Source organism: Cyprinodon tularosa, unplaced genomic scaffold (assembly GCF_016077235.1).
Source record: "Cyprinodon tularosa strain WSP-4 unplaced genomic scaffold, ASM1607723v1 ctg686, whole genome shotgun sequence".
In the NCBI taxonomy this organism is placed as follows: Eukaryota; Metazoa; Chordata; class Actinopteri; order Cyprinodontiformes; family Cyprinodontidae; genus Cyprinodon; species Cyprinodon tularosa.
The window spans coordinates 585,831-657,919 of record NW_024039436.1 but is presented as its reverse complement, the minus strand read 5'-3'; the positions used below and the strand labels follow the sequence as shown (position 1 = coordinate 657,919).

Sequence of the window (72,089 nt, the reverse complement as noted above, 5' to 3'; positions counted from 1 at the left end):
ATGGAGGAAGAGCAGGATGGGCTGACTGAAGCGCGGCTATAAGGATTCTGGTGTTTCTCTGCTCTGTTGGGTTGGAAAACATTCCTCCTGCTCCAGTCATGATCCAACCCTGACCTACAGCCATGAAGCACCAGAATCAGATCCTATGTAAATGAAATGGACATTAACAAGACACGTCATGCTGTTAGGAGACCATAAAGGTGACGTCTACGAATCTAAACAGATTCTCCCAGTCATGGGGGATTTACCATTAGGCAAGTTCCCTAGAGTCCCAAGTTCCTATCCTTATTGGTGCACATTGTTTTTGATAGAAATCCTTTCATAAAACGCCTTCCGAACGCCTGTAATATTAAGTATGTCTCATTGAGACAAGCAGCGAACTCTGCTCTACAGAGCAAGTAGATTGGTAACCCCGCCTCCTGCTATCCTCTATCTTGTCTGCTGTCATGATTCATGCAGCTATTATTTCATCCAAATGAAAAATGGAGAACAGATAAGCAGATCATGGCTTGTCTACAGTGAAAAGAAGGACTGGGTTATTTACTTTGGCCTTTTTGGAAACACAGGAAGGAGCAATCAGCTAAGTGAGCTTAGTGCTTGGAAAAAATCTTTCATTCCTTTAGAGACAGCATGAAAAGTCAGCTGAGTACAAAACATAGAGAGGAAAACAAGAAGAAAAGGGACAAGAAGAGAGGGACACAACCTAGAACAGATAATGGATGTCTATTCTATTAACATTTCTCTATCTGGAGAATGGGGCTGTTTGATGTCTTCTCCATTCAGAGGGCCCCCTGCCTGTCTTTGCCTAGGGCCCCACATTTCCTAAATCCGCCCCTGCTCACAGTCTAGTTCCAGTTAAATCAGCCTTCATTGGTCTGTCTGCTGTTTCTAGCTGAAGAGTCTCACCTTACTTTGGCTCCACATCTCCCTTTTATCCAGAACCATCAGCGTAGTGCTACAGGGCAGCGACTGGAAGAACTCCTCCGAGTCCACCACAGTGCCGTCCTCCTCCAGGACCAGAGTCAGGAGGTTACAGCAAGACAGCATGAAGACCCTCGCTGCCTGGGACACGCCACCATGGAAGAGAAGAAGCCAGTAAAGCGGAGCGTTTAAAGGTGGAACATGCCAGAGGAACCTCCATGTTCACCTGCTCCAGCAGCTCAGGAAGCGTAGACGCCACCAGGCTCCTGCGCCGCCGCCGGCTGTGGGTGCAGACTTTATAGCAGCGAGGCTGAGGGGATGGCAGGATGTGGAGAGAGATGGTGGTGTGGACCAGGGACACGGACCTGATGGGGAGTTAGGATGTCAGGAGAAGTTCATCGGAAACAAGGAGGACTGAGAACTTCTTTAGAGAAGATTCTGATCAAAAACTGAACAGAAAACATGTATAATTTAACACCTGCATTAAAAATTAAAAAACACCTTTATGAAATTGAACTGTAGTGTGGGGTTAAGGGTCTTGCTCAGAGACCCAGAGTGCCAGCTTTGGGAATCGAACCGGGTACTTGCAACTAGAGACTGACACAGGAGTGGATTTTCACTCCTGTCCCTTCCCACTCCCACAGAAAAAAATGGTGTCCCGTCCCGATCCCGCGCCAGAGTAGAAATCTAAATCCTGTCCCGTCCCACTCCTGGTGAAATTACTCCCACTCCCATCCCGCTCCCATTCAGAATGACTACCGCTCCTGCACCACTCCCATTCTTGTTGTTTTTGAGCGCGGATGAAAAACTCAGAGCGGAAGTTACTATTGGTTTGCTCCCGCTCCCGTCTGCTCCCGTTAATGTTTAATCCTGTACCGTCCCAATCCCGTGATCGTTACTAATACTGACTCCCATCCCACGGGAATCCCGTGACCCGTGGGATTCCCGAAAAAATGTCAGTCTCTACTTGCAACCTTCTTGGGGTACAAGCATGTGATGTTATGAACAACAACTATAAACATTGTTTATGGAAGAAAAACAGTCTAATTGGAATCTGCCTTAATTTGTACACAGAATTTTAAACACTGAATTTTCATCTGGTGAAAATTCAGCTGCAAATGTGTTGACCTTTTGCTGAACTCAAGCCTAAGCAATCTACACTTGATGTAGTCTACCAGATTCTAGCCAAAGAAATTAGCTCAATATGAAAAAAAAACAAATAAAGCAGATTTTTAAAGAAACAGCGTGTAATAATCAAATGGATTTACTGACACAATTGGTATACATAATCTATATGAGTTCTGATGAAAATGAAAAAGAGAGATCATATCTCTCCTATCCTGGCCTCTCTTCATTGGCTTCCTGTTAAATCCAGAATAGAATTTAAAATCCTCCTTCTCACATATAAAGCCTTAAATGGCCAAGCTCCATCTGATATCAGACATCTGATTGTTCCTTATGTTCCTAACAGAGCACTTCGCTCTCAATCTGCAGGTTTACTAGTGGTTCCTAGAATTTCTAAAGTAGAATGGGAGGCAGATCTTTTAGTTATCAGGCTCCTCTCCTGTGGAACCAACTACCAGTTTTAGTCCGTGAGGCAGACACCCTGTCTACTTTTAAGGCTAGGCTTAAAACTTTCCTTTTTGATAAAGCTTCTAGTTAGAGTGGCTCAGGTTATCCTGAACTATCTCTATAGTTCTGCTGCTATAGGCTTAGACTGCTGGAGGACATAGGGACCCCTTTTTCATCATTCTGCTTCATTCTATCTCTATTCTCCCACTCTGCAGAATCTGTTAGTTCAATCTCTAACATTCTGCTCTCTCTGCTTTTTCTCATAGTAGCTTCATCTGGTCTGTTCCTGTTTGGCTGTGACTCCATCCTGGAGAGAAATATCAGCTGTGCTGCTGCCATCAACACCTTTGTTTCTAGATGCTGGAGATCGGCCTGTTTTTCAGGGTAGTCCTGTTTCTCTGACTGTGACTAACTGGATGTGCTCTCTTCATCCTCTGACATGGGAGCTGGCTCGGAGCTCGTCTGCCTGGCTGTGTGTTTCCTGGACGGGGCCGCCTGTGGAGCTGGTTGACAGTTGCCTTTTGTATCTATGCTTCTTTTTCTATGTCTGCTTCTGTCTCCTTGAACCCCAGTCGGCCTCAGCAGATGGCCGCTCACACTGAGCCTGGTTCTGCTGGAGGTTTGTTCCTGTTCTTGAATTTTTCCTCTCCATTGTCGCTACAAGCATGCTTAGTGTGAGGGATTGCTGAAGAGTCAATGAGTCGATCCAATCAACTGGTTTTCCTTAGATAGAAAACTTTGAATCAATCTGACTGGATGATGTGGCTGAATTGTCTCTATAAAGGGCCCTGAGATGACATTTTGTGAAAAAGCGACATATAAATAAACTTAATTAAATTAAATTGAATCAAGACCAAAATATAATGTAAAATATCAGTTAGAAAATATTGAAAAATTATACAAGGCCTAAAAATATAATCAGACATGCAAATAAAGAATACTACACAAATTTGATATTGGAAAGAAAAGAAACTATTAAAGGAATGTTGAAAGTGTTCAGAGATGTTATTGACAAGCATGCTTCTTGATTAATGAGCAAAATGTTGAGATTAATTCTAGTTTTTGTTAATGTTGGTCTGAATCTATTCCCTCACATATTAATGATAGTTGGAAAGGTGAAAATAAAGTGCTACAAACCCATTACTTTGGTAAAATCTATATAAAAATATAAAAGATTGTCCATCTTTTTAAATCAGGTATTAACCCTCTATGGTATGATTTCTTATTTTGGGAGAAAAAAAATATTTCACCCTAGGATTTGGGAGCTTGGGCATCCCTTATAACATATCTGTCATAAAATGTGTACCCCCCTGCCCCCTACCAGATTTAGCTTTGTTGCCTCAGGGCAACAGCATGCTATGGGAGTACTAAAGGTACGCCAAGGTTTTCTATATTTTCATGTAAGTGAAATAAAGAACAAACAAGTCATATAATGCATTAGAAGAAGTTTTATTTCAACAATGATTTTCACAAGTTTTATTTAAACAAGCATCAGCAACAAAGAGTTTATGAATCAGTGGGTTAGAAATTAGCTGCAGTATGTGTTTGTGTTTATTAATGTGTTCCTGTGGTAGTTTGAATCGGGGTCTGTTTTCTCACAAAGCCCAGTCTGTATTATTCTGTATGGAACCTCAAGAAGCAGTTGCTGGTGGATGTGAAACAGAGGTGGACATCACATTTTTGGCACTTGGCTTTAGGTTACCTTTGCATCCCCCTTTCTTTTCATCCATTACCATCCAGTGGGCTGTGTCGTCCAAACACACATCGGCGACTGGAATGGGTGTAGTGGGTCCTCTTCTCTTCTTTTCTTCATACTCCCCAGCAATTGTGGAACTGGGACGACCTCTCTCATGCTCCAGATTCTTGCCACTTCTTCACAAGCTCTCTGAGATATACGAATTGAACGTATAAAGCTTCATATGTTCCTTTTTTGTCATCCCCTTAGTGCTGCAGTCTCTCTTGTAGAGCAACCAGGCAGTCACGATTGTCATGTCAATAAGGTGGAACATCAGCCAGTGATATAATTTCTTCAACCTAATTTTGTCCAGCAGGTCCACCCTACCCATATTCTTATTGTACTCTCTCACCACAGCAGGACAGGGGACTTTGATTATTTTCTTTTGCTTGCCATCCCACCAACTTCGGTGACTGGGTGTGCTCCAATGTAATTACTCAGAAGACTGTCTGAACGGTATCATACCACTTCACAGCATGCAAGGTGGTTTCTCAGTCTTAATAATAACAGGCCTATATCTTTGTTCTCTCAGTTTTCAAAAGTGTTCGAGAAATGTTTTGTTAAAAATACGTTTTTTTTTAAATCAAAATCAGTTTGGTTTTAGAAGTACTCACCCAACAGCTTTGTCACTAATAAATATCAAATATGACAGAAATGACAAAATAGTTGAAATATGAAGTAATTTGTTCAATGATTATTAATGGAGAGGCTTTTATGCTGCCATCTGCTGTGTCTTTAGAGTACTGCAGTTATATTGTACTGTTCTGAAAAACAAAAATAAGACACACATGTTAAAATGCCTGTTCTCTTCAAAAATGATCAAATAAAACTCAGTTGGAGTTATAGACTTGAAAAAGGGTTTTGATTCTCCCGATCACAGCAAATGTATGGAATAAGAGCTTTAGAGCTAAACAATAGATATTTAAAAACTAGACAGCAATACACCAAAAACACCACCATGACTCTAAATTAAGTATTATTCTCGGTGGGGTCCCTCAGGGCTTTTTATTTTCTATCTAAATTACCTCAGTGATGAATCACAGACATGGTGGTTTATTCTCTTTGCAGAGGATATTTTTTTTCTGTCAGAAATTTCTGTCAATATGAAATCTGTTGAGCAAGAAATTATGCATCTACGGTCATGCTTTATTAAAAATGGACAATCATTAAAAATCATTAAAACAAATATTGATGTCTTTATTCAAGAGGGGGATAATTATTAATTGCTCTGCTCCAAAAGAGCATCAGGACTGTTTGTGAAATCAAGAGGATTGAAGGAGCTGATGGTTCTACAAACACTCTGAGTTTAGCAGAGAGCAAAGTTTGGCCTCTGACCAGCTGGTCTGCAAACATTTTCACTGCAAACTGAGAAACTAGCAGAAGAAATAATGACTTTAAATATCTTTTTGTTAAAACACAAACTAAAACATTTGTTTCTGTGGCTGGAGTGGAAAACTTGAAAAGGTTTAAAGTGATACTTAAATATTCTTCAGCTAAATTATAAATACAAACAAAATCTTTCATATTTATGAAAAAGGAGGCGTAAAAATCTAAAAAGAAATGGAGAGAAGAAACATGCAATAAAATATATCTCCCAAGTTTAAAAGAAAAAATATGCAATGTTATAATAAAATTCAGCATATCTTTTTGTCTTTTGTAGTTCAGCAAGACTCAGATATAGCTGAGCCCGTAACCCTGAGACAAGCAGACTCAGAGGACCAGACTTAAAATTAAAATATAAGAAACCTTCTAGAATTAAAGCACAAATAATAAAAATAAGTGTATAAATGATGTATGAAATATAAGATTCAATATATAGACTTTGGCTGTCAATAACATATGAGACAAATTTCTAAACCTGATTTTGCTGCGTGTGAAGGAGGATAATCACTGATGCAGCTTAAAGGGAAGCCATGGATGGATGGATGGATGGATGGATGCATGCATGGATGGATGGATGGATGGATTGATGCATTGATGGATGGATGGATGGATGGATGGATGGATGGATGGATGGATGGATGGATGGATGGATGCATGGATTGATGGATGGATGCATGCATTGATGGATGGATGGATGGATTGATGGATGGATGGATGGATGGATGGATGGATGGATGCATGGATGGATGGATGGATGGATGCATGCATGGATGCATGGACGGATTTGTCATGATGGGTTTCAGAAAAGCCCAGTATGCAGAACACCACGGAGACAGATGAAAAGTTTAACGGAAACGGTTGTGCTACTGAAGTGGCGTTAGCACTGCTCAAGTAGTTAGCAAAGCCTTGAAGCATTTGGTTATGGTAGTTGACCATGTTATGTAACTCACGGAGGGTTTGAGTTTGTCCTTGGATTTGAGCATCTTGCTCCTCCAACCGACGACGGAGGTGGTCTGCTGGGCCTTGTGTTTGGCCGCAGTGTTCTGTCATGATGGGTTTCAGAAAAGCCCAGTATGCAGAACACCACGGAGACAGATGTTAACAATGTTTAACAATGTTTATTGGTTGCAAGCACATGGAATAAACACAGGAACTGGTTCAGGCCTGGGGGCAGGTTCACTGGAGTCTTGATTAATCCGGGTTTTGCTTTGAGAGAGGAACTGTTGGGTCCAGAGACTGTTTAGTTCAGCATAGTTCAATAACCGCTTCAGCGTCTTACTTCTGACTTGAGGGCAGACCTTGGGTTTTGGTTTCCAGCTCTTAGCCAAGAGCTGCATGGGAATCCAGAGAAGAGTCTTCAGGTTTGGCTCAGAGGGCAGGCTCGGCAGGTTAAGCTCATCTAGAGCTTTACAAGGGAAAACAGGATTCCAAACTGGATCAACACTGCGGCGTTGAAGCAAGGTCTGAATGTAGGTTATATACTGGAGGATCCTCTGATGACGAGATGCACCACAGGTGTGTTGAGGGCTCAGCTCGGAGGATCCACGGCGCACTCTGCTGGAGAAAGCTCCAGATCCCAACAGTACCCCCCTCTCAACGACCGCCTCTTGGCGGTCCAGAAGATGTCGACCGGAGGGAGCGCTCATACTCCTCGACCAGTGACGGATCGAGGATGTAGGAGCCAGGAACCCATTGGCGATCCTCCGGACCGTAGCCCTCCCAATCGACGAGGTACTGCCAGCCGCGACCTCGCCGACTGGAGTCCACGATCCGGCGGACGGTGAAGGCAGGATGTCCATCGACTTCCAGGGCGGGTGGAGGGGAGTCGGATGGAGGGCACAAAGGGCTAGAGACAGCTGGTTTGACCTGGGAGACGTGGAACGTGGGATGGATGCGCAGACTCGAAGGAAGGTGCAGGCGTACGGCAGAAGGGTTAATAACCTGGGCGATTTTGTACGGGCCAATGAATCTCAGAGACAATTTGCGAGACATCCCCTTGAGGGGAATGTCCCGAGTGGAGAGCCATACCTCCTGACCAACGTCGTACTCTGGGGCAGGACGTCTCTTAGAGTCTGCGAAGCGTTTGGTGGTCTCAGAAGAACGGTTGAGTGAAGCGATGGTGTCTCTCCAGACTCGCTGACAGCGACGGATGTGATGGTTGACGGACTGAACCGAAATCTCTCTCTCGTCTGCTGGAAAAAGAGGAGGTTGACATCCGAGACTAACCTGAAAAGGTGACTGGCCGGTGGAAGCAGACTTGAGAGAGTTGTTGGCATATTCAATCCATGTGAGGTATTGGCTCCAGTCGGTGGGGTTGTTGGAAGTCAGACAACGGAGAGTTGACTCGAGCTGCTGGTTCATTCTTTCGGTTTGACCGTTGGACTGTGGATGATAACCAGAAGTGAGTGATGACTTACAATTGAGAGCTGAGCAGAAGGCCTTCCAGACTTGGGAGATAAACTGAGGTCCGCGGTCAGAAAGGATTTCCTGGGGAATTCCATGGAGTCGAAAAACGTGTTTCACAAGGAGCTGGGCGGTTTGGAAGGCCGTGGGAAGTTTCCTGAGAGGGATCAAATGGAAAGACTTTGAAAATCGGTCGACGATGGTGAAAATTGTAGACATACCTCGGGAGATTGGGAGACAAGTGACGAAGTCGATGGCGATGTGAGACCAGGGACGAGTTGGTACCGGAAGAGGATGCAACAGACCTGAGGGTGGTTGATGTGAGGTTTTATTTCTGGCGCAGGTAGAGCAAGCCAAAGAATACTCTTTGACATCCCTGTGCAGGGTAGGCCACCAGAAACGTCTAGAAATTAGGGCGATGGTTCTGCTTACCCCCGGATGAGCGGAAAACTTGGCTGTATGCATCCATTGTATCAGGCGAGATCTGACAGAGGAAGGGACATAGGTTCTGTTTGAAGGACCGTTACCTGGGTCAGGTTCAGAAGCCAGAGCAGAGTTTATGAGGTCGGTGATTTCCCAGGTAACCACTCCAACAGTGCAGGAAGCGGGGAGTACGGGTTCAGGTGTCTCGGATTGATCAACGGAATAAAGACGAGAGAGAGAATCGGGTTTGATGTTTTTGGATCCGGGTCTGTAAGAGATGATGAGGTTGAAACGAGAGAAGAAAAGAGACCACCTTGACTGACGGGGGTTAGCTTGTTTGGCAGACTGGATGTAGGCTAGGTTCTTGTGATCAGTCCATACTAGAACTGGGTGTTCAGCTCCCTCAAGCCAGTGTCTCCACTCTTCCAATGCCAGTTTGATGGCCAAGAGTTCTCGGTCTCCAATGTCGTAGTTTTGTTCAGCAGGGGAAAGTCTACGAGAGAAAAATGCACATGGGTGTACTCTTTGATCAGAATCGAGTCTTTGGGATAACACAGCTCCAACACCAGAGTCAGAGGCGTCCACTTCGAGGATGAATTGCTTGGTTGGATCGGGCTGGATTAACACAGGAGCTCTGGAAAACAAAGTCTTAAGTTTATCAAATGCATTTTGTGCCTCGGGGGTCCACTGGAAGGTTTTTTTGACTGAAGTTAGAGTTGTTAGAGGAAGAGCTGTCTGACTGTAGTTCCTGATAAATCGGCGGTAAAAATTGGCGAAACCCAGGAATCTCTGCAGCTGTTTACGGTTTTCAGGTACCGGCCACTCCAAAACTGCTTTTATCTTTTCTTCAGATGGCTTAACCTGCCCGCCCTCGAGCACAAACCCTAAAAAGGAGACTGAAGGTTGATGAAACTCGCATTTTTTGGCTTTAACAAAAAGTTTGTTTTCCAATAATCTTTGCAGGACCAGGCGGACATGTTTCTTATGCTCAGAAAGATCTTTAGAATAGATCAGGATGTCATCAATGTAGACAAACACGAAGATGTTTAAAAAGTCTCTGAGAACATCATTGACCAGGGCTTGGAAACATGCAGGGGCGTTAGTGAGACCAAAAGGCATGACTAGATACTCGAACTGGCCCAAGGGAGTCTTAAAGGCTGTCTTCCATTCGTCACCATCTCTTATCCTGAGAAGGTGATAAGCGTTCCTTAAATCGAGCTTAGTGAAGACAGTTGCCCCTTGTACTGGTTCGAAGGCTGATGCTAGTAACGGAAGAGGGTACTTATTTTTAACTGTTATTTGGTTAAGGCCCCTGTAGTCGATACAAGGTCTTAGAGAACCATCCTTTTTGCCAACAAAAAAGAAACCAGCTCCCAACGGAGAAGAAGAGGGACGGATTATTCCAGCAGCTAAGGACTCATTAATATATTTCTCCATAGTTTCACGTTCTGGCTTGGAAATATTGTAGAGTCTACTGCTGGGTAAGGGAGCTCCTGGTAATAGTTCAATCGCACAGTCATATGGTCTGTGAGGTGGAAGGGACGTAGCACTGACCTTACTGAAGACAGGAGCCAGATCATGATACTCGGAAGGGACAGAAGTAAGGTCAGGAGAGTGCATCTCCCCCCTGCCTCTAGGAGACCTCACAGCAGGAGCTGCAGAACGGAGGCACGTTTCGTGACATGAGGTCGACCAAGATTCAATATGGCGATCAGTCCAGTTTATATGGGGATTATGTCATTCCAGCCACTCAAACCCAAGCACCAAAGGAGAACATGCAGAGGGAAGAACAAAAAATGTTAAGGTTTCACGATGGTTACCTGACATTAACAGCTCAAGGGGTTGCGTTTGGTGGGTAAGCTGATGGAGTCTCTTCCCATCGATTGCGGAGACACTAAGAGGTTGGGTTAGAGGAATGGTTTCAATTTGTAGCTGCTGAACTAGGTTGGAGTCTATCAAATTCCGTTCACAGCCTGATTCGATGAAGGCAGATAACGTAAGATTCTGATCTGAGAAAAACAAGGTGGCTGGGAGCATCAGGTGAGGAGATTTCTCAGAGTTCAAATGGCCTGTCAGACTCCTCAGATCCTCTGACGGGCCCCGGCTTTTGACTTAGCTGGGCAAGAAGCGATGAAATGGCCAGTCTCACCACAGTAGATACATAGCTTGCCTCTGAAACGTCTTAGCCTTTCCTCAGGGGTTAGCCTCGTATGTCCAACCTGCATGGGTTCGGCTTCTGTCTCCACTGAATGAGAGGCCTGAACTGGCAAAGAGAGTGACCGGGTCTTAGACCTCGGCTTGGAAACGGTTTCTGTGGGACCCGAAAAAACAGTAGCATTATTAGATGCAGGGGCAGACTCAAAAAAACCTTGATTCCTTGGTTTTGCACTGTTTCTAGCTCGGACTCTGTTATCCAGCCTAATGGTTAGGCGGATTGATTCCTCTAAAGTTGCTGGTTCGTCGAGGGTTGCAAGCTCATCTTTAATATTATCATCTAGAGCCTTGAAATATGCACTTTTGAGAGCACATTGATTCCATACGGAAGCTGCGGCTTTGACCCGGAAGTTGATGGAAAAATCCGCTACAGAGGAATTTCCCTGTCTAAGATTCAAAAGAGCACGAGAGTCAATTGTTTGGTCAGATTCTTGGTTAAATACTTGGGAAAATTCTGAAACAAAATCAGAGAATTTACAACTGAGGCTGTCTTCGGAGGCAAACCTTGCCTCCGCCCACTCTAGGGCTCGTCCGGTTAGTTGGGACAGAATAAATTTTATTTTCTTTTGATCAGTTGGGAAACTGCCAGGAGAGTTCTGAAAAATTAGACGGCATTGAAACAAAAATCCTTTACAGTCTTTCATATTACCTGAAAACTTTTCAGGAAGACTAGGGAGGAACTCAGGTGATGACGTCACCGCCGGTGACCTTGGAGGCGGAACTGGACTCGGAAACGGTTGTGCTACTGAAGTGGCGTTAGCACTGCTCAAGTAGTTAGCAAAGCCTTGAAGCATTTGGTTATGGTAATTGACCATGTTATGTAACTCACGGAGGGTTTGAGTTTGTCCTTGGATTTGAGCATCTTGCTCCTCCAACCGACGACGGAGGTGGTCTGCTGGGCCTTGTGTTTGGCCGCAGTGTTCTGTCATGATGGGTTTCAGAAAAGCCCAGTATGCAGAAAACCACGGAGACAGATGTTAACAATGTTTAACAATGTTTATTGGTTGCAAGCACATGGAATAAACACAGGAACTGGTTCAGGCCTGGGGGCAGGTTCACTGGAGTCTTGATTAATCCGGGTTTTGCTTTGAGAGAGGAACTGTTGGGTCCAGAGACTGTTTAGTTCAGCATAGTTCAATAACCGCTTCAGCGTCTTACTTCTGACTTGAGGGCAGACCTTGGGTTTTGGTTTCCAGCTCTTAGCCAAGAGCTGCATGGGAATCCAGAGAAGAGTCTTCAGGTTTGGCTCAGAGGGCAGGCTCGGCAGGTTAAGCACATCCAGAGCTTTACAAGGGAAAACAGGATTCCAAACTGGATCAACACTGCGGCGTTGAAGCAAGGTCTGAATGTAGGTTATATACTGGAGGATCCTCTGATGACGAGATGCGCCACAGGTGTGTTGAGGGCTCAGCTCGGAGGATCCACGGCGCACTCTGCTGGAGAAAGGTGGTACAGCTCCAGATCCCAACAGGATTGATGCATGGATGGATGGATGGATGGATGGATGGATGGATGGATGGATGGATGCATGCATGGATGGATGGATGGATGGATTGATGCATTGATGGATGGATGGATGGATGGATGGATGGATGGATGGATGGATGGATGGATGGATGGATGGATGGATGGATGGATGGATGGATGGATGCATGCATTGATGGATGGATGGATGGATGGATGCATGCATTGATGGATGGATGGATGGATGGATGGATGGATGGATGGATGCTTGCAATGATGGATGGATGGATGGATGGATGCATGCATTGATGAATGGATGCATGCATTGATGGATGGATGGATGCATGCATTGATGAATGGATGCATGCATTGATGGATGGATGGATGCATGCATTTGTTGGGATATATTGCCAAATGGAGCTAAAATCAGTTGGAGAAACCATCTGAAACCATCCCCCTTTTCTTTTCCACAAACAAGAACATAGGATTCCTGCCACAAAGAAGAACAAAGGATTTCCGGAAAACCGCATCAAGCCCTCTGCTGTAGCACCGAACCGACTGATCTTTCCCGAGGGCAGACCCGGGAAAGTTCTACATTCAACCGCGTGGGGCCACGTGGTTGGCGCCATTTTGACCACACACCGTTCCTAGCCGAGACTAGTTCACAGTTTTTGAACTAGTCTCTTCTTAAGGGAAGGAGTATAAGGTCATAATATCCATAAACCATTTGTGAGTAATGCACTGGATAGATCCAACAGAAGTGGTAAAACTTGACATGATATCCTCTAAAGTTGTCAGAAATGTATGCAGGTTAAACAACTCATCTGGAACCAGCTTGCTAAAAATAGTGATCACACACATCTGATTCCCTTTCTAGATTTGATAAAGATTTAAAGTTGAACAGTCTCTAATGTCTGCAACACCTGCAAACTCACCTGGCTTATAACTTAGTCATTCCAGTCTTCATAAACTCTGATAGCTTAGAAAGTAGATGCCCAAAGCACAATTAATAGAAATGGCCGCACAGATGCTATGCACTGTCCATGCCATGGTTCTTGTCCCCAGGATCATAACTACGGCGACCGCACACACATATAGGGAATAAGAACTACAAACTAGACACCTTCACCGTTTTTCCCCTGGATTCATAGCCCCACAGATTCAGAGCCCCTGAAAGAAAGAGCTATGAATCATAATTAGTATTCTTCATCTATCTCTGTCCTCTTTGCATGCTTCGTTCCTGTCTTCTCTTGCTTAAGCATGAACGCTGAACCAAGAATGTTAGAAGTGTGGTGAATGTACAGATGTCTACTTCTCAATGTTTGGTTACATTGTAATGACATTAGTTAGCTAGCTAGAAATAAACTCGCCGAGCGCCAACCTGCTCTCCCCGAGCCAGCACCCACCTCTAACAAACTGCCAAGTTAAACATTGGAGGCCTAAACGCAATCTTGTGGCAATATGGATTAATGAACTTAGTTAGCTTTAAAGACTGAGATGGATACCCAATCTTTAAAGCTAAAAGGGGGGAATATGTTGGGATATATTGCCAAAATGGAGCTAAAATCAGTTGGAGAAACCATCTGAAACCACCCCCGTTTTCTTTTCCACAAAGAAGAACAAAGGATTCTCCCCAGCGGCTGCGCCAACTGGGGAGACAGAAGCCTGGAAGCTGTGTGTTTTTCCCCTTTTTGTGAGGATCGGCCGGAGGGACGCTTCCCGCCGATTTCTTCCACAAAATCAATCTTCCTTGACTTGAGAGCACATCAAGCCCTCTGCTGTAGCACCGAACTGACTGAACTTCCCGAGGGTGGACCCGGGAAAGTTCTACATTCAACCGCGTGGGGCCATGGAAATGGATGATGCATGGATGGATGGATGGATCCATCCATGCAATGATGGATGGGTGGATGGATGGATGCATGCATTGATGGATGGATGGATGGATGGATGAATGCATTGATGGATGGATGCATGCATGGATTGATGCATGCATTGACGGATGGATGGATGCATACATTGATGGATGGATGCATGCATTGATGGATGGGTGGATGGATGAATTGTTGGATGGATGGATGCATTGATGGATGGATGCATCCATGGATGGATGGATGCATGATGGATGGATGCATGCATTGATGGATGGGTGGATGGATGAATTGTTGGATGGATGGATGCATTGATGGATGGATGCATCCATGGATGGATGGATGCATGATGGATGGATGCATGCATTGATGGATGGGTGGATGGATGCATGCATTGATGGATGGGTGGGTGGATGGATGGATGGATGGATGGATGCATGCATTGATGGATGGAGGCATGCATTGATGGATGGGTGGATGCATGCATTGATGGACGGATGGATGCATTGATGGATGGATGGATGCATGCATTGATGGATGGATGGATGGATGGATGGATGGATGCATGCATTGATGGATGGATGCATGCATTGATGGATGGATGGATGCATGCATGGATGGATGGATGCATGCATTGATGGATGTATGGATGGATGCATGTATTGATGGCTGGATGGATGCATGCATGGATGGATGGATGCATGCATGGATGTATGGATGCATGCATGGATGGATGGATGGAATTGTGTACATTCTAGGGATGCATGATATATTGACGTTGGCATCACATATCTGCTGTTATTTGTAATTTTTTATACAATAATGTTTTTGAGCCTGTAGGAGCCAATAATTTTTTTTAATAATATAAAAAAATGTTTTTTTGTTTTTGTGCATAATCTAGCCAAGTTTATTTTACTGTATTTTTTTATATCTGTTATGAAATTATGTTTTTTGGTTATTTAGTCACGTTCCTTTGTTTTTGGTCAGTTATGATTAATTTAGGTTAAATGTTTTTTTATAAATAGGCAGTCAATGGTAGAACCAGCATGCATCTGGGTAGGCGTATGTTTTTTTTTTACCAGCACAAGAGAAACATTGGGGAAATGTTTGTCTTTTTTTTGTTTGCTTGCCTGAGGAAAAAATAAACTGAGTAAACTAAAGGAGTTTACCTGGAACATTTTTTCTTTTGCCAGCGTAGAATTAGTCCATGGTGCATCTGTGGCCTTTGTGGATTTCCACTTTTTTGTGTCATCAAAGCTGGGCCACAACAGAGCCCTTTATAAATAATGCACTAAAAGCAGACATCTGTCTAGAACTATAAATATCAGTGGTTGTCTTGTTTTCTCAACAATAGTAAAGCATTCAATAAATGTATGTTTGAGCTCATTTTTGGAAAATATAAACCCTATTGAAATCCTGGGTTGAGTAGCTGGAGGTTAATCAGCCCCCACCCTTAAAGCGCCTCCACCAACTTTTATCACAAAGTTTCACCCTTGGACGTCGGGGTGATTTATTGAAGATTTTAAAAACAACTAAACACTTTAAAGTTTTTTCCTGTTGTATAAGATTAGCTAAATGGGTGACTTGTCTGTAGCAAAAGCTGCACATGCACACAACGATCCGGAAACAACAGCCACTCATGTGATCAGGTGGAACTGAAACTATTTCAGTTAATTTCCTTCAGTCTCCTTTTAAGTTGCAGACATCCAGACAGTAAGCAGGGTGAGTACTGACACTTTCTGCTAAACACTTTAGGATCGGTTTGAAACTTTTCTTTGGCTTAAAGTCAAATATGTTCCTCCACCGCAGACAGGAGGGTCAGACTTTTATTTCTCAGGTAAACCTTTGATCTCGTGTTGAACCAATAAGGAAGTGATCTGTTCCGTAGTTTGCTAAATGTCTGATCCACATATCTGTCAAAGTCTGATCAGAAATCAGCAGATCAAACACAGGAACTATTAAAGGAGCTCAAATAGAGAGGTGGAGGGAAGAAGAAGTTTGTCAGTGGATGAGGAAGATGATGAAATATGTCAGGATGTCAGCGAGTGTTTCCAGCAGGATTCAACAGGACAGAAACACTACAGAGCCATCAGAACCAAACACAACCAGAACCCTATGGAGCGACATTTGGCCGCAGTGAGACAACAGGCGCGCGCTCAGCTCTTCTCCAACCACTGTCCTCGCGCTCACTTCCGTCTCTGCGCGCGCTCCACCTGCTCTATCCGCGCTTCATAGCTGTGCGCTCGGCACTAATATTGCTGCATAGAAGCCCAGCATCAGTCCTTCACTGAGGAGTCCCAACTATTCAGCTTTATTAGAAATCCTGCTGTTTAAAACACTTTGCTAGAAGTTAGAGGAGCAACTTCAACTTTTTACTCAGTAAAAGTCTAAAAGTACCATTTTAAAAACTACTTAATAATAAAAGTTATGCATCAAACAATGTTAAGAACAAAATATTTTAGCCTCATAATGGTTACTGCTCTACCTTTTAAAGGAACATTTTTCTACTATTCTGGATGATAACTTCCTTAGATTTCATTTTCTTAGTTTTATAACTAATGGTGTCAAATTTAACTTTGCATTATCTTGAAAAAAAATATTTATTTGTTTTGCGGTGAAGTTTGGGTACCAAGTCTGACACAAAGAAATTAATTGTCTGGATGAAACTAATTATTTTGATGTTTTTTTTTATATCAACAGGCCATAATGAAAACGAGCTTAAATTAAAGAAAACTTACGAGTCTATTTTAAAAATGTAAGGAATAGAAGGAAAAAGTTGTTTAAAGAATAATTACTACAGAAAAGTATAGATAGCCAACATTTCTACTTCAGTAAGGAAACAAAGTATTTTTACTTTCTTTCCTGAACATCAGACCCATATGGTTCACAATATTATGATTATCATGGTTTATTATTATTATGGTAACTCTTATTTGTTTATCTGAAGTTAATAATTTATTTATTTATTATTCTGTATATTAGTCAATACAAAAAGACATTTAAAGAGTAAATCTAGCTAAGAGCAAGAAAAATAACAAAAGCAAACAAATATTATTAAAATAAGGCTTTTTTGAACATTTCCAGCTTTTAATACGTATGTTTGCATTTTCTGTTTATATTTTGATGAGTCAGTGTTAGAAATATTTATACCCATAACAAGCCAGATCCTTTCTCGAGGTTTATTCATAATAACATGTTACTGTTTAACCAAAGTCTCTGTTTTTGGTTTGATTCTGAGGCAAAGCTGCCCAAATCAGAACAGGACTGATTACCATGCAATGAGGAGGATATGATTAACTGTTCTCTCTTTGCAAACATGTAAAAAAATGCAGACTGATTGAAATCCATTGATCTTTGTTTATTTCATTGAAGTGAATATTTGAATACTTTTTTCCCACGACAACGATGCGGATGAGTTGCTGCTTGTTTAGTTTCTCTCACAGATCATTTAGAGCAGACAATAGTTAATATTTACTATATATTTATAGCATATAATAGTTCTTAATTACAAACCGACCTACTTTAGATGCAGTGTGGTAGATTATACAGTAGACGTATATCTACTATAAAGTAGTTACATCTGCAATGACTACAATAAAATGTGTTTATAGAACACTTTTTATCTGTTATCATTTACTAGTTGTGTGTTTTATTACTTTATATGCAGCAATGTTTCACAATAAGTTATTTATTGATAACAAATTACTTTACTTTGGATTCTTAATGGCTGTGGGTTTTATTTAAACTTACTTTCATCAAGGTTTCAGAATATTTATAACATTTTCATTAACTGTAATGGTTACACTAAATAAAGCAAAGTGACCATCGGAGCTCAGAAACATCACCTCAGATCAGTTCAATTAACCAAATGCTTTCTGAACCTGATGCCTTCTGCATCAGCCTAACCTAAACCAGCAGAGCTGGGTACTACTTCCATTTACTATAGTAACTATTTAAAGGATCATTTTCCGTGTAGTTCTGCTGTGTTGTACTTTTTACTTTTACTGGAGTGAAACAAAAATGAAGCATCGTTGCTCTTTAGTAAAGTTTCTGGTTCCTCTGCCCATCATTAGTCATTTCACTCAATGAAGAACAAGCTTGTCTTGAACTAAAATGCTCCAGAGAGACAAAAACCTTCAGTTCATGTTTAGCTGAGACTCATTTTTAGGACCTGAGCTTCTTTGTTTTAATCTGATTTTATTTGCTGGTTCTGTTGGATCATTTGAAGCCAAGTGATCAGACAGTAAACAGAGTCTGGAAACTGGAAGAAACGAAACCTGTTCTGATCATTACATGCTAGAAGGATCAGTTTGAAAAGTTTTACAGTAGAAAAACTTTACATAAAATTAGGACTGAAATAATTAATTGATTATTGAAATAATCATCAACTAATTTAATAATAAAATAATTGTTAACTGGAGCATAGAGACTCAAAAAAATGTCTTTAGTAGACAGAGCGACCCACTTAGAAACAATCAGACTTTCTTTCAGATTTACTGAGAATAGAATCAGCTTCCTGCTCTACAGGACAGATCAGAGAGCAGCTAACTGGGAACACTGGGACTGAACCACATGTTAACTGAGAGTCTCTGTTTTCCTCTCAGACTGACTTCATGTCTGCAGAGAACATCAGTTATAGTTATGAACACAGAGGAGAACAGAGCAGAGTCTCCATCACCCAGCTGTGTTTCTATGAAGAGTGACGAGTCCAAAGATCTTCCTGCAGGGTTCAGTAATTATCCTGGAGCAGCAGATCTAGGGTGAGTCATCTGTTACTAGCTGCTATAATCATGTTTAAACATCATCAACCTCTGATAGATGGAAACTAAGTCAGACTGAACTTTAAGCTGAGAAGTTCAGCTGCAGAAAAGAAGCTTCAGGACGTCCAACCAGCTCCAGGAACATTCTCTGATGAGAGGGAAGCTGCAGCATCATGCTGCCACCAGTGCAGAGCTTGATCAGCAATCAGCTGTTAAAACTACTGATTGAACTACTTTACTAATGAAAAAAAAACTGTGCAGGCTGTACAGTGGACTTAAGTACAAGAGGGAAATTTATTTCTCTTAAATTATATAAAATAATTTTTTACAGTTTTATATTTTTCATTTCTAGGATCAGATAATGTTGATTTTCCTCTTTTTTGGTAGAGAAGCAATGAAATAAACTGACTCAGTCTAGTTTTGTTCTAAATTCTAATTTCAGACAGGATGATATAAACTGAACTGAACCTCAGTCCTTGATGAGCAGCTGAATATTTTTAGAGCTCTGATATTTACAGCATTAAAGCTGCAAACAGCATTAAAATGAAAATAGAACTAGAAACATGATCAACATGTAAATGAAAAACCTCCTAAAGGGGAAATAGATGGAGAATGTCCTGCTTCCCAGAATCTGATCCATCATCTGCAGTGTTTTCCAGCCTCCTGTCTTCATCCATGTCTCTATCAGGGTTTTTCTATAACCTAACTGGGCTCCAGATGGACACATTCTATTCTCTGTTTTCCTGCTTTGTTGCAGCTGTTACATCATGTCTTTATCAATATTATAGAATTAATGAGACACTCTGGAGATAATAAGGAGGAAAACATTCAGATATATGTGTTCAAATGCAGTGAGTGAAATGAAAAAATCCTCAGAAAAATAAATACTCAAGTAAAGTACAGATACTGGAAACGTTAGTTAATTTAAAACAACAAAGTATTTCTACTTAGTTACTTCACACCTCTGTCAACAATACCAGCAGGCAGCTGTTAGTGCTTCTACCACACAGCTGGTTGGAGACTTTGAGACAAGAAGATCAACCAAGAAGACATTTCTGTTCATCAAGGACAGACAGAAGAACTAAAGGTTATCCTCTTTGATAACTTAACATTTACCTATTCCTGGTGTCCATATTTCTGAATTTGGGTCCTTATCAAACCAAATCATGACAGAATGATGTGACTAGTTGATCCAGAAGAAAGATCCTCAGAGTCAGAATAACTGAGGCGGTGAGAGGAGGGGAGGATGTCTGCAGACAGGGTGTCTAAGGCCTGCAGTGGAGACTCTTGGTTTCCTGATTTATTCCTGACAGAAACTTTACAGCCAAGAAATCTGAAGCTGATTAATCAGTTTAAAACTGAACTATGAAGCTGATCATCAGTGATTTTAGAGATGCTTGTTTTAATTCCAAGTATGTTCAGGTCAGAAAGATGTCAGAAAGTCTAGGGTAGGACTACAGTCCATGGATCTCCAGATGTTTTAGAAATCACTGCAGAGACTGATTGCCAACCCAGTCCTGCTCACTGAGTCTGTATGCAGCTCTGTTATTTGGTGGCTCCTGCTCCACTTTACTGCTTATTTTCTCCTGCTTCTTTGTTTCCTTCTTAGATGGGCTTCAGGCTCCGACACACAGAGGAACATCTGGAGGAACACAGAGGAGAACAGAGCAGCGTCTCCATCACCCAGCTGTGTTTCTATGAAGAGTGACGGGTCAAAAGATCTTCCTATTTTGTTCAGTAATGACCCTGGAGCAGCAGATCCAAGGTGAGTCATCTGTTACTAGCTGCTATAATCATGTTTAAACATCATCAACCTCTGATAGATGGAAACTAAGACAGACTGAACTTTAAGCTGAGAAGTTCAGCTGCAGAAAAGAAGCTTCAGGACGTCCAACCAGCTCCAGGAACGTTCTCTGATGAGAGGGAAGCTGCAGCATCATGCTGCCACCAGTGCAGAGCTTGATCAGCAATCAGCTGTTAAAACTACTGATTGAACTACTTTAAAGAAAAAGCGCATCATATCATTTCTAGGAACAGATAATGAGTTCATTTTCCTCCTTTTCTAACTGTGTTAGTAGAGAAGCAGTGAAATAAACTGACTCAGTCTAGTTTTGTTCTAAATTCTAATTTCAGACAGGATGATATAAACTGAACTGAACCTCAGTCCTTGATGAGCAGCTGAATATTTTTAGAGCTCTGATATTTACAGCATTAAAGCTGCAAACAGCATTAAAATGAAAATAGAACTAGAAACATGATCAACATGTAAATGAAAAACCTCCTAAAGGGGGAATAGATGGAGAATGTCCTGCTTCCCAGAATCTGATCCATCATCTGCAGTGTTTTCCAGCCTCCTGTCTTCATCCATGTCTCTATCAGGGTTTTTCTATAACCTAACTGGGCTCCAGATGGACACATTCTATTCTCTGTTTTCCTGCTTTGTTGCAGCTGTTACATCATGTCTTTATCAATATTATAGAATTAATGAGACACTCTGGAGATAATAAGGAGGAAAATGTTCAGATATATGTGTTCAAATGCAGTGAGTGAAATGAAAAAATCCTCAGAAAAATAAATACTCAAGTAAAGTACAGATACTGGAAACGTTAGTTAATTTAAAACAACAAAGTATTTCTACTTAGTTACTTCACACCTCTGTCAACAATACCAGCAGGCAGCTGTTAGTGCTTCTACCACACAGCTGGTTGGAGACTTTGAGACAAGAAGATCAACCAAGAAGACATTTCTGTTCATCAAGGACAGACAGAAGAACTAAAGGTTATCCTCTTTGATAACTTAACATTTACCAATTCCTGGTGTCCATATTTCTGAATTTGGGTCCTTATCAAACGAAAGTTACGTATGTAACTACGGTTCTATGAATCCCGGATGACCGCCAGAGGGCGGTGCTGAAAGCACTGAATGTTCCCTTCGGGCATGCGCAGTTCGAGTAATTATACCAACAGAGTCACACCTGTGACACCGGATGACCACTCAGAAGCTATATAGCCTGGTGTCATCCTTTGCTCTGCTCCTACAGAATCTTCTCGCAAAAGCAAGGATTCTGAGTGACAGAGAAGCTCTGGCGGTCATCCGGGATTCATAGAACCGTAGTTACATACGTAACTTTCGTTCTATTTCATCCCTACTGACCGCCAGAGGGCGGTGCTGAAAGCACTGAATGACTAATGCCAACGATGTCACAAGGAATCCTGAGCACATACCTCACAGAGGAGGCCCAGCAGAACCTTGTAAAAGGACCTGACCCAGGGGATGAGGGGCAGCCACATTGACACTGTAGAACCTGGTGAAGGTGGTTGGGGAAGCCCATGAAGCAGCAGCACATATTGCTTCCAGCGGAACCCCTCTCAAAGCAGCCCAGGAAGCGGTGACGCTCCTGGTGGAATGTGCTCTCACACCGACTGGCAGGGAGCAGTGACCTGCAGCGTAGGTGTGGCAGATGACACTCACAATCCAATGGGACAGACGCTGTTTAGAAAGAGGACAGCCTAACCTTGGACCCCCATAGCATAGGAAAAGCTGGTCCGAGCGTCTCAGATTGGCGGTGGCTGCAATGTATGCCTCCAACGCTCTTACTGGGCACAACAACTCAGACTCATTCTCAGTTGTACCAGATTGAGGCTGAAATCGAGCCAGCCGCAATGGCTGGCTACGGTGAAAAGGAGACAACACCTTAGGCACAAACGCAGTATTAGGCCACAGGGTAACACCAGAGCCATCTGGATTCCACCTGATACACCTAGGGCTGACAGAAAGAGCATGTAGCTCGCTGACCCTCTTAGCTGAGACGATAGCCATCAGGAAAGCAGTCTTGCAGGAAAGCCACTTGAGTTCTGCTTGTGCCAAAGGCTCGAATGGAGGGTGGCACAGAGCTGTGAGAACCAACGGCAGATCCCAATCTGGGGCTCGTGGAGCAGGCCGCTGGCACAACCTACGAGCACCACGCAGAAAAAGTGAAACCAGTTCATGGCGCCCCACTGTACGGTTGTCAACAGATTGGTGAAGACATGAAATTGCTGCAACATACACTTTAAGGGTCGAAGGAGAGCGGCCCTTATCAAGGAGAGACTGGAGGAACTCCAAGATAGTGGGCACCGAGCAGGAAACCGGGTTCTCATTGTGGGCAGAGCACCACTGAGAAAAGAGGCGCCATCTGTTAGCATACTGCAGCCGAGTGGAGGAAGCCCTAGCACTCAATATGGTGTGTCTCACAGTGTCTGAACACCCAGTCAGCCTCCCAGGGGCCATGCCCACAGCTGGAGACGTTGAGGGTTGGGGTGCCATATCTGTCCCCCCAACTGAGACAGCAGATCCCTCCTTGCTGGGAGACGCCATGGAGTACCGTGACACAGACTCCAAAGCAGCGGGAACCACGGCCGCGCTGGCCAGAACGGAGCTACCAGCAACACTCTGTGGCCCTGCTCGAGAACCCTCCGTAGAGTTGGCCAAATCAGTGAGAGGGGTGGAAAGGCATACAGGAGAACCTGCGGCCATGGATGAGCCAGTGCGTCCTGGCCCAGGGCGCCCGCTACCCCGGTTAGGGAATACCATAGGGGGCAGTGGGTCGACTCCTCTGTGGCGAACAGATCTACCTCTGCCTGCCCAAAGAGGTTCCAGATTATGCGCACTACGTCGCGGTGAAGAGACCACTCTCCCGGAGCAGGTGCCTGGCGGGATAGAGAGTCCGCAACCTGGTTCTGCCGTCCTGGCAGATACGCTGCACGCAGGGTACACAGACGGGGAAATGCCCATTCCAGGAGATCCCTTGACACCTTCAAGAGACACGCTGACCTGGTGCCCCCTTGGTGGTTTATATGATATACAACAGAGGTGTTGTCCGTCCGAATCAGCACATGCCTTCCCTCTAGGTGGGGCAAAAGGCACCGGAGGGCCATGTGCACAGCCCGCAGCTCCAGCACATTTATGTGTTCGGTGCGCTCCCTTGGGTCCCAGAGACCCCGAACAGCTCTGTGTCGCCACACGGCACCCCAGCCCATGAGGCTGGCATCCGTGGTGACCACCTCCCTTCGACACACTACTAGCCCCATTGGAACACCACTGGACAAAAGGGTCCCCTCTCGCCAAGGAGCTAGGGCATGGAGGCAGCTCCTGGTCACCATCAGCCTGCGATGCCTGTGCAGCCTGGCGTCTAGGCGAAAGCTGTTTAGCCATCGCTGCAAAGGACGCAGAAGGAGCAGCCCTAAGGGCACAACACGAGTGACTGATGTCAGTTTGCCCAGCATTCGCAGGAAGATTATGTAGGGAAACTCCCTGCCCAGTCTGAATCGACGGACAAGCTGGAGTATGTCGTCCACCCTGTGAACAGATGGACGGGCCATCATGGTAGCGGAGTCCAGATGCATCCCAAGAAAGGTGGTTGTCTGAGATGGAACCAGACAACTCTTTGCCAAGTTGACTTTGAGGCCTAACAGTGACACGTGAAGTAGAAGCTGGGACGTATCCCGAGAGGCAGCTACCTGAGAGGGAGCACAAAGAAGCCAATCGTCCAGGTATGGCAGAATCCTGACTCCGGAGGCCTGTAGAGGAGAGAGGGCTGCTTTCACGAATCGAGTAAACACCCTTGGGGAAAGGGAGAGCCCGAATGGGAGCACCCGGAATTGCCAATGGCGCCCCCGATAGGCGAACCTGAGAAAACGGCGATGTTCTGCCGCAATAGGCACGTGAAAGTAGGCGTCTGTCAGATCTATTGATGTAAACCAATCTCCCGCCACAATGGTCTGAAGGACCTCTGTTATGGTAAGCATGTGGAAGGGAAGGACCTTCAGGTACCGATTCAGTCCCCTTAGATCTAAAATGGGGCGAAAACCACCAGTCTTCTTGGCCACAAGGAAGTATGTTGAGTAGTAGCCTCTGGGTTGCCACAGAGGATCTACAGACTCGATTGCCCCCTTGCCCAGGAGGGCAGAAAGCTCCTGGTCTAGTGCCTGAGATTTCACCGGGTCTGTGATGATAGTCATTTTGACCCGGTGTGAGAGGGGGGCCGCCGTCAGAACTGGAGCCTGTAGCCATTGGTTAAGGTGGCAACCACCCATGGATCTACGGCATGAGCAGCCCAGAAATTCAGCTGCTGATGGGAAAAATGTCCGACGGCTGGCCCGGTGGCATCATCTTCTATCCCCACGGCCCCTGGGGGCTCTGGGGGGAGGGCGTCCAGGATTTGAGGCCCGGGTCTGTCTAACAGGGCGGCAGACTGGCTCACGAAAGTCCCTTCTCGGTCTCTGCCGCACATCATGGGGATAGGAACCAACAGGTCTGCCACCAGTCTGAGGTCGGGGCTGAACGCTGGTGGTAGTGGCAGGGCGGCCCGAACGCTGGGGAAAGGAAGGTATGCTCCTGCGAAGGCCGGAAAGCTGCTGGCTAGTCTGACGTGCCTGAGCAGTCCGTTCCAGCGCCTCCAAGGCAGCTGATCCAAACAGCTCCCCTGGTACGACCGGGACACCCCTGAGGGTCCTACGGCATGCTTCAGTCAGAGGAGACTGTGCCAACCAGACCTGTCTACGAGCTTGGACAAGGAAAGACATGACCCGTCCAAGCTCTCTGGTCATCAGCGCGAAGGCCTGCAGCGCTGCGTCACTATAACCAACCGCCGCACTTGCACCACCAGTGTCCTGAACAGATGCAGAGAGGGCAAACATGAGGTGCGCCAGGGAATTGCCAAGGCGGCCAGCACGCGCTCCTGCATTGTACGCCTTACAGAGGAGGTCATCTGTAACCCGACATTGAGTCCGCGGGCACCGGACATCAGGACGCAGGGCTTCATCTGGTGACACAATCAGTGAAGCAACAGCGGGTTAAATTGCTGGCATACGGTCCAGGCCGGCCTTCACCGACTCATGCATGGCAGCTAATACGCGACCATCCGAGGAGAGACGCGACAGCGCTCTCGGTTCCCGCCAACAGGCGTGTAACTCCTTCAGGTACTCCTCTGATGGAGGTACAGAAAAGGGAGTAGGAGCCCTTCCACGTCTGAAAAAAGCACTCCCGGAGCTGGATGCCTCTCCTTGTGGGAGTTCCAGCTGCAGCTGCTTCAGGGCCATAGACATGACCTCCCGCATGGAACCGTCACCGGCCTCTCCAACCGCACTCTGAGATGAAAATGAACCAGCCTCAGAGGCTTGAGAGGACCCTGCCTCCTCCTCATCTCTAAAATGGGAAGCGGAAGCAACCAGAGAGATAACGTCATCCTCTACAACCAGCTCGGGCATTGGTGGGGAAGAGAGCCCAACCACTGGGAGCGAGGGATCAGATTGCCGTGTCTGCAACAAGGACTTCATCTCTGCCAGCTCTGCTGACAACTGCTCCACCCTTGTGGACAGGCCCTGGTCAGGTTTGGCCCGCTTCGTCCGGGGGAGGGGCACAGATGCTGTGGTCCCACCACGGCGCTTAGAACGCTTGGGGGGAACCACCTGCCCAGAGGGCGGAAGGTCCGAGCCCTCCTGGGGGCACAACTGGGCCAACCGAGCCACCCTCACTGCATGGGGCATAAAGCTGCAGTTCATGCAGGGGTTCTCAGACAGCGCCTCCAAAAGGTGCTCATGTCCAAGGCAGGTAGGGCACAGGTCGTGGCCATCCTCTGCCTGCAGGGCAGTCCCACAATCCATGCAGCTGTGAGAGCCATCCATGTCTAAGGCCGACAAGGCTCAAAGAACAGAAAGTATCGAAAATCGGGAGAGGGGGCGCAAACGCAGCCGTCACCAATTACAGCAGAGAAACGAAAGAGGCTGCGAGCACAAGGCAGCCGATACTGGGAGAGGGGGCGAGAACCGCTACCGTCACCAGGTATATGACCAATAAACCAAAAAAGCTAACAACGTTAGCTGTATGGAAACTTAAGTTGGGAGTAGGAGCGAACAACGCTGCCGTCACCAATTATAGCGGATAAAACAAGAGAGGCTGCGAGCACAAGGCAGCCGATACTGGGAGAGGGGGCGAGAACCGCTGCCGTCACCAGGTATAACAGCAATAAACCAAAAAAGCTAACAACGTTAGCTGTATGGCAAGTTAAGTTGGGAGTAGGAGCGATAAACGCTGCCGTCACCAATTAAGAGAGCAGACCAAGGAAAAGACTGCCAAAAAGGTTGATATTGGGAGAGGGGGCGAAAAACGCTGCTGTCACCATTTATAACAAAGCAGACGATGAAGAAGGCTGCAAAAGTAGGAAATATACTGGGAGAGGGGGCGAAAACCGCTGCCGTCACCAACAAACTAAAGAAGCTAACTACGTTAGCCGTATATAACTTCGGCAGTGAAGTTATTCACACTGGGAGTAGGGGCGAAATCGCTGCCGTCACCAGTTCGAAACAAAACAGCACGAAGCTGTAGGTAAAAAGCTAAAGCCGTGAGCCGGGAGAGGGGGCGCGGACGCTACCATCACCAGCAAACAACTCACTTACCTTCCGTTATCCTCAGAATCGACCCGTTGCAGCCCTGGGAGGGCGGAGAATAACCGCAACTCCATTCAAGAGACAGGGGCTTCAGACAACGGGGAAGTTAGAGAACCGCTTGCGAGAAGAAAAAAGGAGCAGAGCAAAGGATGACACCAGGCTATATAGCTTCTGAGTGGTCATCCGGTGTCACAGGTGTGACTCTGTTGGTATAATTACTCGAACTGCGCATGCCCGAAGGGAACATTCAGTGCTTTCAACACCGCCCTCTGGCGGTCAGTAGGGATGAAATAGAACCAAATCATGACAGAATGATGTGACTAGTTGACCCAGAAGAAAGATCCTCAGAGTCAGAATAACTGAGGCGGTGAGAGGAGGGGAGGATGTCTGCAGACAGGGTGTCTAAGGCCTGCAGTGGAGACTCTTGGTTTCCTGATTTATTCCTGACAGAAACTTTACAGCCAAGAAATCTGAAGCTGATTAATCAGTTTGAAACTGAACTATGAAGCTGATCATCAATGATTTTAGAGATGCTTGTTTTAATTCCAAGTATGTTCAGGTCAGAAAGATGTCAGAAAGTCTAGGGTAGGACTACAGTCCATGGATCTCCAGATGTTTTAGAAATCACTGCAGAGACTGATTGCCAACCCAGTCCTGCTCACTGAGTCTGTATGCAGCTCTGTTATTTGGTGGCTCCTGCTCCACTTTACTGCTTATTTTCTCCTGCTTCTTTGTTTCCTTCTTAGATGGGCTTCAGGCTCCGACACACAGAGGAACATCTGGAGGAACACAGAGGAGAACAGAGCAGCGTCTCCATCACCCAGCTGTGTTTCTATGAAGAGTGACGGGTCAAAAGATCTTCCTATTTTGTTCAGTAATGATCCTGGAGCAGCAGATCCAAGGTGAGTCATCTGTTACTAGCTGCTATAATCATGTTTAAACATCATCAACCTCTGATAGATGGAAACTAAGACAGACTGAACTTTAAGCTGAGAAGTTCAGCTGCAGAAAAGAAGCTTCAGGACGTCCAACCAGCTCCAGGAACGTTCTCTGATGAGAGGGAAGCTGCAGCATCATGCTGCCACCAGTGCAGAGCTTGATCAGCAATCAGCTGTTAAAACTACTGATTGAACTACTTTAAAGAAAAAGCGCATCATATCATTTCTAGGAACAGATAATGAGTTCATTTTCCTCCTTTTCTAACTGTGTTGGTAGAGAAGCAATGAAATAAACTGACTCAGTCTAGTTTTGTTCTAAATTCTAATTTCAGACAGGATGATATAAACTGAACTGAACCTCAGTCCTTGATGAGCAGCTGAATATTTTTAGAGCTCTGATATTTACAGCATTAAAGCTGCAAACAGCATTAAAATGAAAATAGAACTAGAAACATGATCAACATGTAAATGAAAAACCTCCTAAAGGGGGAATAGATGGAGAATGTCCTGCTTCCCAGAATCTGATCCATCATCTGCAGTGTTTTCCAGCCTCCTGTCTTCATCCATGTCTCTATCAGGGTTTTTCTATAACCTAACTGGGCTCCAGATGGACACATTCTATTCTCTGTTTTCCTGCTTTGTTGCAGCTGTTACATCATGTCTTTATCAATATTATAGAATTAATGAGACACTCTGGAGATAATAAGGAGGAAAATGTTCAGATATATGTGAGTGACGGGTCCAAAGATCTTCCTATTTTGTTCAGGAATAAACCTGGAGCAGCAGATCTAGGGTTAGTCATCTGTTACTAGATGTGTGATTAGAGACACCTGTCTCTACCTCCACTCCAGCTGCAGCCCCACCCTGACCAACACCCCCATCATCCGTCTCCTCCTGCTCATATTAGCTAAGGATAAACACACACAGAACAGCATCACCTTTCAGAGGAACATGTCTATTGTAGAAGTTAGTAACTCATATCTCTGTGATGCTGTTAGCAGGAGAACCTTATTTTGGCAAATGATCGTCTCCAGATGAACGTTTCAATCCACTGGATGCGCTCGCTGCCATTTTCTATGCTATGCTGCTCTCACTGGGCAGGGAGGGGCTAAGCCCTGAGTGGCAGCTCTTCACATAGACGTACATGCAGGCATGGCTGGTCAGACTGGGAGACATGAGACTGGAGAACAGCACAGAGAGATGGAGATACCTTTAGTTCTTCACATTTCTAGTTTTTAGTTTTTCTATCTAAAACAATAAATTCTTCCTTATTGCTCCTTTAATATCTATGGTGCTCAGGAACTGACATGGAAATATATATAAGGTGCACAAACTTTTTCTCACGATATATTAATATATGCTGCTAACAAAATACTAAAACATAATCCTGTTACTTTGCAGCTTCTGTAACAGTTAGAGGAACAAACCAGCATGATAGAGACGATAGTCTGATGGAGTTTTATTTTAGGCGAAGGATAAATTATAAAGAGATTCTTATTTCTCATTAGTGAGGTATTTAAATCAAATATTGACATCCAGGAATAAAGAATGACCAGATGCATCGATGTGTGCAGGACTGAGCTGTAAAATAACACCTGCTGCTGTTCAACTGATGTTTGTCTCCAGGGGTGGAAAGTAATGAATTACATTTACTCACGTTACTGTAATAGAGTACTTTTTATGAGTAATTTGTAATTTTCTGAGTAGTTTCTGAAATATGTAATTATACTTTTACTCGAGTAAATTTTAACCTAAGTAGTTTTACTTCGCTACATTTAAAACCTCCTCACGTTACTGAGTAAAAAAAAAAAGAAAAAAATACTGGTAAAAAAATTAAATGCGGCAGGAAATTTAAACCCCTGTTTCACGGAACCGACCCTGCTTGCAATTACCCTTTATATTGTCTCATAATCCTGTGCTGAGCTTTGGAAGATGGCAGTTGCTAATCATGACGTAGAGTGTATGGATGAGGAAACACATTCTGGAGACGAAAGCCAGAAAAACCCTTGGCCATATCTGGACAGATTATTTGTTTTCAAATGCACCAAAGGGAACAATGTGATAATGCAGCGACATGCAGTAACATGTGCCTGGCCAGCAAAACTGAGCTTTCGGCTTTTAAAACATCAACATCCAATTTACGAAAACATGTGGCGGTATGTAACGGTTTATTTATTATTTGTATAAGCGAGCTCTTGGCTTGTTAGCAGTTGCTTAGAATTAGCTAGTTCGGAGTATCAAAAGTATGACTGAGTTGGGAATGCAAGCATTACAGGTATAGATGTTTTCTTAATGTGGCGATAAATAAAATAGAATGTTATCATGGTTTCATCATGGACCTGAAGTTCCTCCTGCTCGCTCTCATCCGGTTCCTTCCCCCATCTCTCTTCAGGTTCAGCATTAACCTGTTGAACTCCTTCCCAAACATTAAGAAGCTGTCTCTGAAACTCAACACAGGCCTTCCAGCCTCAGCTGCCTGTGAGAGGCTTTTTAGTTCAGCCGGTTCCTCTTCACAGCAAAGAGAGCAAAACTTACAGCAAAAAACTCTGAAAATCAGCTACTGCTGAAATTGAACAAGAGCTTTACCGGTCTAAAGTTGTAGATTTGGGGCAGTTTTGTGGGTTCCTGTGGACACTGTATTTTGAAGTTAAATCCTGTTTCTTTTAAATTGTTGGATCCTGTGAGAATTTTGTTTTATTGTCAACAGTGGGATCCTGTTGCATTTTAGTTTGATTTCTGGTATCTTTTGGGCAATTAATTTTGTGTGCATTTTGAATACTTTACAATGTAGTTTAAATGTCTTTATTGTTGGACAATAGGATTGAAAATAGTTTGTACTTTATGTTACAGGTTGTGACTGTCCTTGTCCTGTGAGGAAGTATGTTCTTTAGCCCAGCTGATCTTTTGCAGTGTGGATGTCCACTGAAATACGCCTTGAATTCGATTAAAACACCTTGTGCTCAATTCCATTCATGACTCATCCTTTTTTGCATTAAATAACTCAAAGTAACTAAGTAACTTTCACTCAAATTACATTTTAAATGAAGTAATTTTGTACTTTTACTTGAGTAAATTTTGAGAGGGGTAATTTTACTTTAACTCTGAGTAGAATTTAGGTAAAGTAAAGATACTTTTACTCAATTACAATTTTTTAGTTCTCTTTCCATCTCTGTTTGTCTCCAACATTTCAGGTTTGTGCTCAAATTCCAACTGAAGGAGGGAAAGATGTAAATATGTTGATGTGATCAGAGCAGAGTGATCCAATTAAGCAGCAAATAAATGCTTTCATTACTCGTCTCATAGTATTATGTGCATCCTAAAAGCAGCAGCAGTTTATAACAGTGTGGCAGATATGGTCACTATCTAGAGAAGATGCAGGCAGAGGAGAAAATAAAAAAGCCTTTTTACCCCAAAGCTGTTCTGGAGATAGTGGGACAACTTCACATGTTTAGGTCCATCATGTTTTCCCTTTAAGTCACTAATGTCTCCTTCTTGTTTGTGGACGCTGGTTGTTGCTCTCTGCTCTGGACTTTCACCTGTTTCTCTTCTAACTGCTTCATCTTCATGGTCGTGAATCTCCTGACCTTCACCTTTCTCTAGCTTGTTAGCCCCCAACACCCCCCCCCCCCCAAACCGTGATCCTTATTCTCTACAGCAGCATAAAAAAACCTCTAATGTATATTTCTGCAGGCATTACATTAATAGTAACTTAACTGTCTAGCTTAAACAGTTAATTCCTCAGCAGACCCTCCCCTTCTCTCATCTCTTCTTCCTGCTTCCCTGTCTCTGCTTTCCAGAGGAATTTCCAGATATCCATCTACAGAAGTCATGTGATAATGTTCAGTTATTATCAGGTCATTTGTTTTCATTGGATAAATAATCAAACTGACTGGTGTGAAACGTTAGCAGAACTCAAACTGAGCTGCGGCCGCACAGTGTCCCATCTGACTGAAGGGAGAGCTGCGTGTGAACTAACCATTGACCAACAACCATAGGATAGAATGAAATCCTTCAAACCATCATCAATGTTCTGAGGTTCTGTTCTGACCCAGCTTCTGGTCCTCTGTTTGTGTTGGACCTTCATGAACATCTTCATCTTCAGTAGGAGAGCCCCACCCTGTTGGTAGTTAACCTTTCAGTGATGAAGAAATGTCTTTACAGATGGAGGAAGAGGAGCGAACCTCAGCATAGAAAAAGACCCAGACCCAGAGCTGGACCGCTGACAGCCAATCAGAGCAGCTGTGCAGCAGGTAAGACTGAACATCTCCAATCAGAGCTTCCTTCTATCGTCTCTGTTCAACCAATTCTGTCTTTAGTTGGATTTGGAGATTCAAGCTTTTCAAAGTCTTTCTGGGATCAATTATCCAACTAAATCTCTGTATTTCCATCTAAGGCCCCGTCCACACGAAGTCAAAACGAACACGAAACGCTGATATTTTCCAGAACGTTTGTCGTAAAGACGGAGACGTAAAATAAATGTGAGCGTCCACACGAATGCATGAAAATGCTGCAAAATGTATGCCAGGCCTGTAAGTGGCGCTGTGGTGCCAAAGCAAAAATAGGCGACGAAATGTTGGGCATGCGCACTAATATTTATACATGGTTGCCCTGCGGGTCCATTTTGGTGGTTCAGTCAAATTCAGGTGCTGAACTATGTCGTCGATATTGCTCTGTTCTTCCTGGAGATATTCCAGAAGAAGATTCTGTTATAAGCCCGACAGCAGGGTGAGTAGCATTAGCAGCTGTTGTTGTTGTGATACTATGTCGCGCATGCGTGTTTAGAGGCGACGCTATGACGCATGCGTGTAAAAAAAAAAAATGCGGTTAGAGCGTAAAGATGGAAACGCGAAAACGGCGTTTCAGAATCTTCTCACTCTGAAGGCTGAATAAAAAAAAGATAGTTTACAGACCCCCGAAACGCCGGCTTCGTGTGGATGAGAGGCTGGTTTGGTGAAAAATTTTTGCGTTTAGGCCAGGGTTTGACTTCGTGTGGACGGCCACTAAATCTACCAAAGTCTGTGTTCAACCCAACAACCTATTGGGTTTGCTTTGAACTGCTTCTGTTTTCAGCCCTTTGGGCTAAATGCATTAAAACTAAACATCTCCTTAAAGCTGAAGGTCATTTTGATGCATGAAAACCAAAAGGTGGAGAAAGCAACTTGCTGCTCTGCTTTTCTAAGAAGAGGGAAGGAAAGTCTGAGAGACAGAAACCTGGATTTCCTCTGACAATAGATCACTGATTACAGGATAGATATTTATATTTAAAACATGGAATCATTGGAAAGATCTTCTAGAGGACCAAATTTCTAGTCTCTAATTATTCTTCATAAACATCTAATCCTGTCTCTGAGTGAGAAATGCTATTTAACCCTTTAAGCCCAGAAGGTTTTAGGAGCAATTTCTGCCTGAAATTACATATCTGATTAAATCACGTTTAGTGCCATAATTATAGAGTGGAAATGTGAAAAAAATTATTATTTTATGACACAAAGTCATTACAGAATATTTTTCAAGTAATTTTTATCACAACAAACATTTTTAGTCAGAACGCAGACTTTTAAGTGTTTTCAAAACTGAGGGAAGAAACTGGTCAAAATCAGGAAAACGGACAGACTACAGATTGCTAGGAAACGTCTCACCAAAACACTCGAATAACCTGGCACTGATGGGAGGCAAACACACAACCTAAATAGTAGAGAAACCAGGTGGAAATGATCGGCGATAATCAGCCGCAGAACCAATTAGACTGGGGAGCAAGGAGCAAAGGAAAAAACCAAACCATCAGCGCCAAGATCATGACAATTACATGATTTAGAGACTTCCCTTGACTTCATGATGACTATGCAATGTGATGTGTTTATTTTTATAAGGCTCTTTATGAGTTAAAATAATCTACTTAAGCTATGAAACAGCCAGTGTGTGACATATTGATGAATTTAAGTCTTAAGTCCCCCTGAAAATGAGAGCATCATCATTGTTTGATGCTGTAGAGCACATATTAACATTTCGACCAGTAGGGCTGTCACGATAACCGCACGAATGAAATATCACGATATCAAGAACCTCACCGCGCTACAAAACCACCCACCGCCATCATTGCATCTTGGGATAACAGTTGAGAAGGATACAATGGCAGCTGCACTGATATCAAAACCAAATGTTACTTCACCCCTTGGGGAGCATTTTGGTTTTCAGCCAAATGAAAACGGGGAGCCTGTCAATTTAAAAGAGGCAATTTGTAAGAACGAATTTAAGGGCTCCTTTAGCTAGCTACCACCCAGCTGTTACGGCGCGGCTACCGCCGCCTCCTGCCACACAGAGTCGTGGGGCGGCTCATGTCGGTGCCAGCCGACAGCTTGGAGTCGGCAAAGCCTTTGCTCGAGTCGCTAAGTAAAGTAGAGACAATGACAGACATAAATGTCTCACAGCCGCTGTTACACGGTAACGGGTTGAAGAGATGGAGCTATTTTCCACTGAGGAGAAACATGCATTCCGGTCGCTCCTCTAATGAGCGCACTGTCCGAGAGGGTTTTCAGTGTCGCTGGAAATGTTGTCCCCCCTCTCAGATCCTCTCAAACCATAAGGTTAACATGCTGGTTTTACTGACCCGCAACAAGGACATGGCTGAGCTTTAAATCACCGTCATTTGTTTGTGTGTGAACCAAGAATTATGGCGCCTGTTACATTTAATTTTGTATAGGCGTACTTAAATAAGAAATACCAAAACTGGCACTTGTTTTTTTTTTTTTTATTAAAGATGCTGAAGTCAAACTTGCCTTTAAAAATTCAGCCTTCTTCTGAATTTTGTTAAGTTCAGTCAGAGAAATGAGGCATATCTGGGCCATCACTGCCCTTTGATCTGCATTCAATAGAGTTTATAAAATTGCCATGTCTTTTTTTATTAGGGTTGTCACGATACTAAACTTTTCAACTCGATACCGATACTAAGGAAAATATTCGATACTCGATACCACAAGGATAAAAACAAAGACTCCAAAATTCTACAGAAATATTTTCATTAATAAATAAAATACAATAAATAAATACAATAAAGGTTGTATGCAGTGCACAATATTAAGCAAGCTTGATAAAAAAACGTATAAAATTAAAATGAAGTGTTCCTTCCTTGGCTATGCTTTGCACACATAACAATGACACTAGCCAAATCGGTTAAGAAACAAAAATAATTCTCAGCAGCTGCAACTGTTACAGAAAAAACACTGTATCGATACTTTTGACAACCCTAGTTTTTATAACCTTTTTTTTAATGTTTAAGCGCCATGTTTCAAAGGAAATGTTGCCATGTAGTTGGTAATTTAACAATATACAAACACATTTGCAAAATAGATTAGAATAAAGAAAAAAGATGGTGCAATAATATCACATATTGCAATATTTAGCCTCCTTGAATAATCGCAGGGGGAATTCCTCAACCGCGACAGCCCTAGCGACTGGTCTAAGTAGGGAGTACCAATATGGCGGCCAGTGGCTTCACTTCAACCCTGTACTACCAACGGTCAATCAGCCATCAGTGAATAAATAGAGATCAGTGTGCAGACATACAGCAGCACATGCTACAGCACAGAGTCAGTGGAACCAACAGTGATTATATGCAGAGTGGGTTCTTCTAGTTGTTTCTAACCCCTCTGTATTATTTTAGATTGTTTGAGGGAGCTTTTCTTTAAGTTTGAACCATGCTAACAATGCTAATGCTAATCGCTAAGCTAAGCGCTAGCATGAGGCTAGCTAGGATGCTAAACTCCTCCTCCCTAGGAGGAGTGAGCTGAGCTGTAGCACAGAGTCAGTCTGGACCACAGAAACCAGTTCAAACTGGGAGCTGCAGATGAGCTTTTAGTGTTTCTCTACCATCACAGCTGAGATGAACTAAAATGATCTATGAAACATTTATTCTGAGTTCCTCAGATAAACTACAGCATGAATGAAAGCTGAGGGTCCTGCTGAGCTCATAGCACAGAGCGGATCAGACAGAGAGATGAGAAAGTTCTGTCTTCCAGCAGATCAGCTCTGAGGGGGTGTTGGCCCCTCTGGCCCCTGCGTTTAGCCGGCCTTGATTCTAACAGGTATGGAAGGACATGCAGCTAATGGAGCCAGAACAGGAACCACATGGAGCATCTACTCTACCACTGAACCACCCAGAACCCCAATAGAACCTGAACTGGATCAGAGGCAGGGTGACGCTAAGGTTTGTTTGATGCTGGGAGGAAAGAGACGCCACAGAGCTGCAGATGAACAGCTGCTGGGAGAGTTCTGGTTTCTGAGCAACATGATGAAGCTCTGAATGGACCCAACCTGCAGCTCCACAGGTAGGACTGTGTGGACAAAGACACCAAGGAGCCCGCTGCAGTGAGGGCTGCTTCTACAGCCAGGTTAGCTGAACTCTCTGATAACGAGAAGAAAGACCAATCTGATCAATTCCTCTATTTTGCATCACTGCCCCTCAGAATTTCCTCCAAATTCTCCTGGATGGATCATTTTCCATTCTGTGCCAGCAATTCCCTCTAGCGACCCCCCTTTCATAGATATAGACAGGTATGGGGCATTACAGGCTAACAAGGAACCCAAACTACCCCCATTCCTAAGGGGTGGACCCATTCATCAGGTTCAATTTGTATGTTTTCTAAACCAAAGCAAAGCTTTGTTTTTGGTTCACTCTATAAAACCTGGAACTCAACGTTATTTCTGACATTTTGAATTGAAAAAGTTTCCTGGATGGGAAGCAAAGCGTCTTCAAACTTGGAAACAAAGTCCAGTGGATTGTTTTTTAACTTTTCTGGAATGACTCTGACCTGGATGACTGAGAATCGTAACCTGCAGACGTTTGAAGGATTTAGAGAAAAGAATAGAAGTTTTAGTTTTTACCTTATGTTTAAGTTGTTAAAGGATAGACAAAGCTCCGCCCTCAGAGGCTTATAGTGGTGGCGGTATTCTGAGGCTTAAAGGGTTAAATGTGAAAACTAGCTGCTCCAATGAGATGTTTCTCTGGCAGGTTAAACCAATTCCTCTATTTTCCTTCATTAAGGCTGTAAAATGCTGAGGAACCTTTTTGTTTCTCTGCCTCTTCTGGAGCTGCTGTGTTCGTTGGAGAAGGTCCAATAGAACCGGTCCAATGAGGACAATGGTGACATGATGCTAAAGAGTTGATGTTGCTGAAAGCTGCTGCATGTTTCTGTCAGCATTTCTTCATTTTCTCTGCTTTGGAAATCAGATCCTGACAGTGAACAAATACAGGCCAGAAAACAGAGGGAGAAATATGCTGTCTGACAATTTAAGAAGGTTCTGGTTCTGAGGACAGATCAGATTGTTTAGAACCACATAGTGTGAAGGAAGAGACCTTCTAATGATAACACCTCCTGATGTTCCACATGGTTTGATTCCATCTTCATCACTGTATCAGTTTTTTTCCTTCAGTCGTCTTTTCTTGTGTTTCAGCAGATGTTGGTCAGCAGGAGCTTCTAGAGGAACATAAGATCAGCCTGAGGAGGAGATGTGAATGTGTGACTGAAGGAAGTGATGAAACAGGAAGTAGAACCCTCCTCAACAGGATCTACACTGATCTCTACATCACCGAGGGACAGAGTGAAGAGGTTAATACCCAACATGAGGTGAAGCAGCTGGAGAGAGCTTTCAAGATCCAGAACCTCCATGATTCTCCAATCAGGTGCCAGGACATCTTCAAAGCCTTCCCTGACCAACATGGAGCCATCAGAGTGGTTCTGACCAATGGCGTCGCTGGTGTTGGAAAAACCTTCTCGGTGCAGAAGTTCACTCTGGACTGGGCAGAGGGCTTGGAGAACCAAGATGTCAGTGTGGTGGTTCTGCTTTCCTTCAGGGAGCTGAACCTGATCAGAGATCAGCAGCACAGTCTTCTCACGCTGCTCCATGTTTTCCATCCAACCCTCCAGAAGCTCCCAGCAGAGAAGCTGGCTGTCTGGAAGCTTCTCTTCATCTTTGACGGCCTGGATGAAAGCAGACTTTCTCTGGACTTCAACAACAGTCTGCTTGTTTCTGACGTCACACAGAAGTCATCAGTCAACGTTCTGCTGATGAACCTCATCAAGGGGAACCTGCTTCCCTCGGCTCTGGTCTGGATAACTTCCAGACCTGCAGCAGCCAATCAGATCCCTCCTTCCTGTGTTTCCAGGGTAACAGAAGTACGAGGCTTCACTGACGCCCAGAAGGAGGAGTACTTCAGGAGGAGGTTCAGTGATGAAGAGATGTCCAGCAGGATCATCTCCCACATCAGGACCTCCAAGAGCCTCCACATCATGTGTGGGATCCCAGTGTTCTGCTGGATCACTGCTACGGTTCTGGAGAACCTGTTGACCACAGAGCAGAGAGGAGAGCTGCCCAAGACCATGACTGACATGTACTCACACTTCCTGCTGGTCCAGACCAAGAGGAAGAGGAACAAGTACCATGAAGGACATAAGAGGAGACCACAGGAGCTGATGGAGGCTGACAGGGAAGTTCTCCTGAAGCTGGGGAGGCTGGCGTTAGAACACCTGGAGAAAGGAAACATCATGTTCTACCAAGAAGACCTGGAGCAGTGTGGTCTGGATGTCACAGAGGCCTCGGTGTACTCAGGAGTTTGTACAGAGATCTTCAAAAGAGAGAGCGTGATCTTCCAGAAACCAGTCTACTGCTTTGTTCATCTGAGCATCCAGGAGTTTCTGGCTGCAGTCTACATGCTGCACTGTTTCTCCATCAGCAACACAGAGGTGGTGGAGAACTTCCTGGGAGGAAAATACAGTGAAACATCTCTGGAGGACTTCATGAAGAGAATCATGGAGAAATCCCTCAGGAGTCCAAATGGCCACCTGGACCTGTTTGCTCGCTTCCTTCATGGCCTCATTGTGGAGTCCAACCACAAACTCTTAGACTTTCTCCTGGGTCAGATGGAGACCAGTGAAGAAACCATCCAGAGAGTCATCAACAATCTGAAGGAGAAAAGAATACAGGGAAATCATGATAGAAGCATCAACATCTTTCAGTGTCTTGTGGAGATGAAGGACCTCTCACTTTATCAGGAGATTAAACAGTTCCTGAAAACAGAGAAAAAATCAAAGAAGTATCTCTCAGAGATCCATTGCTCAGCTCTGGCCTACATGCTGCAGATCTCAGAGGTTCTAGATCAGTTGGACCTGCAGAAGTACAACACATCAGAGGGAGGACGACGTATCCTGGTTCCAGCTGTGAGGAACTGCAGAAAGGCTCTGTGAGTCCAGATGTTTTCATGGGGTGATGCTGATTCAGCTGTATTGTCCTCCTGGTTATTATTTTTGGTTCTAGTTGCTTTTTGATGTATTTGAACCTTTAACTTCAAACATTGATTTCCTCCAACTTCTGCAGAATATTCATGACTGCTAGGCCAAATCCTTCTCTAATTATTTCGTCCTTGTCTCATCTCTACATTTTTTTCTTGTCATCATTCATCCTCCCAATTTAGTTCTTCCACCTCTGCAGGTGAAGCTTGTTAGAAACCATCACATGTTTGACATCAGTAACCTTGGCTGAGATAAAGGAGGCAACAAGGCTTTACTCTCTGTTGATCTCACGGCTCTGTAGCTTCTCATCTCCAAAAGCTATAAGGGCTGCAGAGAGAGGTTATGAATTGATTACTAGTAACATAGGAGCTGTATAGTATTAGTGATGATCGGTCAATCAATTATTTATGTATATCATTTTTTAAAAGAACTGATCTACAGACCTGGAAACACCTGCCAGGCTACGGTCCTTTCAGGGAGGATTTAATGCGTCCACCCCTACTCTCTGAAACCTGTAACTGAAATTATTCTCAATGGTATGTGCCCTGCAAGGACGCAAAAGGGCTACAACGAGCAAAGGAAACGTGCATCAAAAACTTCAATAGAAACCTTTTAATCAAGAAGGAAACGAGAGAGCTAAATGGAGGAGAAGCTAGTATTGTGTGTGTGTATTCATTTTTTGGTGCAACTCACACTCAGCTGATAAGACCTGAAAACAATGTTTTTCACAAGTCTGAACTCCCCAGGCTGCTCCCTGGACATGAGGGTTTCATACGCCCTCAAAGCCTTTTCTCCAAAGCCTTTTTCTGGTTTTGTAGCTGCAATTTCTGTCAGTTTTCTGCTTCTTATAAGATCTGTAAGTGTTTATCGTCAGTGCAAAGTGTTTTTATAAGCGATGTAAAGAAAATGTAAATAATTCTGCTATTTCTTCTGGTGTTGTGACTAGGGATGGGGATCGTTAATATTTATTGATATAGATACCTTTATCGATACTCCTTATCGATCCGAGTCTTTATCGATACCACTATCAATACTTTTCTGTTATTTGGTGGAAAGACGATGCGACAATATGTTTTTAACAGAACTGGTATTGCTTTTATTGCTTAACAAGTGAGCATAACAAAAACGTTTCTAGCCTTCAATAAACATGGCTAATGTAATAGGCCACTTTGAAATGACATAAAACTAACTAGAATATATTTTCACAATTGTTGGTTAATGTATTGTCTACTGTTACTTTTCATCATGTTTTTAGTGATTAGGAAAATATTTAACAAATGAATAATTGTATTTTAAATTCAATGTAATTTTTAATAAATGATGGCATCAGTAGTTTAATTATATATTCTAAAATAATTAGAGCAATATACAACTGTATTACTCATGTTTCTCGCCAAAAACTCAATTTCCCGTTTTCTTTACGTTACACTTGAATGCATCATGATAACCTAATTGTCGTTTTACTGAGCCAATCTGAACACATCATCATGCAGCACGTCTGAAACTTTATTTACTTTTCAAGCTAACTAGCTTGTATGCTGCCGATTACAACACGGATTTCACAATTACTATTTTTAACTGACCGGACAAGCTACAAAGTCTGTGTGCGCGCTTACCAGTGGTACTCTGAGTGGATGATGAAGACGGGCCTGACTGTGGTGCGGCGGCAGCAGGAGGAGGAGGAGGAGTCTTTTCCGTTCAGCCATCCTCGAGTCGCGAGCGAAGTTAACTGCCAGACTTCACTTGTTTTACTTTTAATATCTGTTTGCTTACAATTTCATTCCAAAACATTGGTGGACACGCTGCAGTGATTGGATTGATTAGATTCAAATGCTTTGACGCGACTCGAGGGACACACAATTATGTTACAGGACCTCCGGGAGAAAAAAAAACAAAAAACGACCAGACTCGACAGTGGTATCGATAAGCCCAAACGTTATTGATTTTCGGGTTTTGAAAAAATTGGAACCGGGTCCTTGATGGAACCGGGTTTCGATCCCCATCCCTAGTTGTGACAGATTTATATCTATTATTTCTAATGTTTTGTAATTAAAAGTTCTATACTTCAAGCTTTCCCCAAGTCGATCATTAGAAGAGATGACATAGAAAAATACCTTAAATAACCCTTTCTAATGATTAAGTATTAAATTACTATACAACATGATGGCAGATTTAACAGTAATTTAGTCTTAGACCAGGTTGCACGGATGCAATGGCAGCGCTTACCACCAGGCTCACTTTGTCATGAAGTCAGCCCAGAATAACAGTTAGAGAAGCATTTTATACATCCCCAGGATCACACCCTGCTGTTATGAGTTAAACCAGAGGACCCAAAAACAGCCATACAACAGATAGCGTTAAACGGTTTATTTGAGGCAGGCTATGGTAGTTCGGTGAAGAAGGGAGGAACCTCTTCTCACAATCTTGGAATCAACTTGTAAAGTAGGCCAAAACTCCTGTTGAGAGGTTATGTCTCTAGTAATGAGGAATTAATGCATCATTTCATTTTTCATCATATTGGTGATGTATTTCCACCCAAGGGTGCAAGACTATTTAACCATTGACTGTTGTTAAAAGTTGTACATGTGCAGCAGTTCCTCTGCATTACACAGCTAAGCAGCGACCTGAGGTGATAGGAAGAGAGAGAGAGAGAGAGAGAGAGAGAGAGAGAGGGAGAGAGAGAGAGAGAGGGAGGGAGGGAGAGGGGGAGAGAGAGAGAGGGAGGGAGGGAGAGGGGGAGAGAGAAATGGTGTAAGAACGTCCTTTTCCAGGACCTGGTTTAGCAAGAAGGCTTGGCTGGCAGCATTATTAGCAGCTTTATTCTGCTATCCTGCCTCCTTTTTCAAATGTCAGGATCTGACCCAGCATGGATAAAGACAGCAAGGACTGATTTAAAGCCCTTTGTAGAAAAGGCAAAGGTGAATGAACAATCTGGGATTCACATGGAAAATAATAGAATATAGTCTACTTTTCTAGGTATTTGTTAATCTGCATAGTTGCTCTTAAATAAACACAATCTCAGAAGATAGTTTTTATTTAAAAAAGATAAAGCTGACTAAAAGCTTCATTATTAACAGACTATTTGGTATGGTACATTATTTTTTTAGGTTTGTAACACCGTATTGGACCACGCAAAAAACAGACACAGACAGCCAAGAAACATAGTCCCTTCAGGATGTCCTGTGTTGCCCCCTCGGTTTCCTTCCAGTAAGACATGCTTGGAAAAAGTCAGACATCCTGGAAACATCTGAAAAAGATGTCTCAGCCGCCCAGCTGACTCATTTTCGCAATTTTTCCGGTCGAAAACCAGAACCATGATCACCCCAATGCATGTTGTAGGTCTTGGACATTAAATTATGTTTTGTTTTTATAAGGTGTTTTTATGTTTTTTGTTCTTGGCATTCGTATAAATATACTGGTGCGATAACTTGGTATATGTTTGATTATTTTTTGGGATATGTACATTTTGAATTTATAACCCCACTGGATCCAGGTAATCCAAAACAATCAGGTCTGATAGAGTTTAGACAGGCTCAGAGAATCCGGAGTAGAAACAGCTCATAAACAGGCAGGCAGACAAACAAAGCTCACAACAGAGTCCTGCACGGGTCGAGTTTTACCAACCCGCACCCGCCCAAACCAGTTAGGATGACTACCGAACCCGACCCGTCACCCGCGGATATCTTCAATTCAAATCCGAACCTGACCCGTTGATATTTAACCCACAACCCGACCTGTTAACACATCAAGTAATAGGCTATAGTACGCTGCGCTGCAGAACAGCGCCATTAACACTGCAGCAGACGTGTATGCACTGACTGTGGCCTTTTTGAAGGGAAGCCCACACTCCCGGCAGGGCTTTAAGGTACAACAAGGGTGACCCCAGTGCCTGATTAATATAACATTTCTGATCTCCATAACAACACACACGCATAAAAAAAAAAAACACCAACTACCCGCCCGCACTAAAAAAATATCCGCCCGACCCCGCGTACCCGTTTATTTTTATGTATTTTTCACCCGCAAAAGAGCATTTTAGCGGGTGACCCGTCGAGGACCCACGGGGACCCGACCCGTTGCAGGACTCTAGCTCACAAGACTAACTCAACAAATAGTGAATGAGAAATCTGGCACGAAATTCTGATGTGAGGATAGATTATTTAGTCACTGGTGCAGGTGTATATGATGAGAGTGAATCATACACAGGGAGGAGCTTGAAAGGTGTGTTCAATGAGGGATCCGACCAGCATCAGTGTTGAGATCAGACACCAGCAAGATCATCATTGTCCATGTTCCTAAATGATTTTCCTAAAGTAAGTGGGACAAACAGTGCATTGCCCATGTGGTGCTGCTTTAGTTGGCTCACCTACTATGAATTTTTACTTCAGTTCTCATTTCAATTAATGTTTATAAAAAAATAGTTTATTTAGTATTAGGGTTGTCACAATACTAAACTTTTCAACTCGATACCGATACTAAGTAAAATATTTGATACTCAATGTCAACAAAATACAATAAATAGATAAATAAATACAATAAACTATATTTTGAGGTTGTATGCTGTGCACAATATTAAGCAGGCTTGATAAAAAACTTACAAAATTAAATTAAGTGTTCCTTCCTTGGCTATGCTTTACACACATAACAATGACACTAGCCAAACCAGTTGAATAGTAATAACTGCACCAGTTACAGAAAAAAGTCTAAAACCGAAAAGTGCACAGAATTATTCAATCACACAGTGTTCATAAAGTGCATTTTCCCCTTTTCCGCACTTAAGATGAATGACTGCTTAGGTGCCACTGATTGTAGCACTGTTTCGATACCTTTGAAATTGTATCTGGATACAATTTTTTATTATCAATTCTTTTTTGAGTATCGATACTTTTGACAACCCTATTTAGTATTTTTGCCTTTTGAGGTTATTAATTGGACAGTTTCTTTGGGGGATTTTGGAATTTTACAGATTTAATTCTCTCAGCACTATAAAAGTATTCAGAGAGCCATTAATAAGTCTGAGTAAAAAAAAAAGTTTCTGATAAAATATGCCCACCTGAAAACACTGAATGCCTCCCCTGAATTATCAACAATAGACTCATTTAAAAGCAGTTTTTAATGTTTCTTTTTGACCTACAAGAAACAAAACAAATAAAAAATGCTGTTATTAATGGTAAAAACAAACTCAGCAGTAATTTATCTACTTACACTTGAGACAGAAAGAACCAGTCCAAACCAGAGATGAGCTGTTTTTGTTCTCTTTAAACACTCAGACAAGAACCAGAGAGGCTTTATTTTAAGTGTGTTTTCAGGCCGAATTATCTGTTAATTATTTGTTTTTATCACAACAAATAAAGACTTAAACATTAGAAAATGAGAAGGGAAATTACTCCTGTGAAGCTGGAGTTTCCATAAAAAAAATCCCTAGTTTCAGTCTGTTCTTTTGCGCATTCAGATGAATGAATAACGATTAAAAAAACTGTAATGTCTCATAAAATAGTCAGAACAACTGGAAAAGAAAACAAATAGTCCCACTGGATGAAAGTTACACATTTTTGACAAGAAAACATGCATGTTTATCCTATTTGGTTTTAGCAGTGTTTGCAGGTGGTTAACAATATTACCAGCCATGCAGAAAATGTACTCTGAGAGTCTGCTTGTCTTTGATACATGAAGCCTGAGCTGTTTGAACCTGTTGCTCAGCTTCTCTGTCTGCATCACTGTGGTTCAATTGAGCTTCTAACTAAAGCAGAGACACAAAGGGCCGGATTTATCAAGATCCAATTTTGCGTGCAGTAATTTGCGCTCGAAAACTGGAATTTTGCGTGAGGGGCTGAACCATGGTTTGCGGGTGATTTAACAAGAGTGATTGCGTAACTGGTGGCAGGTGCAAAACTGTTGGACACGCCCTATTTAAATGATGGTTTTGTGCGTTTTGTGGTTTGCAGCAAAGTAGTTTAAGTACAAACTAGTGCATTAAGAAATTTAAATCTTACAGTGACACCCCCACCCCCTCCAAAAAAAAAAAATAATATATAAAAACTTTGGCAACCTTTATTCCCTAAGGTGGTATGTGGCTGAATTTCTACTTCACTGTAGTAAAAAAAAAAAAAAACAGGTGTTTTGTATTGGCCTGTAGAAAAATGCACATACCAAATGGCTCACAAGAAGTGACTGTGGATGAGATTACTGCGCGTACGCATCCCCGCAGCATTGGCATGTTGCTCCACAGGCGCAGGGGGGAGGTCAGGGTTCTCCGGTAGGGCGTCAGGGCGACATGGCATTTTAGACGTCGGACAGCACTTTTGAAAAACGAGATTGGGAGATCCCAGCTCTCGCTGCAACCGTACGCTGGAATGACCCAGATGCAAAAAAGTACAATGTTGCAAGGAGTTTAGTGATATCTGGTATTGCGTGGGTCCTCCTTGTGGCTGGCTCCAAATCCATTTGGAGTACCCCCAACAGCTCCAAAATGGCAATGCTGGATAAACGATATGTTTTGATGATAGTTTCCTCGTTCATTCCAAAAATATTCACACGGAGTGGAAAAAATGCGTTCTCTGCGTCTCCTTGCTTCATTTCGATGTCCCCTTCTTGCGACAATAACAGCTGCCATGTGTGCGCAATTATGCATACAGACCATTTGCACCTTCTTTTGAAACGTGTTAAATATAGAGTCAGATACCGTTAGCAAAATTGCTTTCAGGTTTGATAAATCACTTTGCGAGTGCTAAAGTAATATATTTACATGTTCTCCTCCCACAAGACGCACTTTTGCGTGTAAACGCCCCATATTGCATATTCATTGCAGAAAAAGTACTAAATGGATAAGAGGCGCTATTTAGCACGTTTTAAAGACCAGATCCTTTTAGCACGCTGTTGATAGATCAGTTTGTACATTTTTTAGCGTGCGCAGTGAAATAGCTCACGTTTTTATACACGCAAACCTTTGATAGATCCGGCCCAAAGGGTGAAGAGATTCTCTGTGGTGTCAAACACAGGACAATGTTTTCGAGAGCAGATGTTCATCAGATGATGACATCACTGTTTGCTCTTCATGTTTTAGTCTGTGTTTATCATCCAGATTGTCTGATTTCATTAGAACTGACTTTATTTCTCCTCTAATCACAGACTTGGTGGCTTTTCTCTCAAAGAGGCTGAGTGTGAAATTGTGGCCTCAGCTCTGAAGTCCAACCTTCATCTGACTGAAGTGATAATAGATCAGATCAGAGGAGGGAAAACCTTTGGAGACTCTGGAATGAAGCATCTGTGTGAGATACTGGAGAGTTCATTCTGCAAAGTGAAGAAACTGGCGTAAGTTTTCTTTGTTTTTTCAAACATCCTCATTCACTAATACTTTAAATCTGATTTTAAGTCATTTTATTCTAATATATTATCTTAAAAAACAGCTACTGTCTAAATGTCAGAACATAATATCTTAGACTAATTACCTTGTTGTTAAAATAGTTTCCTGTTCCAAACGTTTTAAATATGAAACTTTATTTTACACTTATACTTTGACAAATTTTACAAACTAAATTTTGATACATACAGCTTTTCAACATTTGAACAGCTTATGAATTGCAGGAAAAAACACTTGATGTTCGTAGCTGCTGCAGGCGTTGGCAGTCGTAGTCTTTTTTTTTCAAATGTTAAAATGTTTTGGACTAATGAAAGATTTTAGGTAAAAAAGTGAAATTATGTTAAAAAGTTATGGAGATGTACTCCTTGTCATGTTGGGTTCTAGGTGTCTAACCCACATGCAGAAAACACTCAGGAGACAGAGAAAAAGTTCAACTGTTTATTTACAGAGTTTGACAGAAATGTGAAATGTGGGGGGTAAATACCTGCTCAGGGATGGATCTGATCAGCAGGAGGGGAACCTTGAGGGTCCAGAGGCTTGTCAGAGGGCAGAGGGCTGAGGTCAAAGGCAAAGGCTGACTGAGTGCAGGCAGGCAGATTCCAGACAGAGATATCTCTAGGATTTCAGATTTTCAGACAGGACTGGATCTGTAAGGCAGAGAGAAACTGGTCGGGCAGGTTCACACAAAAAACTGGGATAAAGATCAGGCAGGTTGGCTCAGGTCTTGCTGTACCATTACTGGCAACACTCTGGCAGGGAAGTGTCAGTCTCCTCCTCCTTAAGTAGGTCCTCTTAACGAGGAAACAGGTGTGTAGGTAAGCACATGCCATCAGGAGGAGATTGAGGGGCCCTCTGGTGGAGAAAGTGGACAAGCCTCCAGATCCCAACACTCCTACTCGTCGTCGTCGTCGGTTTTATTTTGGGATTGGGTCGTGGGGGCAGCAGTTTCAGCACTCCCAGACTTCCCTCTCCCAGACACCATCTCCAATACTGCTGGGGGAATTCTGAGGTGCTCAAAGACCAGCCAAGAAACATAGTCCCTTCAGGATGTCCTGTGTTGCCCCCTGGGCCCCCTCCCAGTAAGACATGCTTGGAAAAAGTCAGACATCCTGGAAACATCTAAAAAAGATGTCTTAGCCGCCCGGCTGACTCATTTTCGCAATATTTCCGGTCTTAAACCAGTACCATGACTACCCCAACGCATGTTGTAGGTCTTGGCAGGAGGGACACAACAGAACCAGGTCATCTCCAAAAAGCAGTGATGCGATCCCTGATCCCTGATTCCGCTCTGGTCCTTAGCTGCTCCTAGAAATCCTGTGCACAAATGTTCTAAACAGGACTGGTAACTGGAGGCAGCACTGGCAGAGTCCACAAGCACTGGGAGCTGGTCTGACTTGAGGGAGGCAATGCAGACCAAGCACCTGCTCCACTTGTACAGAGAACAGATGGCCCCTAGTAAAGGTCCCCTAACACAGTACTCCTGAAGTGCCCCCCTACAGGACACCATGAGGGACCCAGTTGAATGCCTTCTCCAGGTCCACTATCAAATCAAGTCAAAGTTTATATAGATTTATATATATTTATAGTAGGGATGGAGCGGTTTATGAAAACCGTCCAAACCGTTTGGTTCGACTGTCTCAGTTCGGTTCGTGTGTGTTGCGTTCGGTTCATGCGCTGCTCCTTTTTCTCTTAGGAGAAGCGTGTACACTCCAGAGCAGAAGGTGGCGGTACTGTGACCAAAGCCATGTATGGGACCACTTTGCATTCATGCTGCATTCATACCGGACGCGGATGCGAGTTTACATGCAAAGTCAATGGTTGACGCGCGTCAAGGGGCAGTAAAAGGTCCCGAAGCGCATCTGACCAACTGAAGCAGCACATCGGGAGCGTTTAAGCATTTGACGCGCGCGACACGCCGCAGACGCGCTGCTGCTCAAGATGGAAAAATTGAACTTTTGCTGCTTGACGTACCGCATCAACCAATCAGAGATGCTGATGTGGGAGCTGGCAGGGAGAGAGACACAGCGCTGATGATACGGAGCTCTATGATCACTCCTCCGAAACAGTTTATTAAGGCCTAAATTAACTTAAAATGCTGAAACCTGTCGACAAAGCATGTTCGCTTTTATTATCCTGGTACCTGCAGTTTGAATCATGTTCATGAAAACCACTTTCCAGCCACCGCGGCAAAACGCGAGGAGGCGACCGGGCCAGAGGCTGCTGTTGAATGGGATTCCTACTGACAGCGCACCGCTGGTATGTGGGGGTCTAAACGGCCCCGACAGAAATAATATTGGAAGGCAGGATGGTAATCTGGATGAACTGACTGCACTGATTAAGTTTTCAGATGGATTTTCTCACTTAGAAACATATTAAAACTACTTTATTCCCACAGCAAATATAGCTGCAAGGCAAAGAAAGGAGAGAGTAGCTCCCTCCAACGCACGTCTGACCCACTTTTCCACCGCGCAGCCAGAGCAGCAAAGCTGCTTCAGATGCGTGTCAGAACTGGTACAAGCAGCAAAAATGAAGCAGCAGACGTAATTTTGCTGCTCATGCTGCGTCCGGTGTGAACGCAGCTTAAGGTGACCTACGATGACGGTGAAAAGAAAGTTGTGGAAAAAAGTGCAACAGTGTGCAAGTGTTGTGCCACACAATTTGTTTATGCTAATAGCAACATGACCCAACATGTCCGGCTAACAATCAACATATACCGAACCGAAAACCGTGACCACAAAACCGTGAACCAAACCGTGGATTTTGTGAACCGTTCCACCCCTAATTTATAGTTTATAGATTTATGTATATTTATAGTTTCATATAAAGTTGATATTTATATAGTACTTTACAACAACACCAAGAAGACCAAAGTGCTTCACAGAAAGATAAAAACATTGCAAAAAAAAAAGCACATCTGGGCTGGTTTGGCAAACTCACTTTAACCCCCAGGCTCCCAGCAGAGATTTCCGAGCTAGTACACTGTTCCACGGCTAGGATGAAAGTCACACTGCTCCTCCTGAAGCCGGGGGTAAACCCTCAGCCGGACTCTCCTCTCTAGGACACTGGCATAGGCCTTAGCTAGGGTCCTGGCATAGCCCTTCCGGGGAGGCTAAGAAGAGAGATCTCCCTATAGTGGGAACATACCATCCAGTTCCCTTGCTTATGAAGGGGAATACTATTCCAGTCTGCCTATCCAGGGGACCCGGACCTCCACAAAATGTATAAGAGTTGTGTGAGCCAGGACAACCTGACAACATGCAGAGCTCAAAGTTACTCGGGGCAGATCTCATCCTCGCCCGAAGCTTTGCCACCATGGAATTTTTTGACCACCTCTGTGACTTAAGCCTGGAAGATGAACAAATCCATCCTGAGCATCTTTCTCTTCTTCCATCATGGAAGGCATGTTTGAGGATTAAGGAGATCCTCAAAGTATTCCTTCCACTTACCAACAATATCTTTCAGGGTCAGCAGCTCCCAACTCCTACTGAAACCAGAGTTAGCAAGCCATTGCTAACCTCTCCTGAGGTGCAAGACAGTTTGTCTGAAACATTTTGAGGCCAATTGAGTCTTCATCCATGGCCACCATGGCCAACAGAATAGGTTCTGTCCCATAGTGGGCCTGCAATGATTGATATGATTTAGTTTAATTTGGGAAAGATCCAGATGGAAAACCTAGAGAATATGGCTTCATTTCTAATTTTGTATGTGTTTTCTATAGTAAGAATAGCACTGGATGCAAGGATCCAATTTCTAAATGTAATCAGAGCTATGACTACACTATTATTGCTATAAGCGCCCAATCTGTAGATACATTTTCTTGGATAGATAGAAAACATTTCCATTTATCAGCAGAGCACTTGTTTGTGATGAGGAAATCCATCTCGCATATGCATAAGTGTTGGATTTGAAAATATGGAAAATTTTACAGCATCCACTGCAAGCCATCTGACTATTCCTGTCAAGCTCCAGTATCCATCATATTTCCAAACATGTGACAAAAATCTAAATTAAATATTTGTCAACCAATTGAAAACAACCAAGAGGTGATCAGATTTTGACTTCCAATGCTAGAAACAGTTGCGTTTGGAGGAATATCATGTTTTTTTAAAAATCAAATTTTATAAAACAATAATTCATGGAAGACTTCTAATAATAATATTGGAGAATAGTGGGAAGGACGAATAAAATATTGTAATTTCTCTGACAAAATGGGAGATTGACAGCTATGCTTATGTAGTTGCTTTTATCTGGTTCAACTTAGGATTCTGCTTGGTTTACCTCTTTCCATCAGTTTTTCTGGATCAAATATTAGATATCAGCGATTCTTGTTTCTGAGACTTTTGCATTCAGTTAGATTCATTTTTTATATTTTTATTATTTGTTCATATAAGGATTTTATCTGCATTTTGTTTAATTAAAGACATTTTTTTAATTCTTTATTTAGATTAAATGACTGCGGGTTGTCAGAGATCAGCTGTGCTTCTCTGGGCTTAGCTCTGAAGTCAAACCCCTCCCATCTGACAGAACTGGACCTGAGCAACAACGATCTGAAAGATTTTGGAATGAAGCAGCTCTTTGATTTTCTCCAGTCTCCCCTCTGCAAACTACAGACATTGAGGTCAGTCACCATGTTTTAGTTTAGTGCTGATATTTCTGATGGTAAAGTTGTGTTGACTCTAAACTGCAAACATATGGCTGATATTCTACTGATCCACACTGAGGATCTTCAGGCTAAAGTCTGATTTCTTCTTCACTGCTTTGATTCAGTTAAACTTTATTTCTTTCTCAAACTTCCTCCCATGATGTCTGCCTGTCTGATTAGAGCACACTAGCTAGAAGAAATTATTTCTGGGTCAACTTTGGCAAAATCTGTGTAATTCTTCATATTTGATGAGATCAGTGGTCTTCATACAAGCAGGGTTTATTAATCTTTGAGGAGAACAGATGCAGTTTTTTCCAGTGTTCTGACTGTTCTGGTCAGACAAAGGATTTAACTACCTAACACTCAAACAAACATCTGAGAGGGATTTACATGAAACTTTACCAAAACAAGGTTCCAACATTTTGGATCAATCAGAGGGATAGTGAATAACCTTGAACCTAAAGGAGTCTGGCTTCCTTTCTAAAACATCATCATCAGTCACCATGTTTTAGTTTAGTGCTGTTATTTCTGATGGTAAAGTTGTGTTGACTCTAAACTGCAGACATATGGCTGATATTCTACTGATCCACACTGAGGATCTTCAGGCTCAAGTCTGATTTCTTCTTCACTGCTTTGATCCAGTTAAAGTTTGTGCCTTTGTCAAACGTCCTCCCATTATGGCTGTCTGATTAGAGCACACTAGCCAGAAGAAAGTAGTTGTGGTTCAACTTTTCCAAAATCTGTTTAATCATTCATGCTTGCTTAATCAGTGGGAGAGGGGGAATGGTTTTACTGTTGCCATCCGTGACACAAAAAGCTGCCTTTGGCGCATTCTTATGGCTTCACAGGTCCCGACCATGAGGCGGTTCCTTATAGTGCTGCCTTAATCTATATGGAAAGATTGGAGCCACATTGGGGAAGGAGAGGGGGGAAAAAAAGCATATTTCACCCTTTATCCTTGACAGGATACAGTTGGAGATTTAAAAGAAACCTCAGCACAAGATAAGCACATGTAACACGAGACACATCTGAGGCTGGCATCACATGAAGTCAATCTGACCTTTGAGACAATAGTTGTGTGTGTATTATCCTTGATGAGATGGATGTTTATCAATAGTTGTGGGCACTCCACATATGTTCGCAGGTAGGGGAGGGGGATAGCAATTCTTCTGCGCCCTTTCGCCATAACATCCAGGGGAGAAGCCGAATCTAGAATAACACTTATTGTTTTGAGAGCAGGCTGCACAGGAATTTACGTCAGCCTTGAGTCTTTTGTTGCTGGGTCTATGTGGCGAGTCCACTCTTCCTAATTTTTTGGGCTTTTCCCCTTGAAGCGGGCGTGCACTTCCAAGATCTGTCACACTCCGGGCTGCATCTGGGTGCAGGCCAGGTTTTCCTTCTCTCTCCTCAGCAGGGGTGGACGGGCAGGTGCACTACATCTGAGCTAATCACCACCCTTCTTAAGGAGATGGAACCAGGAGGAGGGCGTCAGTTCGTTAACCCCACTGCGTTAGTACAGACCAAACCCAAACCTTGTCCTAGTGATTCTAAACCAGGGGTGGCGAACACGCGGCTCTCGAGCCGCATGCGGCTCTCGACCAATAAGAATGCGGCTCTTTGCCTGTTACCATATTTTCTATATACTGTGGCTCTTTCCTCGTTTCATGTTTCTTTTCTTCTTTTTTTAATATCTTAAACACACTTAAATCCATCAGGGGTTATTAAAAACAAATAATATTTTAAAATTAATAAATTAATTTGACAGATTGGGTGTTTTTTATGAGACGTAAGACATAAGAGACGTAAGTGACCGCCAATCATATGCGCGGATTACGTCTCATGCCGGGAAATTAGGTAAACATTTTATATGCATGCAGACCGCAGACTTACCTTCTTTGTAAAAATGGCAAAATGCAAAGCTAAACGAAAATATGAGGATGAACACAGGACATTTCTGGAAGAATGGGAAGATGCTTACTTTTTTATTGAACGGAATGGCAAATCGCTCTGTTTATTATGCGATACCACGATATCACATTACAAGGCTTCAAACCTTCAGCGTCATTTTAGCACACTCCATGCTAATATTGACAAGGATTTCCCCAAAGGTACTGAACTACGGAAGCAAAAATTGAGCACATTGAAAAGCCAGGTAAAAAGACAGTCTCAAATGTTTCAGCAATTGACCAAGCGTGGAGAAGCTGTGACACTTGCATCCTATAAAGTGGCATGGAATATTGCCCGTGCTAAAAAACCATACAACGAAGGCGAGTTTTTAAAACAGTGTTTTGTAGATGTAATTGACATTTTGGCTCCAGATAACAAACAACTCAAAGATTCCATCACTGGTCTCCAGATGTCACGACACACAGTTGAAACCAGAATATCAGACATAAATAATGCGCTTGAATCTGATCTACATGCAGACCTGAACGCATGTGCTTATTTTAGTGTAGCATTAGACGAGTCATGCGACATACAGGACAAGCCACAGTTGGCAATATTTGTACGAATGAGTGTCAGCCCACCATAATCCTCCAGCAACTGTTTCCACACATTCACCAGTCTCATCTTCTCTGCAGAAGCCCAGAAGAACCTGACCAGACCATACAGCTTCCAGTTCATATCCACTATCTTGTTTTTCAATAAACTTCTTAGTTTTCTCACCCCTCGTGGGGTGGTATGTGTCATCCTCAAGCTCGGGTCCTCTACCAGAGGCCTGGGAGTTTGAGGGTTCTGCGCAGTATCTTAGCTGTTACTAGGACTGCGCTCTTCTGGACAGAGACCTCTGATGTTTTACCTGGAATCTGCTGTAGCCACTCTCCCAGTTTGGGGGTCACAGTCCCCAGTGCTCCAATTACCACTGGCACCACTGCTGCTCTCACTTTCCACATCTTTTCTAGCTCCTCCTTCAGCCCTTGGTATTTCTCAAGCTTCTCGTGTTCTTTCTTCTTGATGTTGCTGTCGCTTGGGATTGCCACATCTATCACTACTGCCTTCTTCTGCTGTTTGTCGATCAACACGATGTCTGGTTGGTTTGCCATCACCTGTTTGTCAGTCTGGATCTTGAAGTCCCATAGGATCTTACCTTGGTCATTCTCAACTACCTTAGGAGGACTCTTCCATTTTGACCTTGGGACTTCCAGCCCATACTCATGGCAGATGTTCCTGTACACTATGACAGCTACCTGGTTATGGCGTTCTATGTATGCACTTCCTACCATTTTACACCCTGCTGTTATGTGCCTTATTGTTTCAGAAGTATCTTTGCTACATCGTCAGACATCTCAGTTTTCCCCCAGCTCTCAGGCTGTTTTATAGTCTCAATGCACATGCACAATGGAATATCATGTCGAAATCTTACTGGAATTCACATGTGCTGGTCGAAGCCAGAGGTTACTCTGACACTGGAAAGAATGTTTATAAAGACGTTCTCTGTTTATCCCAAAACCTCTTAATACATCTCCTAATTGCGTAAGAATCAGCCATTAGAAACCTTGTTATTGCCAAGATTCATACTTGACCTTCAGCCTGTACTGCTAGGATTATAAGGCCATGAATAAGGATATATAAAGCAGTACAGCTGCTTCTATATTTGGTGAGCCAGCCAGAATATTCGACACCAGCAGCTTTGGACTCAAACTTCTGTTAGTTTAACGTCTCTTCCTGATCACCTCTCCTTGATCCAGAGCTGTTTAGAAAACACAGTTTAGTTAAAGTCCATTTGAATCCCAGCAGAACCACTGAAGGTCTGACTGAAATCTTCTAGCAACACGTGTTGTTTGTCACCAAGGATCTTAAAGCTGTAAAGATCAGGAAGGCCTCAGGGTCAGATTCCCATCAGATTCCCAGTTTAGTGAAGACAGCCAACAGGATCATGGGGACCCTGATCCCATCTAAGGTACCAGATCTGTTTGGACGGGTCATCATTAAACAGGCTACCAACATTCATTTGGAGACAGAACATGAGCTGTCCTGTGATTGATTGAAGTCAGGGAGAAGATCCAGGGTTCCTTCATGGAAACACAATCGTATTAAACATTCATTTATTCCTCCTTCAATTCAATTAGGAAGCGAGCGGTCGGCAGGAGATGAACAGAAGCCAAAATAAATGCTGGGATGAGTTTGAAGACTTTTCCTCTGAACTTTTTCTCATCTATTTCTTCCTGCAGTTGATGCTGCTTGTGTTGTTCTGGTTCTGGATTGTGTTGCAGCTCTGCTCTTTGTCTAACACAGATTTCTCCTGGAGGAGACTAATAAACACACCTTGATCTGGACCTTCACACGTCATTAGAACATGTTCTGCTTCTGCTTGGTTTAATACTTTAACTTGATTATTTTTATGGGACTTTAGCTTTCAGTCAAATATTATTATTCATTATTTATTCATTATTTTAGTTTTAACCTGTCTCTCCAGTTGCTTCAACACGTCTTTTATTCTTTATTCAGATTGAATAGCTGCAGTTTGTCAGAGATCAGCTGTGCTTCTCTGGTCTCAGCTCTGAAGAACAACCCCTCCCATCTGACAGAACTGGAACTGATGTGGAACAAAGACCTGAAAGATGATGGAGTGAAGCAGCTCTGTGGTTTTCTCCAGTCTCCCCTCTGCAAACTACAGACATTGAGGTCAGTCACCATGTTTTAGTTTAGTGCTGATATTTCTGATGGTAAAGTTGTGTTGACTCTAAACTGCAGACATGTGGCTGATATTCTACTGATCCACACTGAGGATCTTCAGGCTAAAGTCTGATTTCTTCTTCACTGCTTTGATCCAGTTAAAGTTTATTTCTTTTTCAAACTTCCTCCCATGATGTCTGTCTGTCTGATTAGAGCACATTAGCTAGAAGAAAGTAGTTCTGGATCAACTTTGTTAAAATCTGTTTAATCCTTCATGGTTGATGAGATCAGTATTCTTCATTCAAGCAGCATTTATTCATCCTTGAGGAGGACAGATGCAGTTTTTTCCAATGTTCTTTCTGTTCTGGTCAGACAAAGTATTTCACTACTTAACACTAAAACAAACATCTGGGAGGGATTTCCATGAAACTTTAGCAAAACAAGGTTCAGCCAGTTTGGACCAATCAGAGGGAGGATGAATAACCTTGAACCTAAAGGAGTCTGGCTTCCTTTCCAGAACATGTGACCCTGAAAGCAGCTTCTCATTGGTCAGTAAGATCAGCCTTTAGGCCTAGCCTTGTCTAGCAGGTGTGCAGCTGAGCGAATGCTTTGGTGAAAATAGAAACAGAACGAGCTCACATTCAGCTTTAGAATGAAGGAAAAGAGGAATAGATGGAAAAATAATTTTCCCTCCATAATCCACCTCTTTGACCATAAAGGGAACCTGTTACTTGTTTGGTCAATAAAAACAAAAGGGAAAAAATCATGAATATATGTAAAGTTAAAAACTGTAAATAAAATAACTAAGGTAGTTTACTACCAGTCATCTCAGTAAAAGACTAAATAAAATGCATGGCTGCAATCAAGCCAGTGGAAATGCTTCTAAATGTTTCTATGAAACAATAAATGATTGAACCACTAAACAATAAATCAATTCTCAGATATATGATGAATACATCTGGCTTCAAGGATAAATGATTAAAACACTAAATTCAACATAAATGTTTAAGGCCCAGCAATAGCTGAGGTGGGTTAGCAATGGATAAATCATCATCAATTCATGGTTAGAATGATTATTGAATGACTCGTGTCATTTAACTTGTCAATGAATTAAAAAATCAAATCAAAGAAATGTTTTCCAGGTTCTTCAGTCCCTGTGTGTGTTTCACCTTCAGAAGAAACATTACTGAGGAAAAAAACTACATTTAACATCAGAACAGTTATTTCAGTGACATAGATATAGAAATCAAACTCATTATTGGTGCCTGCCATTGCAATGCAAGGAGCATAGAATGCTATTGTTTTGCAATGGCATTCTATGCTCATACAATGCATGGAGGCACTTATTATTGTAGCCAAAAAACAAACTCTATATCGGCATAGTTAATATTACTTTTATAAGTGATTGTTGTTACCATAGCAACGTAATAACTAGTATAGTTTTCTTTCAGCAGTCACTTGATTGGTTTTTTTTTCGGCATCTAAACTGTAATCTTTCACATGAAACCCTATGTAATCTACTGAGACAAGCAGGTTTGAAAAACCTTTTTATGTCTTGTTCCCATTATGGTTATGAATGACCCACAGCAATAAGATGAACCCTAACTGAAGAAAAAGGATAGCTGTCACTCTGACTGGAAGAATTTTTAAGATACCATTTACGGTGGGGTGTGCTGGTCACGTAGTTAGCGTGCAAGACCCATCTACGGAGGCCTTATTCCTCGACATGGCCGACCCGGGTTCATATCCGACATGTGGTTCTTTGTAGCATGTCTCTCCCCCTCTCTCATACCCCCTTTCCTGTCCGCCTGCTGTCGAAACAAACAAGCCACTGTGGATATGTTTGAAGACTTTTCCTCTAAAGTTTTCTCATCTTTTCAACACATCTTTTATTCTTTATTCAGATTGAATTACTGCAGTGTGTCAGAGATCAGCTGTGCTTCTCTGGTCTCAGCTCTGAAGTCCAACCCCTCCCATCTCACAGAACTGAACCTGAGCAACAACTATGACCTGAAAGATGGTGGAGTGAAGCAGCTCTGTGGTTTTCTCCAGTCTCCCCTCTGCAAACTACAGATATTGAGGTCAGTCTCCATGTTTTAGTTTAGTGCTGATATTTCTGATGGTAAAGTTGTGTTGACTCTAAACTGCAGACATATGGCTGATATTCTACTGATCCACACTGAGGATCTTCAGGCTAAAGTCTGATTTCTTCTTCCCTGCTTTGATCCAGTTAAAGTTTATTTCTTTTTCAAACTTCCTCTCATGATTTATTCAATAATAAGCAGGAAACATGAAACAATGAGTTGAATTTCAGTGTGGGGTTGCAGCATTATCCAGAACTTCCCAGAATCCAGTGAATTTAGAGCTGATAATGCAGGAAATTCCCACTCCCATTCCCAGCAACATTATTTAGTGATGTTGAGCCAACATGGGCAGCAGTGTGGAACGCAGGAAAAAGAAAAAAATGCTGATAAAGAGGAAGATAGAAGAAATAAAAAACCCTGATGTGTCATTTAGTTTAATCCATGGATGTACACTATATTGCCAAAAGTATTTGCTCACCTGCCTTGACTCACATATGAGCTTAAGTGACATCCCGTTCCTAATCCATAGGGTTCAATATGACGTCGGTCCACCCTTTGCAGCTAGAACAGCTTCAACTCTTCTGGGAAGGCTGTCCACAAGGTTTAGGAGTGTGTTTATGGGAATTTTTGACCATTCTTCCAGAAGCGCATTTGTGAGGTCGCACACTGATGTTGGACGAGAAGGCCTGGCTCTCAGTCTCCGCTCTAATTCATCCCAAAGGTGTTCTATCGGGTTGAGGTCAGGACTCTGTGCAGGCCAGTCAAGTTCATCCACACCAGACTCTGTCATCCATGTCTTTATGGACCTTGCTTTGTGCACTGGTGCACAGTCATGTTGGAAGAGGAAGGGGCCAGCTCCAAACTGTTCCCACAAAGTTGGGAGCATGGAATTGTCCAAAATGTCTTGGTATGCTGAAGCATTCAGAGTTCCTTTCACTGGAACTAAGGGGCCAAGCCCAGCTCCTGAAAAACAACCCCACACCATAATCCCCCCTCCACCAAACTTTACACTTGGCACAATGCAGTCAGACAAGTACCGTTCTCCTGGCAACCGCCAAACCCAGACCCGTCCATCAGATTGCCAGATGGAGAAGCGCGATTCGTCACTCCAGAGAACGCGTCTCCACTGCTCTAGAGTCCAGTGGCGGCGTGCTTTACACCACCGCATCCGACGCTTTGCATTGCCCTTGGTGATGTATGGCTTGGATGCAGCTGCTCGACCATGGAAACCCATTCCATGAAGCTCTCTGCGCACTGTTCTTGAGCTAATCTGAAGGCCACATGAAGTTTGGAGGTCTGTAGTGATTGACTCTGCAGAAAGTTGGCGACCTCTTCGCACTATGCGCGTCAGCATCCGCTGACCCCGCTCCGTCAGTTTACGTGGCCTACCTCTTCGTGGCTGAGTTGCTGTCGTTCCCAAACACTTCCATTTTCTTATAATACAGCTGACAGTTGACTGTGGAATATTTAGGAGCGAGGAAATTTCACGACTGGATTTGTTGCACAGGTGGCATCCTATCACAGTTCCACGCTGGAATTCACTGAGCTCCTGAGAGCGACCCATTCTTTCACAAATGTTTGTAAAAACAGTCTGCATGCCTAGGTGCTTGAATTTATACACCTGTGGCCATGGAAGTGATTGGAACACCTGATTCCAATAATTTGGATGGGTGAGCAAATACTTTTGGCAATATAGTGTATTTCTGAGCTGAACTCACATTTCTGAGAACTTTGAACTGAACGATGCAGTTTTTGAAGTGAGGAACATCAAGTGAACGAAGCTCATCGTGACGTCATTTAATGTTGTTCTGTTTAAGGTGAACTAAAGATTGTCCCGTTTTTTGGGGGGTAAACTTTAGTAAATTTCCTAGAGAAAGAGCAGCAGCATTTCTCCTTAGGCGCTCAGGTTCTGCTGTCGCTGCCATCGGGCAGCAGAGACCTAGTTCTGCTCTGTGAGAAACTCCATCAGTCATTTAGGCCTTTAAACGTGACTCTGCCGTCTTCAGCTTTGCTTTCTATGTCAGGACATGAACTGAAGGCTCCAACCTTAAAGCTCTCAGGTTCCTCTGAGGGATTTCTTCTTGGTTTGTGGACGGAGATGCAGCCCAGAGAACCATGAAGTAACATTGATCAGCTGGCTCATTTAAAGACACAATGACATTCATGCTGTGCTTTGATGGACCATTTCTGCTTGGATGGAGGCTTGAAGAGGCCTGAACATGAGGTGGAGCCTTGGACACAAACTTTGAGCTGCAGCTGGGATCTAGAAAGGAAAACTGCTTGGTTTTGTTCACAGAGTTTTAGAAATCAGGATTTTTTTGTCCTGCTCCATTTTCAGGCGTTTGCCGTCCGTAAACTTTTAGTCTGGACCCTACCAATGTTTTCTAAATGAGACCCAGGACTGGGAACCACTGGGCTGTTGGATCATCCAGACACTGATTACTGAAGGACATCATTACCTGTTTATGTTTGGACTTTATTTCAGTACATGAAGATAAATAAAGAAGAACTAGTTCCAGTAGGAGCTGTGAACTGAGTTCAGAATATTTAGGTAGAGAACTATTGTTAGGTTTAAACACCAAACACCTTATTCAACCTGCACAAAAGAAAGACACAGAGAATTTAGTATAATTTACTTGCAAGGAGAGGGGGTCAGAAACTGCATTCAGTTACAAACTCCAACCCACTCTGAAGCAGTTTCCGCTCTCTCCAAGCTTTTTATTAAGGAACTCCCTGGCTACAAATGTGGTTCCGACTGCTAAAAGGGAGGGGGGGTGAAACCAGTCGGAACCAGAAGTTCTGTATAACATCATACAACATCATAAGATAAGGAGAGCCTCCACTCCTTATCCGGTGCTAGTGTGTACAGTTCTCCGTGTTCTCTCCTTGACCCCGACTGGCCTTCCTGGACACACTAATAGCAAGCATTAGTAACACAGCAAGTAAAACATTTCAACACTCTGTGTAATACAAGTAAACAGGAATATGCAAATGTGTAAGTATGAATGTATAAGTATAATATGATTAAAGTAATATGATTAAAGTAAAATAACTTGTTCAATTAATCCAACATTTCCCTCCTGTTTATTCACTTTAAGCTATTTATTTTATCATTCAGTAGTTACTTCTTTTCAGATTTTCAACTAAGAAATCATTTTTAGCTATAAAGGGTACACTCAGAGGTACTTTAAACTGATGGGTTATTGTTAATGTCATTGGAATTAGGATAAAAGTCAGGAAAATGTAAAGAGATTTCATCCTCTTCACTGTCTTCATCATCAGATGGGTATTTTTCAGTGGGCATGAGGGCATACATTTCTGCTTTCATGGGTTGTATTGCTGTGGTAATTAGTCTATTTAGCAGCGCTCTAATACATGGAATACAACAACATCCACATAAGGTCAAGATGGTGGCAAATACAGCTATAGACATTAAAATAGAAAGCACCAATTGTTTGTATTTACCAAAAATGTCTCCAAATCCATCCCACATTTTTGTGTCAACTCCAGAATGGTCTTTTATTTTGCTGTTAAGAGAGCGAAGGCCTTCAAGGGCCTTTGTGAGGCTGCCATCAGCAGCGGTGTTGTTGGGAATAAAGGTGCAACACTGATCTCCAAAAATGGAGCACACACCACCCTTTTCAGCTAACAACATGTCAACAGCAATACGGTTCTGGAAAGCCATCAGAGAGGTAGCTGACAATTGTTCATGGACTGCGGAGAAGCCTTGTTCTGTTCTATTTCCCAGCCTCTGGACGTTATAATGGATGTAGTTGATCCTGTCTACATTTTTATTTATAGTACACCACCAGCATAAGAAAGATTCAAATCCTGCAGAAACTTGATTGGCTAGTTTATACTCATCAGGAACACCTCTGGGTACACCAATGCTATCAATATAAGTAGGGTCATCTCCACTCCATGCATTTTCAGATGCCCTCCTCCTTCTAGTATGCTCTGTGTGAGGTAAAATGCTGTTTGCAGTCGTTAACAATTCATCTGTTGTGAGTGATGTAACAGAAACAGGTAAAATCAAAGTGACCACAGCACACAATCCAGTGGTGTTGCATGGAAGTCTGTCAAACAATTTGTCATCTCCACACCACCACCAGATGTCGCTGCGGGATTGAGGTTTAAAAAAAATGGATACCAGTAAAATGCTTGCACATTGTGTTTCATTTAGTGTGCCTAGTTTCGGGCCCATTCCGGTCCTGTTTACACAGGTGAAATTTGCCACAGCTACTTTTTTCAAAAAGATTTTTTATTTTTTTTCTCAGCTGTGGTCAGGGGATAGATCTTATCCCAATAGGTGCAATTATCAGTTGGGACCGTATAATTCATTATATTTAGAAGACATTGAGGAGTTATGGTAGCAGGAACCACACGTAACAGCGGTCTGGCTCCCATACACACAAGACAATCATTAGACACTGTTTTAGCTGCTTGTTCTGCCATTAAAAGCTAGTTGTTTGTTTGCCCAGAGATTCCAGTGGTGACTTGAAACAATTCATCTGTTTTAAGCGGAACATTAATATTTTGAATTTTTATCTGTTCACCTTGGGCAGAAGTAAGAACAAATACAATGTCCAACATGGATCGGTTTCACTAGACCGTGCACATAGAAATGAGGAAGAACAGCCTTCCTTCTCAAGGGGTTCTGCTGTGGAGTTTATTGTCATAGTGAAAACTTTGGAGGCATGGTTAACAGTGAACCCTGATATTCTACTCATCCATTTCTTAGCTAAATGTGTCCATCCATATGATCCCTTTTTCCACTGTCCAGTGGTTCTAAATACGTCTCCCCAACCATTATGAGTTCTTTGAACTACGCGAGGAAATAGGTAGAAATCATAACCGCGCCAATTTCCCGGGTCATGTTTAAATCTTTGCGAGAATGTTTGAAAAGGAATAGTCACCAAACTGATTACTCTAGTAGAGTTATAGCAGAGATAGACGTCCCTTTTACAAATAGCTGGATCTTGAGGGCAACAAGAATCCTTGCTCTGAGCGAGAGCTAAAAACAAAACTAATATGAATAATCGCAACATCATCTAGGTTCAAACTTCAAAAAGTGTTCTATATGGATAATCTTTTTACACAATGGTCTACTTCCTATGACCTCTCGGCAGAGTTGTTGAACCTTCACCAGTTTGAGATGGTTGTATACTAAAAATACAACCCCCTTTGTATGATGGACTTCCTCTGAAGGTCGGTGAAGGAGACCAAATGTGTATTCTATAACAGGTACCACAGTAGAATTACTAGAGTGCTAAGCAGTATGGTAAGGTTCCAGAGAATAATTAAGAAAGTTATTTTACTTATTACTCATCTGATCTAACTATCACTTTCTTGCAATCCATTTAGAAAACAAATCTATTATAACCAAACAGAATTGAAAGGATAAATAGGTTTAGGGAAAGCACCTTTTTTAGGTCTTAAATTTCCTTGAAGATTATGTTTAGCACATATTAGACATGCTTTACAAAAGTTTTTTGCATAGAATATAAATCCATATGCTGTATAATGATGCTCAATGCTCAATCAATCCTACAATCCTCCCGGTTGAGACATGAGTAAAATCATGACTCAATATAGCAGCTCATTCAAAGATTTTTTTTTTATTTGGAAGGATTGGTTTATGTTCTGGTCACATATAGGTGCCATTATGGATTTTAAGATAGTTTGGCTGATTAACATGTTTGTTTCGTTGAATGTCATCCCCACTTCACATGTATTTAATAAGAAATGTTATGTTTAATGCAATGTTACGATGAAATTAGGACAGCAACTAACAATTATTTTGTAAATCGATCAGTCTATCGTTAATTCTTTCGATTAATTGGTTAGCCAAATGTTTTGTAAAGAAGATTACTAATGACATTAAACCAGGTGAAACCAAAACATCTCCTCCTGAAGAGCTCCGGACGGAAAGTATTGACTGACAAAAACATTTTATAATCGTATTTGCAAAATGTTTATAAATGTATTTTACAGTTTTGGTATGATTACTGATCCAAGTGGGTTTACTCTGTCAGGGAAAGCCAGATTTTACATGTATATTATGTTTTAGAGTCTCTATACTCCATTTAATGATGAATCACTAAATTTGTTTACGAATATGCAAATAATCAATTAACATGATTCATGTTTTCAGCCACAGATAAAATACATGAGATGGGCAACACAGAGTACCTACAGCCCAGATGTTTAACTTTTATAGTGAAGTTATTATTTTAATGAATGTATTATTTTGCTTGATACAGAGAGAGCATAGTAGGTAAAAATATAAGAGTGGGGTTTAACTCTGCACAATTCTATATATTCAGAAGAAAGTACTGTATTTACCGTCTGTCTCAATTGTTCAAATAAAATCATTTACAAAGTGGAAAACAGTCCTAATTCCACATTCATCAGAGCCGGTGATACTTCAACATTGATAAACAGCATCTAGTTAGTGTAGTGCTTAAAAATGTTTATTAATGTAGCAAAATGCTCCTTTTCTCTTTAAACAATTAATTCCTCTCATCAGTACTGATGCTCATGTCAAGCATAAAAAAGGGCATGCATAATGCATAGTACCAATGACACCAGACCAATAGTGTCCCTACCAAAGTTCAAATCAAACCTACGCCCTTGGGTGCCATCCTTCATTGCAGCGCCCCCTTTTTTTATTTTTATTTTATTTATTTATTTCTTTATTTTTATCCAAGTAAGTTTTTCATAGTCTTTATCAGGACCTGGAGAATCTTTGTACACCATGGTAATGTGTAGGTCATTCGGGTCCATGGACTGCTGTACAGTCAGGGATGGGATGCCCGGCCTCTGTCTAAGCAAAGCATGGCTAGAGCATCCCTGCCTAAGAGGTTAACTGGACATTCAGGTAATGTCAGTACAGACAGCTGGCAGGAGAGTCCTTCAGGGTCTCTCAACCACACAAGCTGGATCTCCTGCACAGCCTTTAAATGACCTTGAGCTGATCGGACTATGACAGTCTCAGGTCCTTGGCCAGCACCTGGAATTTGTTGTTTAACAGTTGTTCTGCATGCACCACTGTCACACAGGAAAACTGTTGGGGTTCACATGTATAGTTAATACAGCTATTCCTTATTTGTGCATATTAATTATGTTTTTGATAAAAATGCTTTGGCTAAAATGCCATCAGAAGGCTGATAAATAGAGAGGAAAAAGGGACAAGAAGAGAGGGACAAAACCTAGAACAAATAATGGATGTCTATTCTATTAACATTTCTCTATCTGTAGAACGGGACTGTTTTATAGGTTTTCTTGTCAGGGGGCCCCCTGCCTGTCCATGCCTAGGGCCCCAAATTTCCTAAATCCGCCCCTGCCTATAGACCATCATGACAGGAAAAAATGGATTTTCAGCTGGCCCCTGACCCGCCAAAGGATTGGGCAGCTCGATTAAAGGAAACACCTCAGTTTCAGGTTTGGGTTCAGGGGCTGGCTGTGGGGAGATTAAGCCTCCCCCCATATCTTTTTTTTAACCAAGCCCCCACAGGTCCCCCAGAACGGGTAACCCTTGTGGAGGTGCTGGGCATAGGAGAATAAGCCGGTGGATTCTCAACTTTAGGAGCTGGCAAGACTGGGGCTGAAGCAGAAGCAGCAGCAGCACCAAGTTCATTTGGGTCTTGCTGTAAAGCTGCTTGTGCAGCTGCTTGTGCTTGCTGTAATAATGCTGAATATGGACCTACAGGTAAATCATCTTTACGATGGGTATGTGCAAGGGTATGGGTTCTTTCATTGTAGTTCTGCAGGCTCCTGTATCACACAAAATTTAACAGGAGTGCCCTGGACCATCAGAACTATTTCTGGTCTATATTTTTCTTTTGAAAAACAAATCTTCTAGGTTTAAGACATCCATATTTTCATCCCCTATCTCTCTAATAGAAAATGGCTGCTCATCTAGTCATGCTGAGCTTCCTATTTTTGTGGTTTACTTCGACAGTGTCTAGCTATGTGGCCTTTTTTTCCACATGACCAACACGCTCTGGAATCATCAGTTGAGTGTGATCCAAAGCCTCTTCCCCTTACACGGCCTCGACCTCTGCCTTGGCCTCTACCTCTGGACTGCTGATAAAACACAGTGTCCTCTTCCTCCTGATAAAAGACAGTGGATTCTTTATTTTTATTCTTTTTACTTTTTATGACTTTCTCAGCATGCAGGGCGTGATTTATATTATTTTGAAGTGTTCCACCACTCATCTCTATGTGGTGACGATTTACCCATTCTTGAATTATACATTCTTCCACATCCTTCTTTGGAGAGGGAATTCCTTCTACTGCTTTTCTTTGTTTCTCCTCTCTCTTAACTCTACGCTTTCCCTCTTCTCTCTGTCCTGCTAATTTCATCCAGACCATGGTTTGCATGTAACCTTCTTTTGCCATCAAAGTGTCTTTATTTTTGCTTTTTGTTTTTATTTTTTGTTGCAATTCTTTAATGTTTGTGGTGCTCAATTTGCCATTAAAACCGTAGTTTTTTATCCAGTAACACAACGGCTCTACCACCGATGGGTCATCATTTTCGACTGCTTTCCAATCTTTACACTGGAGTTTCTCTAATAACTTCTGTTTTTCTTTACTTTGCCCTTTTCCCATTTTGAACTAAATTTGGGCCCAGTGGGTTTTTAACACCTGTCGTGTTCTAAACACTGGGGCTTCAGACAAGATGGTGATCAACTACTTTTCGTGGTAAAACTCACTTCAACCTTTACAGGTGGAGTTTTCTTGTCTACAAACATCCACAAAAGCTCACCATTTAACCCTTGTCTTTTTGGTATGAAATACAGATATCTAGTGATATCTATATTTCCTTTCACATACACACACTCACACACACACTGCGCAGTTAACTTTTACTTTTTTTCCTTTTTCCTTTATTTTAAACACAGAGGACGCCGCCGTCCTATGCAGAATTTAACTAGTTTACAAACTAGGGGAGCCTGCCCTCCCACGGACTTTAACTGTTTTAAAATTTCTATTTTACCTGATAGAGTCTAGAATTGTCAGGGTTTTAGTACAAAGGGGAATCTCGCTACCCCACGCGGAGAGGACTTCGCCGTCCTTCACTTCTATCTTTTTTATTTTTATAATTTTATAAATTTTTTATTTTTATATTTTTATATATATATATATTTTTTTTTTTCTAATAATTCACTCACTCCTTATTAAAAGAAAAACTACTCACAATTCTCTGCGTCCTCGAAATGCTTCAACCGTCGGACCCCAGCTTGTAAGGGAGAGACCAGTCCCGTAAAGGGTCTCTTTGCTGCGGCCGCAGGCTTATCTGGATCTCACTCACCTGCTGGGGGTCGTCGGGTATCTTGCAATCCGGCTCGAAGGACCAATTAATGTTAGGTTTAAACACCAAACACCTTATTCAACCTGCACAAAAGAAAGACACAGAGAATTTAGTATAATTTACTTGCAAGGAGAGGGGGTCAGAAACTGCATTCAGTTACAAACTCCAACCCACTCTGAAGCAGTTTCCGCTCTCTCCAAGCTTTTTATTAAGGAACTCCCTGGCTACAAATGTGGTTCCGACTGCTAAAAGGGAGGGGGGGTGAAACCAGTCGGAACCAGAAGTTCTGTATAACATCATACAACATCATAAGATAAGGAGAGCTTCCACTCCTTATCCGGTGCTAGTGTGTACAGTTCTCCGTGTTTTCTCCTTGACCCCGACTGGCCTTCCTGGACACACTAATAGCAAGCACAGCAAGTAAAACATTTCAACACTCTGTGTAAAACAAGTAAACAGGAATATGCAAATGTGTAAGTATGAATGTATAAGTATAATATGATTAAAGTAATATGATTAAAGTAGAATAACCTGTACAATTAATCCAACAACTATGAACATGAATCAGTTGATCTGAACCTGCTTGAACTGAGTTCAGAACCAGTTCTAGTTCAGGGAGAACTGGGTCAGCACTGGTAGAAGGTTCTAGATCTCTTTCTAACCTTCATCAGGTTAGTTATTCTACAGGATGTCTTTAAAATCTGATTGTTCCTTATGTTCCTAACAGAGCACTTCGCTCTCAATCTGCAGGTTTACTAGTGGTTCCTAGAATTTCTAAAAGTAGAATGGGAGGCAGATCTTTTAGTTATCAGGCTCCTCTCCTGTGGAACCAACTACCAGTTTTAGTCCGTGAGGCAGACACCCTGTCTACTTTTAAGGCTAGGCTTAAAACTTTCCTTTTTGATAAAGCTTATAGTTAGAGTGGCTCAGGTTATCCTGAGCTATCTCTATAGTTATGCTGCTATAGGCTTAGACTTTTGGAGGACATAGGGACCCCCATTTCATCATTCTGCTTCATTCTCTCTCTGTTCTCCTATTCTGCAGAATCTGTTAGTTCAATCTCTAACCTTCTGCTCTCTCTGCTTTTCCTCAGAGTAGCTTTGCCTCGTCTGTTCCTGTTTGGCTGTGACGTCATCCTGGAAAGAAACATCAGCTGTGCTGCTTCTATCAACACCCTTGTTTATAGATGTTGGAGATCGGCCTGTTTTCCAGTGTGGTCCTGTTTCTCTGACCGTGACTGAGTGGATGTGCTTTCTTCGTCCTCTGGCATGGGAGCTGCCTTGGAGCTCGTCTGCCTGGCTGTGTGTTTCCTGGACGGGGCCGCCTTTTACAGCTGCTTTTTGTATCTCTGCTTCTGTCTCCTTGAACCCCAGTCGGCCTCGGCAGATGGCCGCTCACACTGAGCCTGGTTCTGCTGGAGGTTTCTTCCTGTTAAAAGGGAGTTTTTCCTCTCCACTGTCGCTACAAGCATGCTTAGTGTGGGGGATTGTATTTGAGTCAATGAGTCAATGCAATCAACTGGTTTTCCTTAGATAGAAAACTTTGTATCAATTTGATCTGGTTGAACTGTAAAGTGCCTTGAGATGACATGTGTTGTGAATTTGGCGCTATATAAATAAACTGAATTGAAAATTGAATTAAAATAGTTCAGTTGATATTTCTGTGAAGAATTTGATAGAATCAGCTGGAAAACAAAGTTCATATCTTCTATTCTAATAAATCTTCTCCTGAGTTGGTCTTTGGACTTGGAGCCTTCAGTTCATATCCTAACATAGAAAGCAAAGCTGAAGTTGGCAGAGTCATGGAGGATGGAAATGAACTGGACTTCCTGTCATTCATTTTCAGGGTGTTATGGCTCAGGGTCCTAAAAACTGGAGACCATGCCACAAGGTGCAGAGAGAAACATTGATTTAGGATCAAACACAGGTTAACAAAAACTAGAATGGATGGAAGTGTCTGTATCAGTGGGGTAGAGCAAATGATTGGATGTGTCTGTGTGATCATCAGAGTGACCACCATTTTTCTGATTTCACCATCAAAATGAGGACCGCTTGTTGTAAAGTGAGGACATTTTTCTGCTCCTGCTGAGCTGCTTTGCTAACAGTTAGCTTTAGGGTTAATGTCAGGGTCAGGGAATAGAAAGGGTTAAAATGACTGAAAATCAATGGAAGACAATACATGATGATGATGATGATGAAGGTGGTGATGATGATGATAAAGATGATGGTGATGATGATGATGGTGTCCAGCAGCACGGCGTCCATCAGGGGGGCGTGGAGAGAGAGAGAAAGAGGCAGGGATTTCTATCCTCTGTTCAGGATCTCCATCACCATAACCTGCAAAGAGGAGGAGCAAACAGGGCAGAAACACCAACACACAACCCAGCTCACAAGGCCTAGGGCTGAACAAAGGGTAGCTGACACACACTGTGTGCAGAGATCCACCTAGGCATGGGCCGCTACTGAGCTCCAATAAAAGCAATAGAAAAGAAAAAGAAGAACTCTGAAATCCAGACGAAAACATGGAAGATGAAAAGAGGTACGATCAGTGCAGGTTCATCATCAACAGGATGGTAGCTTCACTTTTTTCATTTCACACTTTATGTGATGCAGAGTTAGAAAAAATCCTAATGTCAGTTTTTCCAGTATTGTGCAGCCCTACTGTGGAATAATTGATCATCTAGTTGAATTGATCTGCATTCATCTCCATTTGTTCATCTTTCCTCCAAAGTTCTCCAGAACTTGTTTGTTTTTTTCTGTGAAACTTGAAGAATTTGGCAGCAGAAGCTGAGTTTGTATTGATGGAGCTGCTGGTGGAGCTGACAGAGATAAAGAGCTGAAGTCAGCAGGTCTTTATTGGAGCAGCAGCATGTTGGCATTAATATTAATGAGAGCTCTTTAACTGCTTCTGTTGGACTGTTCTAACCTGCATCCTGTTGGATCAGCTCACATCTTTCTATTCTTTATCCAGGTTGGATTGCTGCGGTTTGTAAAAGATCAGCTGTGCTTCTCTGGTCTCAGCTCTGAAGTCAAACCCCTCCCATCTGACACAACTGGACCTGATGAGCAACAAACTGAAGGAGTCAGATGTTCAGCAGCTGCAGGATCTTGTAGAGAGTCCAGACTACAAACTGCAGACTCTGTAAGTAGATGGTTGGAGTGAGTCCAGCTGCTGTCAGCATGATTGTTCTAAACCCAGTTAGTATCAAAGCAAAGATCCAGTGTTTCCAGTAAAGCTGCAGCTTCTCAGTGGGAGGAGAACGGTGACAGGCTTCCTGATTGGACACAGAGACAGCAATCAGCCAATCAGAGGAGCCAGAAGCTGGTTGTGTTCCTGTGTTTGTGTTGATGTGAAGACGACTGTTGTTGTTGTGTTCATGTCTCCAGGAAATGAAGCTGGATTCCAGCTGCCAGCCTTCCAACATGTCTAGAGACAGTGGTCCTCATCCATCAAACTGTGGGAGCATCAGATCTGATCTCAGACTCTTTGTTCTCTCATTTCAACAGGAAACAACTGATCAGTTTCATCTTAGCCACAGCTCTGAGATCAGTCTGAATGCAGCCTGGAAATCAGTGGCTCTGATTTCACAAACCATCATTCCATTTAGTCACCATGTGGTCTTTCTACAGAGCAGAAGCTCTGCTGAAGTCCACTCAGCACATCTGGACATGTGTCCTTCTGTCATTAGTCTCATCCAGATGTGTTCAGGGACAGCCTCCATGTTTATTAGTCAGCTGATATTTCAGAAACAGATGAGATGTTGATCAGCAGCCAGAGTTTCTGTGTTTAAATGGAGCAGCAGCTAACATGTAGCAGCAGTAAATCCATCACTACAGTGTTTGTGCAGCAATGAAGCCTTCAGGACTCTCAGCAGGTGGTTTCCACTGTGGACTGGAGGGAAACCTGCAGAGGAACCAGACTGGATGCTAAAAATGTGTTGAGCTGTGTGAGCTTGGAGCTCAGTGTGTTCACTCCAACACGTTAAGATGAGAGCTGAAAGGAAGCTGGCTCTGCTCCACAGCTGCTCTGAACAGGACTGAAGTCCCTGCTGCTCTTTATCCTGGATGTGCTGCATCACTGACTGACAGCTGATGGAGAGAGAGAGGCTGGAAACACTCACTGATCTCCTCTCTTCATCCTTCTTCTCTCTGCAGGAGGTGATGGAGGTGGTGATCTTAGTGTAGGAGAGAAGCTGATCTGTGTCCTGATGATCCTCAGAGGTTGAAGCTGCAGCAGTTTGAGTTTAAAGAGACTCTGACTGGATCCTGATGATGAACTCTGAGTTTAGAGATTTGTTTGTTTTCATCGTCTCCATAATAACATGTTGATATTCAAATGTTCACATTTTGGATAAAGAAGAAAGGTGGTTTGAGAGGGGCATGAAGAAGCCATCTATTTTAAGAGAGAAAAAAACAACTTTAAATAGAGGTTGTGGACTCAGATTTATATATATATATATATATATATATATATATATATATATATATACACATATATATACACACATCCAATTACACAAGATAATAAAGATAAAAAAGATAAAAATATATAAACATATAGCTCTTCTGTATATCTATATATATGTATGTATATATATGCATATGTATGGCAATTACAGAGGGGATTTATCTGAATCACTTAGATATATATATATATATATATATATATATATATA

At 42.7% G+C, this 72,089-nt stretch overlaps 2 protein-coding genes across 3 annotated transcripts; both read left to right on the top strand.

The window, feature by feature from the left end:
• Nucleotides 1–32,236: 32,236 nt before the first annotated feature.
• Nucleotides 32,237–39,372, top strand: LOC119771703 (NLR family CARD domain-containing protein 3-like). 2 transcript variants are annotated; one of them, XM_038267812.1, is made up of 2 exons: nt 32,237–32,360; nt 37,564–39,372. In XM_038267812.1, exons 1-2 carry the CDS (start codon nt 32,252–32,254, stop codon nt 39,348–39,350), a joined length of 1,896 nt encoding a protein of 631 aa, XP_038123740.1. In that variant the 5' UTR covers nt 32,237–32,251; the 3' UTR covers nt 39,351–39,372. The 2 variants fall into 2 exon arrangements, with proteins under 2 accessions (XP_038123740.1, XP_038123739.1); XM_038267811.1 differs by having other exon boundaries at nt 37,561–39,372.
• On the top strand, nt 33,693–71,491 carry LOC119771704 (ribonuclease inhibitor-like). Its single transcript, XM_038267813.1, has 8 exons — nt 33,693–33,699; nt 36,946–36,947; nt 46,524–46,706; nt 51,200–51,300; nt 55,951–56,023; nt 57,919–58,095; nt 70,385–70,555; nt 70,801–71,491. The coding sequence occupies exons 3-7, from the start codon at nt 46,651–46,653 to the stop codon at nt 70,404–70,406; spliced, it is 429 nt and encodes a 142-aa protein (XP_038123741.1). The 5' UTR covers nt 33,693–33,699; nt 36,946–36,947; nt 46,524–46,650; the 3' UTR covers nt 70,407–70,555; nt 70,801–71,491.
• Nucleotides 71,492–72,089: the final 598 nt, after the last annotated feature.

What these genes read in the sequence shown, in the direction of transcription:
- LOC119771703 (XM_038267811.1), top strand. Translation starts at nt 32,252, where the DNA reads ATGAAGAAATGTCTTTACAGATGGAGGAAGAGGAGCGAACCTCAGCAT. An exon ending in TCAGAGCAGCTGTGCAGCAG is followed by an intron (nt 32,361 to 37,560) that starts GTAAGACTGAAC and finishes CTTGTGTTTCAG; the next exon opens with CAGATGTTGGTCAGCAGGAG.
- LOC119771704 (XM_038267813.1), top strand. Translation starts at nt 46,651, where the DNA reads ATGAAGCATCTGTGTGAGATACTGGAGAGTTCATTCTGCAAAGTGAAG. An exon ending in ACTGGACCTGAGCAACAACG is followed by an intron (nt 51,301 to 55,950) that starts ATCTGAAAGATT and finishes TGTGGAACAAAG; the next exon opens with ACCTGAAAGATGATGGAGTG. An exon ending in TGCAAACTACAGACATTGAG is followed by an intron (nt 56,024 to 57,918) that starts GTCAGTCACCAT and finishes TTCTTTATTCAG; the next exon opens with ATTGAATTACTGCAGTGTGT.